General features: G+C 35.8%; 2 protein-coding genes and 1 long non-coding RNA gene across 6 annotated transcripts; 2 read left to right on the top strand and 1 right to left on the bottom strand.

Moving 5' to 3' along the window:
• Positions 1-21,800: 21,800 nt before the first annotated feature.
• LOC132296892 (uncharacterized) lies at positions 21,801-35,209 on the bottom strand. 4 transcript variants are annotated; one of them, XM_059794877.1, is made up of 10 exons: positions 34,621-35,207; positions 34,474-34,501; positions 25,414-27,069; positions 25,176-25,326; positions 24,936-25,083; positions 24,601-24,846; positions 24,026-24,233; positions 23,350-23,387; positions 23,086-23,241; positions 21,801-22,024 (listed from the first exon to the last, which is right to left on the bottom strand). In XM_059794877.1, exons 1-7 carry the CDS (start codon positions 34,879-34,881, stop codon positions 24,048-24,050), a joined length of 2,676 nt encoding a protein of 891 aa, XP_059650860.1. In that variant the 5' UTR covers positions 34,882-35,207; the 3' UTR covers positions 21,801-22,024; positions 23,086-23,241; positions 23,350-23,387; positions 24,026-24,047. The 4 variants fall into 4 exon arrangements, with proteins under 4 accessions (XP_059650860.1, XP_059650859.1, XP_059650861.1 ...); XM_059794876.1 differs by having other exon boundaries at positions 24,026-24,326; positions 34,621-35,205; XM_059794878.1 differs by having other exon boundaries at positions 24,026-24,326; positions 34,474-34,530; positions 34,621-34,746.
• A 265-nt stretch (positions 35,210-35,474) lies between these two features.
• LOC132296876 (uncharacterized) lies at positions 35,475-60,376 on the top strand. Its single transcript, XM_059794875.1, has 6 exons — positions 35,475-35,568; positions 35,670-35,760; positions 56,932-58,495; positions 58,810-59,112; positions 59,566-59,825; positions 59,922-60,376. Exons 1-6 carry the CDS (start codon positions 35,514-35,516, stop codon positions 60,133-60,135), a joined length of 2,487 nt encoding a protein of 828 aa, XP_059650858.1. The 5' UTR covers positions 35,475-35,513; the 3' UTR covers positions 60,136-60,376.
• A 6,189-nt stretch (positions 60,377-66,565) lies between these two features.
• On the top strand, positions 66,566-66,945 carry LOC132296658 (uncharacterized). Its single transcript, XR_009478587.1, has 2 exons — positions 66,566-66,631; positions 66,748-66,945. It is a non-coding gene; the product is annotated as an uncharacterized LOC132296658 (long non-coding RNA).
• Positions 66,946-72,089: the final 5,144 nt, after the last annotated feature.

Raw genomic sequence — 72,089 nt, 5'->3', positions numbered from 1 at the left:
CCATGATGAGGTTATGGACCTCTTAAGCTCCTTATTTGTTCGGGATGATTCCTCTGAGATTGTGATTTCGTGGGCGGGTACGTTTATGGGCAGGTGCATAGCACTGTCGTGCTATCGTACTAGTTAGTTACGAGTACAGTTCGAATGGAATCGGTGTAGGCTTTCATTTCGATAAGTGTAGTCCTTTGATCGATGATGATGATGGTGTGAGTTTGAGATTTTTAGAGGCGTAGGGTCTCTTAAGTTTAGTTTCAAGCGTCCTGTGTTGGGATAGTGATTGATTTAGTTGTTTGACGGTATGGTTATAGTTGTCATTTCTTTTGAGTTCTTCTTGCATGAAAATGCTTTTTGGTTCGAGACGATTGATTGATGTTTCATGTAACGAGAGCATTGCATTGTTAGTGTCACTTGTAATGTCGCCTTGAGGTTTAAAGATTGATTGTTTGGGTCCCACCATTGTGGTAAGGACTCATGGTTGTTTTGAAACACGTTGTTATTATCTTGGTTTTTGGAGTCGGATCATGGTTAAGACCGATCTTCCTTTTCACTTAGATACGCCAAGACACGAGGTCCTTAGGGTTCATTTGTTGTATCATTTTTTGCAGTTTCGTTTTGCCACCCTGTTAATAGTATTATTTGTGATAAAATGATGCATGAGTAGGTGGATGTGTGTCTACATTTATTTTCGTATCATACGGCATTCGCATTCCTTACTTATATGCTTAGAGATGCCATGTTGTTGTTGTACATTGGAGACGTGATTTTATGCCTACGGGAGACATGTTACATATATCATTGATTTTAATTATGTGAGTAGATTTATCTTTATAGCAATGAATTCCCTTGTCACAGGCATTGATTGCCATGTTTAGTGTTACCATTGTTTCATTTACGCATGACATATGATGTCTAGGTGGGACTTTATTTTGTTCATTTTGGGAGAGCATGAGCTAATGTCGTGTTCCTTTTGTTTGCATGTAATGTCTTTACGGGCTTTTACATTAGTTGCATTGTGGAATTCCTTGTGAAGGAGTTGTCACATTTTGTTTTATCATGGGCTGTCCACTTCCCTAAGGTAGGAAGAATGCTTCATTTTTTGTGTTTATCGTATTGACACTTGTGGGAGAATAAGGTTTCTCCTCTTTTCTTGGTTCATGTTAGGTGCTACATAAGGAGTGAGTCTCTTTTCTTCATTGCATTATACACGGTTGTGGGTTGGTTGATCTATGGGGATCACCATAGTTGTTTTGAGTCCTTGGTAAGGATTTGGTTAATTTTGGTCGACTTACTTCCACGAACGGAGTGAAGTCTTTGACCTTGGTGTCCTTCGTTTCAGAGATGGTTTCATTTCGTGTTTTCCGTTGGGGAGTTTAGGATTTGGTTGCCAGTGAGTTGTTGTGATCGGTGTGAATGGAGTTTTGTGAGATCATTTTATAAGGACTTGTGTCCACATCATTAAGGATTAGTTTGATCCGTTGAGTGAGCTTGATGTTTCTTTAAGGATGTCTTTTGGAGACTTGTTTCGAGTTGGAGTCTTGGGTGTGGTTGGTTCTTATGAGATGTTTCAAAGGATCGCTTTTGGATATGGTTTATTTATAGAGTTTTCTCGTTCTAGTTATGACTTGGTATGGTTTTGAGGAATCATGATTTCGGTAGTTGTTTATGGATTGATGATGAGGATTGATAGGGATATAAATATACTTGGAGGAATTTTGTTCCAATTTGGTGATGCTAAGTATGGTTTTAGGAGATTCGATTGTGATCGATGTCGGATAGAGGCATTGTATTGTAATCTTGTCGAGATATTTGTGATAAGGATTCTTATTAAGGTTTTTACGTGATATTTATGGTTGAGGTAATTGTCGAGATTGTGGAGTTGATGATAGAAATTGAGGTGTTCATTTTTTGGAGATGCTCACATGAGGATCATATTTGGAGTTCGACCTGAGGACAAGAACGATATGGATGTTTGAACTAAATTGACAGAAGGGATTGGCCTGATCAACCATTTATCTTAGTTCAATTCTGATGGGATGGATTATCGAGTCAAGGGTCTAATTATTTCAATTTGGCAATGATTATGGGAGTAGGAGTTTGGTCTCACTTGAATGGTTTCTTTTTGAGATAGTGGTATTTTCATAGATTAAAGTTTTTCATTGAAGATGTGGTGTTAACGAATAGTCTTGTGTAGACTAAAGGATTTGAGATTCTGATGGTTTTGTAGGAATTAATCCGATTAATTTTTGGACCGTGTTTTTTAAACTTGTAGTTGCGTATCTGTTTATACCTTTGGTTATTTAGGTGATCTTTGATCCTGTGGTATTTTGATTGTGATTGTTGGCAAGGTTTAGCCTTCCTTTGATATTATTAGAGCCAAAACGTTTGGGAGACAAATCGTGTTTGTTTTTTATGATTGGGTGATTGGTCATGTGATAATATGACTTGTTTTTCATGGGGTTGGATTGTGGCGTCTCAGGATTTGATGTGTTGGATGATGATATTAGACTTCTTGCATGGGTTGTGTGCACCTTCTGGGGTTGTGTTCGGTGTTTGAGATTTGATGCGTAGTGTGGCCAGGTGGCCATCATTCTTTCAAGGGTATGTCATGTCATGAACACGTGGGTGCAAGTGACATAAAGATGGGGCCACTCTTGGTAGAGGCTATTGTATGCGTTATGTCATGAGCACGCGGGTGCAAGTGGCATTAGTTTGTGCATTTTCTTTTAACTTTGGGGTCGCTAGTGTGGCGTGTTATATGGGATACTCAGAGATGTACTCCTTAGTTATCCTGGTTTGGCTTTCTGTTTTGTCGAGGCTGGATTTCGGAGACAAAATCCATTTAAGGTAGGAAGGTTGTGAAGACCATGTCTTCTTTTTTCCTTCTCCGATTTTTTGTCATTTTTTGATTTTATTTTATTTAATTATTTAATTATTTAATTGTTTGATTTATTCTTTTTTCGCGTTGCCTTAGGGTTTTATTATGCCCAAAGTAGGCTTCGGTGCTCGAAAATGATTTCCAGCACCACGTGCATTGCATTATTTTATCTTTTACAGTTCGCGTATGTCTTAATTTTATTGTAAAGCATGCTTGTTTATTTTCAATTTCCAGGGGTATGGATACATGGTTTCTTCGGAAACATTTCTGTTTTATGAGGTGCCTTTTGTGCAAATATTCCTAGGATATTTAGAGGAGGGACCTCCTTGCAATTTGTAGGAATTAATGACAAGTGTCACTTTTCCTTGGGGCTACTTGTTATCCTCTTGGTGGTGAGACTTGGAAGCTTGTTTAGGTGACAAGTGTTGGGTGTAAGTTCACCCACTTGTTAACCTTGGATTGGAACACTTGTTAGCTTGGGATGTTAACAAGTGTAGGCTTGTGAAGGTGCTTTGGATGGTGACAAGTGGAGGGTGGAGATTTTTCCACTTGTAAACTTTTGGTTGGTACACTTGTTAGCTTAGATTAGTGACAATTGTAGGCTTGAGATTAAGCCTTATGAGGAGCCCTAGGATTGTGACAAGTAGAGGATGGATGTGTGTGTGTGAGAAAAAGGTGGTGTTGGTGTATGTGTGTTTGACTATCAAGGCCATTTGGTTAGTGGGAAAAGATGTAATAATTGTCTTCCTCACTTAAACCACCATTGAAGGACTTTATAACCTCTTCCACCATTTTCGAATTTTGGCCCCCTTCCTTAAGGAATTTAACCTTCCACCTTGAAGATCATATTTTCCTCTCTTTCATATCTAGAACACCCTTTTATTCAGTTTTTCATTTGACCTTGTTTGTCTCAAATTTCAGAGGAACAAACCTCTGTTAAGGTAGTTTGAGAAAACCAGAAACACTCTTCTCTATTTCTGAAATTTGACCCCCTTCCTTTGGGATTTTGGTCTTCCATTTTGAAGACAAAAGTTTCTTCTCTTATTTATCTAGAACAAATTTTCACAGTTTTTCAAATTGATTTTGTTTGCCTTGGATTCTATAGATTCAATTCTCTAGTGAGGTAGGGGTTGTAGTATGTTTATCCTGTTAGTGTTTTGATTGTTTTTGAGGTTTTCTATATATTGTATACATGCTTGTTGAATTGTTGAATTGCATTTAGATGTGAATTATATATCCTTGACTTAGGGTTTAATGATTCAAAGCATGTGAAGCATATATATCATGTTGTAAGTAAATTGTTCATTTACTAGATTGCTAAATTTTAGAGATTTTCTTATTTGATAATGAATTCTTGTGGAATATTATTAATATTTACCTTGTGAGCTTATTACTATATTGTTATGGATTTTGTAATTGTGGTTTACTATGATGGTGAATTAATTTAGCATGATATGTGATATCATTGTTTTGTGTAGCAAATCGCACATTGAAGATTTAACATTTTGTATGCCATTGTTTTGTGTAACAAATCGCACATTGAAGATTTGACATTTTGTATGCCATTGTAAATATGAAACCCCAGGACATGGATTGTGTGGTTTCAACTCTACTTGTGCATGGAATGTGGTTTCATGCATTATTTATTTGAGTATTAGTTTTGTACTTATTGTTGAATTTGGAAAGACTTGGGGCATTATTCATTTGACGGCTAAAGTTTGGCTTTAGTGCGGAAGGTACGAGTTTTCCCTATAGAATGCACATTAGGTTGTTCCTTGTGAGCTAGTAATCCAAAATCACTAAACGTCTTGGTTAAATTCTGAGATTCCATGTCCAAGATATTCCACTACTTGATTTCGTATTTAATTCTAAGCTGTTAATCATTGATTACTTGTAGCTTGTGGTTTGGTGCTTGAGGTTTCATAATTGCTTAGTATACTTATGCATTATATATTTGTGCATTGTATATTTCATTTCATTATGGTTTAGTATACTTGTGCATCGTATACTTGTGTATTATATATTTCATTTCAATTGCATAGTGTAGCCTGAGATGATCCCTTTGCAACTTAGACGTTAGATGGAATGATCCCTTGTATTTGTATTTATTGAACTTGCAAGACATTTGAAACTTTAGGGTATACACATGCTCTTCATCCTACGAGTAATTCAAATTACTCACCCTAGTTGATTGGGTTATTGTGCAGGTAAAAGAAGTGCTTTTCATGGATGGTTAGCCATTTGGCTTGTTTTGGATGTTGTGTCATTGATACGCCCTTTTTGTTAACATGTAAAATGTTTAGCAGGTGTTTTGTAGTCTTTTGTAACTAAGGACTTATGGGATATGATTTTGTGTATTCATCTTGTAATGAGGCTTTGAGTCGTTGTATTTTCTTTCTACATGTAATTTTACACTTGCGTAAATGCCTACACAACTTTTATTTGTTGTTTTGGACCTTGTATGATGGTGTAGTGAGGCCAAGGAGGCCGTTTGCATTTTCTGGCGCAAAGCACAGGTTTTTCTTGCATTCTTGACCTGTTTTGGTCGACTGGTGACCTATTTCAGTCTACTAGTGACCTATTTCAGTCAACCGGTTCCCTTTTTTTAAATCATTTGAATAGTGTTTTTCACATTCCTATAGCCAACTTCATTTTGAGGTCACAACCGTTTGACCGGTTGCGAGCTTCGGATGACCGCAGTTCAGGGCTCCATTTCTATCAATCGATACAGTATTTCGAACGACCGAAATGCTGCTGTTTTGTAGACCGAGTTTGGTTTGTTGACCTTGCATGTTTTTTTTTTCCACTTGTATGCCTCTATGTCACATCATTGACCTTGTATGAACCATGTTATGGTGACCGTGATCTAGTTTGACCTATATCATGCTTTCTTGTGTGTCATTGGTGCCCGAAGGCATCATTTGACCTTTTTGTCTTTCGTTTCTACTTTTCAGATCTATTATCAGGTCATTTTCAGGGTTACTCACATGATGCAACGAGTTTCGAGAATCTCGGCCGTCACATTATGAAATATAGTAAGAAGTTGTATTAGAAAAAGAAATACATAACCAGAAGTTAAAACACGTTATAACTAACTTATATATATCCCATGTCAGATGGTATAAGGAAGGGGATATAGGATGAGGTATATAAAAGGAGATGTGAAAGGTAGTAGAATAAAAAATAATAAATAAAAAAATAAAAAAATTCCTGGCAAACAAACAACCCTCTACCTACGTCGGGATACATCATTAAGTATATATGACTGAATACAGTATGGAATACTTTCTAGTTTCTAGACCTACATCATTTCCAATATGGTTTTTCGAGAATTTTGCCATAACACGGGCGATCTCGTTGCCATGTCTATGAACATGGCTAATCTGAACTGAGGAAAAACTCTGAAGCCGATATTAGATATCAAAAATCACAGCTTGAATTTCCATAGGACACTAGCTCTCTTGAAGCATCGTTGAACACACAATCAGATAATTTGATTCAAACCAAATATCTATAAATCGGAATTTCAAAGCCCACTTTATCGCTTTCCCCACACAAATAGCCGATTGTGCTCGAAACTACCCCATCACCACCTCTTTGACAACATCCCCTTCTAAATTCTTGAATATCACACCCCCACCTCCTATTTGCAATCAAGCATCAAACTATGCATTTGTATTACATTTAGTCACTCCTTTCATGGGTGGCACCCATCTATCTCTAGACACACATTGGATTTGTGACTTCTTTTCAGTCTTATTTTCCATCTGCTGATAAAAAGGGGAAGTGGCCTTAATGAATTCCCAAAATTGTGACACCCCCATTCCCACAATAATCCTCACCTCCCACATGGGAAGAATTGAAGAGAGATGTGGGGAAGGGTTAGTTATAAAAGGAACAAATGAGAGAGCCCAAGGCAACTATAGGCCTATTTTGTTTAATAGGATCATCTTTCAAGTATTAAATTTTTTCATAGCACAACTCTATATAAGGACTAGGTTTAATTATTTATTTAATTGCTCCATTTGGTAGGAAAGAAGCCACGAAAGAAGTAACAAACTTTCTTCATTTGGTAGAAATGAAACAAGAAGAGAAGAGAAAAGAAGATGGATGAGTCATCCTTCCTCCTTCACAAATTTTCTTCCCTCAAATATGGATGGAAGACATGAAGGAAGAAAGACAATGTTGTAATAAATATTTTTTAATTAAAAAACTTTCCTTATAATTAGAACTTTTCCTTTTTCTCTTAACAAATAAAATAAGGTATTATCTCATTCTCTTCTGTTTCATCCAATCAAAAAAGAGGGGGGGGGGGGGGGGGGGGAGTACACTATCACTTCCCTAAGGATGTCTCATTCATCTTTTCTTCTCTTCCTTTCATTCAATTTTCTTATATCCTACCAAATAAAGCATAAAGGTGATTTTTTAGACCCATCTATACCGTAACTTCTGAAAAATACACAGCCCTTCTTGAAAGTCCACCTTTAACACTTTACCTATAATGGATGGTTATTCTTTAATCCTTAGTTGAACGTATGATATACTAGAAATTTCACGTAAAAGATAACGTATAGTGATTACATGCCTGGAGTTTGATAATTTAGATTGTGTGGTTATTAGGAAATGGTCAGGATTAATATCTGGAGTTATTCATGTTGGGCATGAGGATTCATCCAAGGACAATCTAGATGTTTTAATGATAACAAACCATTAATGGTGCTTAAAGACTAATGTTTACATTAAGTGTTATAGATGATTCACATTCAAAGAATGACCTCAATGAAACTACAAAGATCATTCCATGTATTCCATTATTCAAGATCACATCAAGGAAAGAAATGGATACAAAGAAAACATAAAGTTACAAGGAACCAAATGCAAAGTCCATCCAAAGATAACTTGGACTACAATAAGTAAGAAAGTAACTCAAAGGAAGAAAACAAGAATACCTCAAAACCTAAAGATCATGGACAAAGCATGAAGAAAGGGGTAGGTAGGATGATGAGTGTTTAGGATTCAATGTCAAAGTCTTTATGAATCTATCTGAAGCTCATCTCTATAGGACCATACATATCATATCATCATTTATATATTCCTATATCCATTAGCAATAGACTATACACTTCATTCATATATAATTACATGAAGTTATTGTTAATGAATGAGTTAGTTCAAGCTTGCTTAAGCTTTGAAAGAACTCATCGATTGTGCTAGATATGCTAAGACCATGCACATCAATCACATGATTCATATTGGTCAACGATTAAGGCATATGAAGACTTCATTACCATGAGTTGGTAACAGACATTAAGACCCCTGAATATGCATTATGAAAAACTATGTTTTTGGTTAAGTGTGAAAAATGAATTTTTGAAATAATAATTATTTCAAAATAATTTTTCCTGGTAATTACTCTTTACATTTCAAATAGCCTAACCTGATTTTATGAGATTTTTTCATCAATTCTACATTGGTATACATAAGGATTCATTTTTACCAAAACTGTCGGAAATCCAAATTTGTACTAAAACTGAATTTATACATTTTAATTTAGTTGGATTTCAATTTTCTTATATTTTTTATTGAATCCGAATTGAGGGTACTTCCTTATTTATATTATAAACTTAAAGTAAATGGACATATAAATACTGTAAAGATATTTACTTAAATGTTTTCAATGAAAATAAAATATATGCAGGTGTCCTATACTGCATGTCCTGTTCATAAGTTGTCATCTGTCAAAAATGTTAAACAAAGCCATTTTAAGTCACACATAGTGAGGGAGCCGCCTCTATACGAAACAGAGCCGACTCCTTTTTGTCCAATATTGAATTTTCACATACGAAGCTTGTTCCCAGGTAGGGAACCGCCTCCTACTTTCGAGAGCCAGCTCACAGAGGAATAGAGCCGCCTCCATGAAATGTAGAGTCGGCTCACAGAGCAAAAGGAGTCGCCTCCCTTTAAAGATAGAGCGTGCTCCTTCTAGCAAATTCAAATCCAACGGCACTTTTGTCTTGAGCTTTATGCTGTCCACCTCTAACAGTTATATTGAGCCCCAAAAACTCTATAAATAGAGTGGGGAATGTCCAAGCATGCAAGAGACATCACTTGAGAGACATTATAGTGCATTAGAGAGCTTTTGTTCTCACATCTTCTCTTCAACTCTCTCATATCATTTATACACTATTTTGAAAGATTCAACTAAGGATTAAAAAGGCTTTTGCTCTAATTCGAATCTTCATAGAGCTTTTGTTCCATCCTACACTTGAGAGATCTTATTGAGTTCATTAGAGCTTTTGTTCTTCACTTATATCATTTTTTCTCATTTATATCATTCATAGAGTTTGAGCTTCATTAATATTCATATACACTCTAGTTGAGAGCTAAAGTTTGTACATCAATCTTTAAGAGATATTTCTTGTACTTCATTATTCTTGTTACTATCAATTGTAAGGGGTTGGTTTGACCCACCGGGTTGGTGTGACCCAAAGGAAGATTAAGAGAAGGTTGTTCTCTTAGCAAGGTGAAGGAAGGAGTTGCTTCATATAAAGGTTTGATCTCCACCCGTAAAGAGAAGCCATAGTGGATTGGGGAGTCTTAAGAGGGGTCTTAAACTAAGGAGTAGGAGTTTCTGAACCTCGCAAAAATCACCGTGTTATAGTTTGCAATTTATCTTACCTTATCTTTCTTATAATTGTGCTATTTCATTGCTTATTTCACATCTTTATAATTGCTCAATTGTGTTAAATACTTTACTTGAAATTGTTTTTCTGTATTGTAAAAATTGTCCATTGTTTGCCATTGACTCTATTCAACCCCCCTCTAGAGTCAATTGTTGGGTAACAATTCAAATTGCTATTCAGAATAAATTGATGCCAGAAGTTCATACTATTACTAAATTATTCATGTGGAGCTCACAAGTTCACTGTTAGAAGTTCACTTGCAGATAGTTGTAACGTTTCAAATTTTCGTTGCATATTGTATTAATTCCAACACTCTGCTCCTCGAGTAAAATAGAGAGAAATTATGTGAAGACCTAATGGATATATAAGAGTAAAAGACCTTAAAACAACGGTAAAAGGTTTGTTCTTTAAATGTAGCCTCCAAATAAAAGTAACCATAAACAGGACGATTTATGGAACGGCCAACATGGGAGTCAAGTTCAGGAAAATAGGCCTGAAGCCACAGTAAGGTTGAACACTACATGTTTTAAGCTATCACCGTCATTGATGAAAGGAAGAACTTGTGATGTTTGATCTCAAAAAGAGGGAAGTAGTTGTTGATTATTATTCTCAGAAGACCTTTGCCAGAGGTCGTAGTTATATTAGATTTAATCACTATAAACTCTTGTACATTATTCAGTGGTGTAGTTATATTAGATTTAATCACTATAAATTCTTGTAATTGTTTAGTGGCGGAGTCAGGAATTTAAGTCAGTGGGGGCAAACCATTAACCATGTGATAAGAAAAATTGAACCAAAATGAAAAATTACAGAGGGTTTCTTTTTCTTTTTTTTTTTCTTCTTCTTGTTTTTTTTTTTTTTTTTTTTTTTTTTTTTTTTTTTGCCATTTTGATTCTTAAGAATTATGTGAGAACCATCAGAGGAGAAAAGATATGGACTTTTCTAAAGTTTGAAAATTTTGTTGGGCAAATAAGTTAGAAAATGAGGGGTAGTTTTGAATATTCAAATTTTTTTTGGTCTTTTGTTAATTTTTTAGGAGTTCAATCAGGGCACTCTTATAATTATCAAAATTCTTGTATAGAAAATACAAATAACAGAAAATTTAATAGCAAAGGTTGAATTTTTTCTGACTTTTGATTCTTGGACATGGGTCTTTACGGATCGATCCTTTGACTTTTGCAATTTTTTATCAAGGCCTTTTTTTTTTTTTTTTTTTTTCTTAATTGGTACTCACACACACATGCCTCTTCTAAGATTTGAACTCCTGATCTCTCTTTAGAAAATAAGAGGCTGATACCGATAGGCACCCGTTGATTTTTTCAAGGTCTTTAATGAGTGTTTTAAATTTTTAGTAAGGCTAATTTTAGAATTATCAAAAAATACAAATAAATGAAAATTTCAGTGGGAGCAACTGCTACACTTGTCCCAACGTGGCTTCACCACTGACTTCCTGTATAAGATTACTACTTATGGATAAACTAAATGTTTGAACATGGTTGTTACCTTTTTATTATGCAAGTTGTTTATAGAATAAAGAAACACTTGGACAGTTCTCTGTCTCCTTTTTATTCTAAAATGTGTTTTATTAGAAGTCCTCTTTATTAAGGTGTAGAAGAACCTAAAGGAATGTGTCAGGTCTATTTCCGGAAGCATGAGTCAATCATCCGTGTCTCAATGAAAATTGTTTACAAATCAATAACTACAATAGAAGATTCAAATTAATCATGGCTTCGAAGCAAAAATGCCACTAACATGAAGCATCTATAAATCCTTAGCACACATACGATATGAAGTCCTTCAAGTACATTACAAAAAGAGAAATATACCAACTCCAAGTCATAATTTCAATTCTTACACCGTCCAAAACACTATATGATACAATGGCCAAAACAAATAAGTAATAACAAACTACCTAGGCTCCATGCTCCCAAAATAATATAGCCTAAGCTCTTCGTCACTTAATTTTTTTTTTTTTTTTTTTTTTTAAGTACGTATATCGACCTCATAATACATGTATCATTCAAGTCAGGAGTGCAGTTCGAAAATGAGACCTCAAAGACTTACTTTCTAAATCTTGCCAATACCGCTATACCCCTGAAGGCCTCTCCTTCATTTGTTTGCTCTCCGCGTTCACAACCTGGAAATATTTTTAATAAAAAGAGTGAGTTACAAGAGCCAGTAAGATCTTCTTCACTTGCCTTTATTTCATTGAAATGGGGATGACGAATGTCCTCTTTGTTTGAAGTATTCACAATATACCCCTAACTCCTTATATTTCGATTTTCCTCCACCACTACTAACTTTATTTGCATTATTTATTTCATATCTTTATTGTTCCAATTAATCTCCCAAGTCCTTAAATCGTACACTTCCACCATTAAGATTGTAAAATAATAATAACAACTAAGCAAAAAAAATAAAGAAATATAGCGTGAAGCTAATAACTTTCTGCCTTATATTATTTTCTAATCTGTGTAAATTACAATACAAAAGAATTGAATAAATAGGGGAGGAAAAGTAAACCATTATGGAAATAAAATGAATAAGGAAAAGTTGAATATATACAACTATGAAATAAAAATAAAAAGGGAAAGTTGAATATATTTTGATCCTGAATATATTATGATCCATGAAATCTTAGCACTCCCCCTCAAGTTGGAGCATGAATATCATGAATGCCCAACTTGCCACATAGATGTCGGTATTGATCCTTCCTAAGAGCTTTAGTGAAAAAATCAGCTATTTGGTTAGCAAAACTAATATGAGAAGTTTGGATCAGTCTAGCTTGAATCTTTTCTCGAATAAGGTGGTAATCCAACTCGATATGCTTAGTACGCTCATGGAAAACTGGATTGGCGGCTATATGAAGAGCTGCTTTGTTATCACAATATAACCGCATAGGATGTTTGTGAAGAATGCCCAAATCTTTAAGAAGCCTTTGTAACCAAAATAATTCACATGTAACGGAAGCCATTGCTATATATTCTGCTTCAGCAGAGGATCTAGAAATTGTGGACTGTTTCTTGCTTTTCTATGAAATAGGACTATTACCAAGAAGAACACAATAACCAGTGACGGAACGACGAGTGGCTGCACAAGCACCCCAATCAGAATCACAGTAGGCTTCAAGTTGAAGGCATTGATCTGAAAGCAATATTATTCCCTTGCCAGGAGCAGATTTCACATAAGCCAAAACCCGATATGCGGCATCGAGATGGGGTTGGCGAGGACTGGACATAAATTGACTGAGAATTTGAACCGAGTAGACTATATCTGGCTTAGTGATGGTGAGATAGACAAGGTGACCTACTAGACGTCTATATTGGCTAGGATCCTTCAATAAATCACCATCATCAGGTGTAAGTTTTAGATTTTGTACCATAGGAAAATCAACAGGCTTTGTACCAAGGACACCAGCATCATGCAAGATTTCTAGAGCATACTTTCGTTGAGACAAAAAAATCCCTTTGGCTGAGCGAGCAACTTCAATGCCCAAAAAATATTTTAATAAGCCAAGATCCTTAATATAAAACCGACTATGTAGGAATTGTTTGAGAGATTTAATGGCTTGATCGTCAATGCCTGTGACTATTATGTCATCAACATATACTAGAACAACAGTAATTGAGGAACCTTTTGTTGATGTAAACAAAGAGTAATCACAGTGGGATTGTGTGAACCCAGCAAGGCGAAGAGCGGAAGAAAATTTTTCAAACCAATTTCAACTTGCTTGCTTGAGACCATACATGGATTTTTGAAGTCGACATACTAGATGCTCCCCCTTGCGATGGAAACCGGGAGGAGGATTCATGTATACTTCTTCATGGAGATCACCATGTAAAAAAGCATTGTTAACATCAAGCTGATGCAAAGGCCACTGCTTCATTGCTGTAACTGCTAGAACACACCGCACCGTAACTAATTTGCCAACAGGAGCAAATGTTTCGTGATAATCAAGGCCTTCAATCTGTGTATATCCTTTGGCAACGAGACGAGCCTTATAACGCTCAATTGAACCATCAGAACGATGCTTAATCTTGTATACCCACTTACAGTCAATAGGAATTTTACCATGAGGCAAATGAGTGAGTGTCCAAGTATTGTTCCGTTCAAAAGCATTAATTTCTGCAGCCATAGCCTGACGCCACTGTGGATGCTGAGAAGCCTGAGCATAGGTTGTGGGTTCAACCTCAGCAGAAATAGTAGCAGTGTAAGCAAAATGATTAGATGATAATGAATCATAAGAAATAAATTTTTGAAGGGGATATTGCAATTGTGCACAATCTGAACTAAGAGATGCAAAATGAAATGGTAATAAGTAAGGAGATGTAGTCAGAGAGCAATGATAGTCCTGGAGATAAGCCGGAGGACGGCGAGGACGAGAGGACTTATGAGTTGGTACTGGAGTAGAGACATGCGGTACTGGAGTAAATGTGTCAGAAGGAGGTGTTGGATTTTCAGGGTTGATGATTTGTGGAGGGTTGACACTTATGTCACGAGTAGGGAAAGGTAAAACAATAGGTGGTGGAGTATGAGCAGGAGTGGTACTCTAAAAAGGAAACACAGTCTCATGAAAGGTAACATCATGACTAATAAATATTTTATTAGTCTGTAGGTTATATTTTCGATATCTTCGTTGAGCAAAGGGATAACCAATGAATATGCCTTTAATAGCAAGAGGAGAAAATTTATTTTTATAAGGTGACATATTTTGAGCGTAGCATAAACAACCAAAAACCCACAAATGATCATAAGATGGTTGAGAGTTTAATAGTAACTCATGGGGAGATTTTCCTAACAACAAAGGGTAAGGCATGCGGTTAATAAGGTAAACAGCAGTAAGGACACATTTCCCCCAAAATTTGATAGGGAGGTGGGCTTGGAAGCGAAGGGCACGGGCAACCTCTAGAAGGTGTCTATGTTTTCGTTCAGCCAAACCATTTTGCTGAGGGGTCCCAACACAAGTGAGATGGTGAACAATCCCATGTTCATTAAAAAATGGATGCATGGAAAGAAATTCAAGACCATTATCACTTCTGATTTTCTTTATACGTCGGTGAAATTGAGTTTGAATCATGGTATGAAATTTTTTTAACAAAGATTGAGTCTCAGATTTATGTTTCATAAGAAAAAGCCACGTGCAATGAGAATAATCATCAACAATGGTTAAAAAATAATGAGCACCAGATAATGAAGGAGCGGAGAAATCACCCCAAATATCAATATGAATCAATTCAAATGGTTCACCACAACGATTATTTTTATTGGGAAAAGGTAAACGAGTGTGCTTAGAAATAAAACAAACATGACAATGTAAATTAGAACAATTAGAGATGCCACTAATATGCTTGGACAAGAAACTGAGACGAGAGGCAGAAGGATGCCCTAATCTCCAATGCCATAAATCAAATTGGTGCTGTTGGGAAGCAAGAATGATAGGAGATGAAGTGGGACGGTAATAGTAGAGACCATCATATTCTTTACCCAGTCCAATCGTCTGTTTCGTGGAAAGGTCCTAAAAAATGCAAAATTTGGGAAAAAAGGTGACAGAACAATTTAAGGATTTAGTAATTTTGCTGACAGACAAAAGGTTAAAGGTAAATTCTGGAACACAAAGAACACTTTTGAGATTGATATTTTTTGATAAACATGCATTCCCAGTATGTGAGATGTGTGAAAAATTGCCATTAGGAAGACGGACAGGTTTATTATTAAAGGCTAGCATCACTTGAGAAAGAAGATCAATGGAAGAAGAAATATGATTAGAAGCACCACTATCAATAATCCAAAGGAAAACATCTTGATTGAGAATGATGACATGTGTTACCTGTGAAGTTGACAGTGGGTTGAGTGTTTTTGAGAAGTGACAACAACTGCTGATATTGTTCTGATGTGAATTGAGGAATCTGAACCACTGGTGCTATAGTAACGTTAGTGCTTGTAGAGACGGCATTAGTTTGCTTTTGTGGATAACCATGTAGTTTGAAGCATTTGTCCTTTGTATGCCCAAGCTTTTGGCAATGATCACACTTGGGTCGAGCTTTCCCTTTGCCGTTAGGACGATCTTTATCTTGATTGAAATCACTCTTGGCAATGGCCAATGCAGCGGAGTCATGCTGAGAGGGTGCAATAACATGGAGCTCCCTCTGTTTCTCTTCTTGAAGAAGCAAAGAATAGGTCTTACTTAGAGTTAGTAAGGAATCCATTGCCAAAATCTGACTGCAGAGGGCAGCATAAGATTCGTTGAGGCCCATCAAGAATTGGTAAACATGCCCTTGTTGTTGATAGTCCATGATAGCCTTGGAGGAACCACAAGTACAATTTGGGATTGTATTATATGAATCCAGTTCATCCCAAAGAGCTTTGAGCTTGGTGAAGTAAGCTGTAACAGAACCTTGTCCTTGAAGGTGAGTACATGTAGAACGCTTGATTTGGAAAACTCTAGCGGGATTTCCTTGAGAAAATCGTCCATGAAAGTCATCCCAAACTTCTTTAGCGGTGTCAGTGTAGATCACACTGTTTGCAATATCAGGAGAAATTGAATTTAGTAACTAAGAAAGCACCATATCATTACATCTTACCCATTCAACAAAGTTTGGTTCTGATTCGGTAGGCTTGGTGACAGTGCCATGAACAAATCCTACCTTGTTCTTGGCCGACAAGGCTATCCTCATTGTGCGGCGCCAAGTTGAATAATTGTCGCTGGTGAGTTGTTCAGAAACTAGGATGACGCCAGGACTGTCGGACGGATGGAGTTAAAAAGGTGAACTGGGATTTGGTCCACTTGAACCAGAGGCGCCAGTCACAGTTGAAGATACGGTTGTCATTGTAGTGTGAGAAAAGAAGGTTCACAAAGATTATGCGAAACCAGAAACAACACACAATGAAAGAAAATCACAGATGCACTAGATCAATGCTCTGATACCATGTAAAATAATAATAACAACTAAGCAAAAAAATAAAGAAATATAGCGTGAAACTAATAACTTTCGGCCTTATATTATTTTCTGATCTGTGTAAATTACAATACAGAAGAATTGAATAAATAGGGGAGGAAGAGTAAACTATTATGGAAATAAAAATGAATAAGGAAAAGTTGAATATATACAACTATGAAATAAAAATAGAAAGGGAAAGTTGAATATATTTTGATCCTGAATATATTATGATTCACGAAATCTTAACAAAGATTCTTCATTATTTTCTTTTAAATTGCAAAGCTGCTTATAAATCTACATTTAAACCCAAGAACATAGCAAATTATACCAACCAAATCAACCTTCTAACTTTCATAATTCATTATGGCACTAATAAAATTCTTACTCAACTCAATTTTTTTTTCCTTTATTTATGAGAATCCCAAACAATATTTCACAGAATCTATGATTTCTAACTTTTATTCCCCAAGAAATCATTTCAATTTAACCGCCTAACATTTCTCAATTAATAGACTAACCACACTTTCACACATTACTTAGAAATCAACAACCTTATAAATCGCCATTTAACTAGTAAGATGTAGTTACTTCTCTTCATTCACTCGAATGAGTTCAAGTTTGTATACTTGAAATTCTAGAATCTGTCCTCAGAGACTCAGAGTTGACACCTTCCAAAGATCTCTCAAAATTTTCAATATTGATTTACTTTGCCTTGTGAAGATCTCTGAGTCACATTAATGCTAAATCTTCTGCCGAGGTATATATTACTCCCAATTACTTCACAAGGTTTAAATTGCCTTTCAATTCAAATAAGGGTAATACTAGTATTTTAAAAATATAAGAACATGGCCAACGCTGACCCTTGAAAATGAAGGTCTGTGTAACAAGGTTTCATTTTTAGAGGAAGTCAAAATAATTTTGAAATAGGAAAAACTTGTATAATTATGGCAAACCTCAAGCGGGTCAGTGTAAAGTTCATCGAACATCGTAAACGAAGTTTTTAATATAGCATCCTTTTACCCTGGTTAAATGTAAACCCCAACTATACATTCAGGTGTGTTCGGCTATATGGAATTGGAGTTTTGGAATTAGAATTTGTGAAATTTGAAAAAAATTTGACTCAATTTTCTTACTTATTTTTTTCAAATTTCACGAATTTCATTTCTAAAGTTCCAATTCCATGTAACCGAACACAGCTTAAGATAAGTCAAACCATCATTTAAGAATTGATAAGCCTACACTCCAAATTGATATTCATGTATGTTCTACCATACTTAATTCCACAAGTAGATTCCATTCCATAGTTCTAATTGTGCACTCAAATATTTAACAAAGCTGGTGATTAAGTTTATATTCAAACATTACTTCAGCTTCACAACTTATCTTGAACAAATCTTTACTAAACTATCAATTAACTTAAACTCGGCATTTACCACATTGTCCTCAAATCAAATAATCGTCTCTCTTTCCAAGGCCACAATCCAGCAGAAAAGTTCTAACATGCAATTTCTATTGCATTCCTAAATACATGTAGAATTCTTGCTACTTGAGGAAATCATACCTTTAAGCCTCAAATTGATAGAAGGAATGCGACTACAATTTGATAGACTGCACTATGATTCAACAAGCTAAGGATCTAGTAAAATATTGAAATGCCAATAAACCAGTTGGAGCCATGTGAAAGTTTTCTTTTTTTGTTTAAAAGGTGCTTTAGTCATGTGAAAGTTGTCTACAAAAATCACATGAATTATGAAAATTTTAATTTATTTATTATTACATAAAAGGTTGCTTATTAGGCTTAAACATTGCCAGCAATCTCCCCTTTTATTTTTGTTTTGAGTTAAAAGTTGAAAAAAAAAAAAAAAGAAACATAGAAAAAAATTGAATTCAGTTTGCTGATTTTGTTACTCACAAAAGAGTTTGTCAAGAACTAAAAAAAAGAAAATTGTTTTCGATATAAACGACAGTTTTTGGAATTCAGTTTATATTTTTTAAACTTAGTTTTTTGAAATATTTCTATTCCATAAATACCATGTCTACATTTTTATTTTATTTTTTCTTTCCTTTTTCTGTTTTAATTGTCTTGAGGCTAGTTTTTGATCAAATTCATTAACAATTTGTGAATGTATATATTACAAATTTACAATTATCAACCTCTAAAAAAATAATAATAATAACAGTTATCATATACAATTATTGAGATCAACTTTTATGCTTTTAAAAAAGATTTTGCAAACGTCCAGAGTACTGAACTCACCGCAAATTTTTAACCACCAATATATTTGGGGAATACTCTAAATTTCTATAGTTGTAGTAAATATGCTAGATATTGTTTTGAATTATTCTAGAACCGTTGGCTTCAAGACACTTGAGATTATTTCAGCAGTTGGTTGTAAGGCCTTCTCACTATAAATATAACAATAATTCAAGCTTTTCTCATTGACACACACTCCTTTGCACCCTTGAGTAATTGTCCACTATTATTGATAAGAAAAACTCACCCGTTACAAATTTTATTAAATCAAGTTATGATTCAACTTCGTACGAAGAACTTAAAGACACGCATGTTGGGTCATTTTTGCTTGTGTTTTTTCATATTAGAGGATATATAAAAGAAGTAATTTACACGATATAGAAAACTTCCTAAACTAAAGAATTCTAAAAAATAAATTACAATATATCAATCACTATGAATTATTGCTACTTAAAAAAATCATACACTAAAGCGTCAAATATAATTCACAATCAAATCTCCAATGCATCTAAACTCCCAAAGAATCTACAACCCCAAGCATGAGTGAATCACCAGTGTGTCAATGAAAACCGTTTACAAATCAATAACCACAATAGAAGATTTTAATTAATCATGGCTCCGAATCAAAAGTGCACTAAAGCATCAAGCATCTATAAGTCCTTCGCATACATACTACAAAGGAGTGTACAACACAAAAAGAGATATACAAGTCATAATTTCAATTCTTACATATTCCAAAACAATATATAATACAATGGCAGCCACAAATAAGTAAATAACAACTATCTAGGCTCATGCTCCCAAATAATATAGCCTAATGTAACAAGGACCATTTATCCCATATTGAAATGCAGTGGAAAGTGACCGGGTATAAATAGGTGGATATGCAACACTACCCCATAAATCAAGTTTTTGGATAAATGGGTAAACATCCACCCGTTACAGTTGGTATCAGAACCAGACCCAACCCTTAAGTGTCACCCCAAACGCCCGACCCGGAAGGCGTCTAGGTGAGCACCCCTGATAGGCAGGGTGGCCAGAGCCGCAATGGAGTTTGGGGGCAGAGAATGTAATAAGAGTCATTTGTCCTACATCAGAATTGGATGGAAAAGTGATTGGGTATAAATGTAATTTTTGGATAAATAAACAAGTGCTCACACGTGAAAATGTTTTTTATAAAAAAAAGGTGAGCTACAAGAGCCCTAGTAGGTTTCCATATATGTTGAAAAATCAATAACTTTCAAAAAGTTGGAAAATAGATTTATCTTTTCAACGGTGATGGAAAAGAACTTCCTTGCTATACAAGAAAAGGAACTCAACAACTGGGGTAAGATGGGCAGAATAATCATGACAAGGAAACAAATAGGGAGTCAATTAAAAATCCATTTCCATTTCACCAGTTATAACATAATTTTCACAGAGCCAAAATTGTCCATAATTTTCATCTTTTCATAAGCATCTAGATCCATGTATTTACCAACCAATGGTGGTGCTCCAAGAGGAATACACCGGCCAACCTGTCGCACCGGCATGGCCCTAACCCTCAATGAATCTATCGGTGGTCAAACCACTGGCCATGTGATTTCAGGTCATTTACCCAAACAAATGGGGTGGTTCTCCGAGAGAAACCCACCGGCCAACCTTTCGAACCGGCGTGGCTCCACCCCTCAATTTTTCAAACCATTAAAGATCTGCTCTCCAAATCCAATTCCAAAGTGTGGAAACAATATTTTTTCCAACCAGTTTTCTCCACAGCTCATGTTTGAAATTCACTAAAAATCAACATTTCATATAATTTTTAAATAGACTAAAATTAGGGAGAACATCAACATCTCTATTTTCATTTCTTAAAATTTCATCCTCCAAATCAAATCATAGATATGAAATGAAATTAATCAAAATTACTGCTTTCCAAACTCATAAAAATTTCTGGAAAAGCATGTCAACTTTAAGATTCACCAAAAATAGAATTTTAACTCAATCGACATGAAACCAGTACCATTTGAATGTTTAAATAATTTTTCAATTTACAATTACTTACATGAACCCTCTATTTTTATACTATCAATTTACTTTAATAATTTTTCTTTCCGATTAAATCACATTTGAAGAAAAAAAAAATAGAAAAAATTCTGCTCACAAAACAGATTTCACAGCAGGTCATCATCAACTTCAAAAATCCATAATAATTTCAAAACTCAACCAATTGAGCCAAATAAAAATCTGTAAACTCATTAACAACTGCACTCTCATATCCCAAAATTTAATTTAAAAATAACAATTCAAAATATAGAAATTTCAGCCCTAAAACCATACTGTTCAGTTCAACTTTTCCCAGCACAAGAATTCAACTCAAATTTAACAATTCTTTCAACTAATTTCATGCTTATCAAAATGAATCGACAACATAAATCCACATTTCACATAACAAGAAACATGTATTTCGAATTTTAATAAATAAATCAATAAGTTCAAAAGTTGAGAAGGTTTGGAAACCTACTTGTTGGGCTTTATTTTGAATTTCTCCAAGATTTCCATTTTATTTTCTTCATCTTTCTCTACCGTGGCCAGATCTAATCTTTCTTCTCCTTCTTCTTCTTCTTCTCTGCTCTAAACGTATGAAATGAAAACCCTTCTTCTCTCTGCTCTAAACGCATGAAATGAAAACCCAAAGCTGAAGTGTTATGGTGTGGAGTGGAGGGGTTATGGTCATAGAAAGCCACTATAAGAACTCTCTAATATCCCACAACCACCACAACTCACAAAAGATAAGTGCACAAAAGCTTTTATGTAATTATACAAATCACCCCTACTACCAATTAATCATACCAAGTCCTCAAGAAAAAAACGTCTTTCAAGATAAATAAATTTCTCTAAGACACCAACTAAATGCCAGGATTAAAAACCTAGGATATCACAAAAGGGGTCACCATTGCCTTCCAACAATTACCTGATTCTCAAAGACGGATCTATTGATTACATCATATTCAAGGATACTTTGGCTATCCACTCATTTGAGTCGAAAGACTCTGGCGCGTCTCTTTTACAAATTTAGAGTCAAACATATATATATATATATTAAAATATTAAAGATCAAGCAAAGCACACACACCCACAATAATATTATCTCTAACAGGCTCAAACACTCAACCTTTCCAAACCATCTGGACTAACGCCCATTGGTACCGATGAATATTGGACCACACTAAAATATCAGAATTGCTTTGATGCCAAATGAATTCCCAGTCCAGTTTTAAGCTTGATTCCAATAATTCTGCAGATAAAAATGAATCCAAAATAAAATATTTGGAAATCGCAGCAACCCATGAATGTTTGTATTAAGGTACTTAACAAGTCAGAAATATAATATTGACATTATCCACTATACAAATGGATTAACAAGAAAGATTCATAAGAATACAGAAGTTATGAACCTATTCACCGTAGATTTAAACAAAAACAAAACAAAACCAAAAACAAAAACAAAAAACAAAATCAAAGGCTATGAACCCCATAGAATCGCACAACGAGGCAAGCCTAACTTAAATGGTACGTGATAACTTCTTTATGGTCATAATTATTACTACTACATTATCCTCATTTTGATTTGAATTGTAATCCCTAATGAAAAATATAGCACCATAAATATGAGATCCAATCACAATAAATTCGATCGAGTGACGATCATGTAACACGCTCAAGTACGAAACATTGAGTTGTCATAAATGCACAAGTAAAGAGTACATGTGTTAAGTTATCGAGAAAGTAAACATTATTTCAACTAATCTTTTGCCTAAACCTGTGATTGTAACAGACGACCATTTTGTTAGGTAAAATCAATTATCATAAACGGTAAAATACCCCTTAGCGCTTGAAAACTAATCTCGACTTCACTCTTACAATATCAAAACTTGAATTTTACAGGCACATGGAGGAAACAAAATCAGCACTTGTGTTTCTAAATCCGGATGACATACAAATTTCAACAAGGAATCCATAGTTGCTGAAATAACTATTAGGGAAGTGAATCACCTAGACGATAACCTCCTTATCGTTATCATAATATGATTAACAACTTTATTCATAAAAAAAAGCCTACAACATAATTCAGATCTTCGCTTTCACAGCGCATGAGTTCTGTGCAGTGTCAAAAATCAAAATATACTAAATTGAATACTTCAATGTTCAAAATGCACTAGTAGACCTTTAGATGTTACGTGTACTGTCCATGTAATACAAATATTTGCGGACTGCAATGGGCGTCCTATGAGTACACTGTACACATAAAGGAAAGCCCTTCACATATATAATTATCTCATCAGAAAAGCAACTCACCTAATTATCATATTCTCTTTATTGGATCACAATAAAATGCATTTCTTTCCCATTCCATTTTCATCTACCGAACCGCGTCCCCTTGGTGCTCTTACAACAATTGCATGGTTGTGTCATGCCCCAATCTCTGCTCTTGCAGGTTTTATTTTGATCTACCTGAGAACCAGAAGACTTTGCACTTAGCAGCAACAATTCATTGGTATCTACAATTCCATTTTTCTAGGGACAAATTGCACTGAGGATTTCTGTTGAAACTATACTGACCTCTTCCGACATTTATGGGTTGGTAACAGATTCTCCTCCTGTTAAAGCAACAAAATTTGCTGATATCAACATATGAAAATTTCAAAACAGTGAAATAACGAAGTAACAAGTTCCCAACTAAAATGTCAGTATCATTTTTAAAGATGATGATCAATATCAGAATTATAAAAAAAGATTCAAGGTGGGTGAACTGCAATTCAAAGTTTGACAAAGAGTCGTCTTGAATATAAGAGTTAACATACAAGAGAGGAATTATGTACGTCATTTGTTTAGATGATTGATGGGATAGGTTGCATGATATTCTCTTTTAATTAAAAATATGATGCATCATAAGTAATGTAACAGAGTCCTTGAATATCTTTCACCAGATACATGTATACATATGTATTTATATATATAGGTGGTTAATTGTAAAGAAAATAAGTCAATATTATGTTAGACCTCGTGATCGGTCCACTGCATTTTCATCATCTTTTCTCTTCATTTTCATTTTCTCTATTTAAGTTTTACCATATTTTAATAATACATTGGTACAACCACTGCAACTGCTTGCTATATTTTGTCATTCCTTCAGTACTCCTGCTCCTTAAAAAATTTGTCAGCCATTGATGACAAAACTAACTGCACTAAAACAATTTAAGGTCCAATAAGCTTAATGAAAAAAAAGGTCACTTACCAGAAGGTCACACCTCAATGTCTTAGAGTCGTGCACTGATCCTATTCAAGCTTAATGTATCCGTGCTCCAAGCAGGAGCAGCATTTACTTCAGGTCCCACCCTTAGGGATGTCGCACTTGTACTAGTAACTTGAGAACAAAGGTAAGATAGTGACTGCAACCATGAAACAAGCGTCGGTTTTCGTGTAACATCATCAGATTCTGCAACCTGTGCATAGAACTCATTAAGAACCATGTTTTGGCCATCTTTCGGTAATTGTACAATCGTCTGTGCCAATAGCTTCATCAAACTTGGTAGGACCTGGAAAAAGAACTGCTCCTTAATATTTTCACTTCCAGAACTAGTATATCCTTTGTCTACAATTATCTCAAGACAATACTAGGCACATTGCTCGAGCATTGATGCATCTGCCTCCACTTGATTTCTAAAAAATTACATATAATTCTATGGAAATTATGATTGAACCAACTTTTTAAATATAAGGAGATGAGGTAAGGAGGCATGACTTTGACAAATTTATGGAGACCCAGAGAAATGAAACAAATAAAAATGCAAAAGACAAATCAGTACTTACCTGTATATCCACCAGGGAGAGAAGCCGTAAAAGCAAATCTAGAATTTTCTTACAAGGATCTAACTCTCCTTGCCAGTTCTTCCACAGATCAGCATCCTGAATCATGGCTTCACTGCAGAGATTATTAGCTTTTTCAACAAGACACTGGATACAGTAAAATATGGATGGACTTGCAGCAGGAAGATGACGAACCAAGGCAGCAACTCCAGAAGCCATTCCATCAAAAGGGGTGATCCCAGGATATCCCTACATTTACAACCAAGAATAAATTAGTACCTAATTTTCTATGATCAGACTCAAGTTTGACCAATATGGTCTTCAGTAGCTTTAGGCACCTCTAGTGATCTCTTCATGTAATAGAAAACAAGTTGCTCCTTTAGTACGACTCTCTCATCCTCGTCAGAATCATTCCCGGAAGATACAAAAGCAACAAACATCGAATGTGAAGCTCGAGCTACTTTTCCGTTCGGATGCCCCATATATCTAATTGGTTATGTAATAAGGAACCAATATTTATCATGACCTTTATGTTTATGTGAGCTTTCTAAGAAATGTAGTAGTTCAGTATAGGATACAAGAACATAGTTGGAGCTACCACCCTTCTAAATATAGGGGTAGGTAACCGTTCAATGCAAGTTGGAATAACCCGCAGATAAAACAAGATCCGAGCAATTTGCACCTCATCTTTTGACCATGTATATTCCGTTATCTGCAAGTTGGAAGAACCTACAAGACAAAATTTGAATATAACTCAAAAGCAATATATGCACAAGTATTTGGTCACAGAATGCATGACTCGGTGATCGTCCATACCTTGGGGATTTGTCAAGTCAACATAAGAAGGCATAGATTCTACGAACGAGATGCAAGCTGATTCATTCTCCTGGATACTTACGACAACTCCTCTAATTGTATCCATATATTCTGGCAAACGCACACGCCGGAAATACTCCATACAAGAAAATGAAACTAATATCTTTACCGAAATTTCCATCTGAGTTTGTTGGGTGAATTTTGAATCTAACCTGTGCTTTGAGACAGCCAGCGCAAAAACTACAACCATAAGGAAAGCAGATTCAGCAATTTTCTCTAGATCCCTGAGTAGCTCATCATGCCCGCCTTGAAGCATCAAACGTACCTGTCGATGCCCCAAATAGACATCTTGACAGTAGACCCATATAAGATTCTCCACCCTACTCTTGCTCTCTTCATCAGATGAAACATACTGATTGCAGAAAACACCAGTTATTATCCCTGCTTCCTTAAAAGTAATATGGTTCAAATGTGCTTTGACCTCATCAAGCCCCAGTTTAGCCAAATTGCCACGTGGGTATTCAAGAATCCTTGTATAAAAAGGTAGTAAGGGAAAGACTTCAGTCAACAACGCTGAAGCAAGGCATATAACCAGAGGAGCTTTGGGAGCAACAGGACCACTTCGAGCCAAAGCTAACGAAATACATTGTAGAAGAAGACTGTTTCCAGGATTATTACATGAATTAATAAAACCTCCTGTTTTAGAAATCAAGTCTCTGGATACAGTTTCAATCCGTTTCTCTGCAAAATTCCTTAATCGCCTCATTTCAATTGATACAGATTTCTTGGAAGACCTCAGTGCTCCAGCTGCAGCCATAACAATGGCAAATGGAGCATAGTATGGCTTTGAAGTCTCTAAAACCTCTCTTGTGAAAACATCAATTCTCTTGAAAGAATGTGAGTTGATGAAACTAGATACAACCCATTCAACCAAATGCAATATCATGAGCCCATGAGAAACAGTACCACAAGGCCCATCTTCCTTATCCCAAATTCCAAACAGAGAATCCAGAATTCTAATGAAATGAACACTTTCAGAAGAAGATAGAGCATACCCAATGCCTGCAAGAAAATTGACAATATGTGTTTCAGAATAGCCAATCGATTGGTAATTTTCCTCCAATAGCCTACAAAGCAACTCCAAGGAAACTGATTTGGATTTTTTGGACGCAGAAGGAACAAAAGAAAAAGCACCCAGAAGGAGAACTCCCTCGGAGAAGAAAGAATTCTTAGTAATATCTAACTGTCCAGAGAAAAGTTGAGAAAGGACCTCGACAGCAGAATCAATGACTACAGACGAGGGTCTTGAGGATTTCCTGACCCAGATATAAAGAAGCTTGAGAAAGAGAGGATATGATTCATGAGGAAGAGAAAGCTTTGGCGAGGATAGAATGGAAAGTATAAGCTTTGCCTGTGGATCTGAAACATAAAGGGACGTTTGAGAGTTAGAGAGCGTCTTTAGAGATTGGAGGTGATGCGGATTGAAATATTGATGTTGAAGGGAGTCCCTGAGATCAGCCCATGCTTGGATGATGGCTTGGGCAGATGAGGAAGAAGAATGTCTCGAGCTAATGTTGGTGCTACTGCCACTGTTGCTCCTTAGCCATTCTTCAAGGAAAAGGGTTTGAGCTTGTTTTGCCATCATCCAATTCCAAACTGCAAAAAGCCAGCAATAAACCTTGCTTCAAACAGGTAGTCTATACATGGAAAGATCAAAAAAGAAGAACAAAACCTTCCCATAATACACAATCAAGAATGAAAATTAATTGAAAGCAAGCTACAATAAAAATAACTTTAGTATTGTTGTCACATAATTGAATAATTAATGTCTGTCATTGTCGTTTTTTTATATAACTAGGAAATAAATATAGGAGAAGGTAGTATTAGCTAGGAAAGAAAAGAAAGGAATGGAGAGTGTAGTGACTCTCATTGTTTTTTTGGATAACGGAGGAGGAAAAAAGAGAGGCGATGATATTAGTAATCCTTCATCGTGTTCGGAATAGGTAGCTTGGATGAAAAAAACAAATCGATAGTTTTTTATCCTGTAAGTAGCAAGGACATAGTATAAATTCATTTGTTTAATAAAAAACAGAGGAAAACAGATAATCACTAGATCTCATATTCTTTCCTTTCAAATTCTTCCAGTTTAGAAAGAACAGCCAAAACACAATCCAAATATTGAGTTGTCCCTCCTAATTATCTCTTTTTCCTTCTCATTTTTAAACAAATACAAGATCAGATCTCCTTTCCAATTTTTTTCCTCCAACTCCCTCAACCCAATCGTAATGTTACAGCACAAATAAACAAGGAAGCATAAATATGGACACAAGACACGGGAACAACATATACGGATACATCGACATGATAAGGATACATCAATATGAGTTATCAAAAACAATAAGGATACATCGATATGACAAAACTCTTAAAAGCATATGCCCCTCCACTTCCTTTGATATTAGATTCAAAGAAGAGGAGCGCCAAAAGCTTTTTCTTTTTCTTTTCTTTTTTGTCTTGTTTTTTTTTAGCTCCAATATCAAATACCAATAATAATATATTATAATTAACATATATATGAACATTTATTTTGATTATTATATCAACAATTCCAAAATAGGATGATGAAATTACTAATTCTTCACAAATAAAGGAGCCAGATTTCATTTCATCATTCAAGCATTTTTTAACTTTAAAAAATTAAAAATTGGAAGTACACATCCAATCCAAAATACCATGTACGAAATTACTTTGAAATTGAAATTGGCACCAAAGATCATCTACCTATTTTTCAACTAAGAAATAACTTTAAAAAAATGAAAAGGTTGGGCTAGGGTGATGTTAAAGAGTACTTAAAAAAATGGGTTTGTGTTTGTTTTAAAAAAGTTTGGATGAGATTTTTTTTTTTTTTTTGATAAGTAATAATAAAATTAAAAAGGGCGTTCAATAGGGGAACACGTCCCGTGGACAAAGGAACCGGGGTTCAAGGCCCCAACGAATCCATAAAAGAAATTAAATCAACAGAAGAGGAACACGAACTTCTGTTCACATAACAAAAAAGAGTGCGAATGATAAAAAGTTTAAGTGTCGCTGTAGACAACTCCTTCCCTTCAAACATTCTACTATTTTGCTCCTTCCAGATACACCACCAAATAAAATGTGGTAAAGATCTCCAATAAGCACGAATGCTCCTACTCACACGACAACCTCTCCAAGTATGAATTAGCTCCCTAGTAGAACGTGGCATTACCCAACACATGCCAAATAGGCCAAGAATGAGATTCCAGCAATCGCGCGCTACAGAGCAATGCATTAGAAGATGATCGACTGACTCCCCATTCTGCTTACATAAACAACACCAATTAACAAGAAAATTTCCCCTTTTCCTCAGATTATCGATCGTCAGAATCTTTCCCCAAACAGCAATCCATAAAAAGAATGCCACCCTAGTGGGGACCATGGAGCACCAAATAGTCTTCCAAGGAAAATCATAGGATGCAAAATTGGACAGACAGAAAAACAAGGACCTAACTGTAAAACGCCCGTGAGAGGAGGGAATCCAATTCAAACTGTCAAAACCCCTGCCAATTCCTTCTTGCCGATACAATTGATCCAAGAAAATGCTCACCTCTTCCAACTCCCAATCCTGAAATGAACGCCAAAAATGAACATTCCACGTAATCCCACTATTATCAAGATGATAACAGTTAGCAACTATGGCATGTTTATCAACTGCAATACTATATAACCTGGGAAATGTACGACATAAAGGCTGGTTCCCACACCAAAGATCATCCCAAAAGCGGACGCAGTTACCATCCCAAACTCTGAATCTGATACGAGAGGAAAAGGCATCCCATCCTTGTCGAATGGATTTCCACGCTCCAACTCCTCCCGCAATAGAAACCGGACGTGTAGTCCAACCACCAACATCTTCCTCATACCTGCAAGACACTAATCTGCGCCAAGGACGATGTCTTTCCTTCCCGTATCTCCACAACCACTTACCCAAAAGAGCTTTATTAAAAGGGATCAATCGTCTTATACCAAGACCCCCCAACTTTATAGGCTTGCAAACTTATTCCCATCTAACAAGATGATACTTGAACTCATCTCCCCTACCTCCCCAAAGGAAATTCCTTTGAATTTGTTCGATTCTATCAGCAACGGAGCATGGAATTTGGAACAAAGAAAGAAAATAAGTGGGAAGGCTTGATAAAGTGCTCTCGATAAGAGTTACTTTACCCCCCTAAGATAAATATTGCTTCTTCCAACTAGCCAACCTCTTTGCATATCTATCAAGCACAGAATCCCAACTCCCCACTAACCTGGAAGAAACCCCTAGGGGCAATCCCAAATAAGGGATGGGAAAGGAGTTCACCCTGCACCCAAGAACTGCAGCTAAAGAAGAGATATCCTCAACATTCCCGACCGGGACAAGCACACTCTTGGCCACATTCACCTTTAACCCGGAAACTGCCTGAAAGCAAGCCAGAATGCATCTCAAGTATCTAAGTTGAGACACATCAGCATCACAGAAAACCAGAGTGTCATCTGCAAAAAGTAGATGTGAAATCTCCACCTGATTGTCAATATCTCTTCCCACCCGGAATCCTTTGATAAGACCAAGATTCTCTGCCCGTTGCATGAGTCTGCTTAAACCCTCCACAACAATTAGAAAAAGAAAAGATGACAATAATGGATCACCTTGTCTTAAACCTCGAGAACACCCGAAAAAGCCAGCTGGAGAACCATTCACAAGAATTGAGAAATTGACAGACGAAAGACAGGTCTCAATCCATGTCATCCATCTACTTCCAAACCCCATTCTTTTAAGCAAGTAGAGAAGAAAATTCCAATTGACATAATCATAAGCTTTCTCAATATCAAGTTTGCAAAGAACTCCAGGAACACCACTACGCAACCTTGAATCCACACATTCACCAGCAATAAGAACTGAATCAAGAATTTGCCGTCTTCCAACAAAGGCATTTTGGGAATCTGAAATAATCCCATCCGTAACTTCTCTCATTCTATAAGCCAGCACCTTAGCTTTGAGTTTGTAAATACAACCCAATAAGCTAATAGGACGAAAGTCCTTAATATCTGAAGCGTTTCCCTTCTTAGGGATAAGGGCAATAAATGACGCATTGAGCGATTTTTCAAAAGTTTGGATGAGATTTGAAAAATCAGAGAGAAGGGAATGAAAAATTGTGATATTGTGACCCAAATTTGGTGTCGGTCGCAATGCAACCCCGCTTATAACCCCACAACCCATCAAAAATTTTGACCCGTTTTTTGCTCATGGGTCGTGGACCCTAATTAGTCTCTTATAGCCCAATATATAAGGGCACTTAGGGTTTGGAGTGGTGTAAGAGAGAGACTCTAAAATTCTTACAGAAACAGAGTGAGGAGTTGAAAACTTGTAATCTCCAATTTTACATATATTGAAAACTTTCGCCGGATCCCAAGATCCCAACCATGGACGTATAAATCTTTAAATTCTTTGTGTGGCGTGTTACTTTTCTGTCGTGATTCTTTATTCAACTTGGGTTAGTTGTGTTTGTCATAACAAAAATAAAGGTGCAAGGGAAAGAAAAAGAACTTATAAAAATTGTCTCCTTAGAAGAGAGAGAATTCCCTTTTGGTTTGTTAAAAGGGAAGCCGTATATATATACATACATATATATATATATATATATAGAGAGAGAGAGAGAGAGAGAGCGTGTGTGTGTGTTATAGAGAGAGATAGAGATGCCAACTGCTGCTATAATGAGCCTGGCATCACCGACCACCAACACCACCACTCTCTTATCCTTCACTCGTTCCCCTTTCTCTCTCGTCCGACAAGACACACTCGTAAAGCCCATTTCTCTCTCCTAGTCTACTCACACCTAGCCAGTGTTATTAAAGGTTCAAGGCGCACGGTGAGGCACATGCCCGAGTAAAGTGAGGCGCACAATTGAAATTTTAAGCTACCATAAAAGCATTCATATCTAATAAGTCGTATCAATATTCTAAAAATAAATATCAAATATAAAAAAGTAAATCCATCAACCATATAAGCATTCAAGAACCATAAAACAAAGCACAAATTAGTTTTCTTGAAAGGCAAAACAGAATTTGTTTTTTTGAAAGGCAAAACAGAACACAAAAAGATATAAATCTATTAACCAACAAATAATAATAATAATAATAAATAAAATAAAATCAGCCAAAAAAAAAAGACGCTGAGACAAAAGAAGTAGTTGAAGAGAGAGAAGTAGTTGAAGAGAGAGAAGTAGATGAGAAGAGAGAGGAAGTGTTAATGAAGAAAAAGGAGAAAAAACTGAGCCCAAAAAAAAGAGGACAGGGAGAAGAGAACTAGACGAAGAGAGAGAAGTAAACAAATATGAGAAGAGAGGAGTAGAGGAGAAGAGAGATAAGAAGAAGAAAGAACTGACATAGCTTCATCGTTCGTCTTTGCAACTAGGGCTTCATCATTGGTCTTACAGTCTCACTCTTTCTATGTTCAGTTGACACTTTAACTCTTGGGCTTTCTTATTTGTTTATTCTTTTGAACCTTCTCTCATACGCTTAAACTTTCTTATTTGGTTACTAAGTTGCCAAAAGTACCCTTTTTGGCTTAAGAAATAGAATAATCATTTAATAAAAAAAAAGTGAGGCGTGCCCGACAAATAGGACAAGAACATCAGTGCGCCTAAGATGACAATGGGTGCTAGACCTACACCTCGAACCTAGGCGCGCCTTTAACAACATTGCACCAAACTCCACTAAGGGGCTACCAAACGCCTTCTCATACCAAATTCCATTCCTTAGCCGTCGATGACAGAGCATTTTTACAAGATGCCGAAGCGCCGGCAACTATCACGGGAAACTGATTTAAGTACTAAGGAGAAAGAAAGGGAAGGCGATGAACAACCCTAATCCTAGAAATTTGAAGGCTGAAAATAATATAAATACCTGGTCAATAGATGTTATGGTTATGCTTCTTCCTCCCCTTTTCTTTTTAACTTCTCTTTCCCTCCTCCTATTCTTCCTCCCTCTCTTTCCCGCTCTGGTCTGTTGTTGATGAGTTGATGCAAGCTTTAGAAAACGAGGGCTGATACGAAAAATGGGCTTTTCAGCCCTTTATCTATTTTACTTTAACCAAACATCTTTTAAAAATAACAAAGAGCCCCAACTTTTGAAACAATAATTAAAATCTGACCCATTGTATTGTCCTTACTGGATCTCACATTGTTCAACTACTGACTACTGTGTATGAGATGTTCTAAACCGTCAAAGAGAGAAAACTCGAGTTTCATACATCAATATGCTCTCTGGTGCCGGCAACTATTAACTGCTGCTATCGTCGATTTTCTACTGCCGGAACATAATGCACCTTGCCAACTATCTTCTCGTCACCAGCGACTTTGGTGTTCATGGAGTTCTCTTCTCGCATACAAAGCCTATCACAGCCCAAACACCGTATTCCAACCCCTGCATGAACCTTCACTAGAACCACAACACTCAGCTGATTTTTATAGAGGTAGAGAAGGGAGATCGAGAGGGAAGAAGAAGTAGTCCAGATGCTATCTGGTTGTCTCTGTTCAAGGAAAGCCCTAATTAGGCTTTTATAGTCCACTAATTCAAGGGTCCAGATTAGACCAACAAATATCCCATGGAGGCTTTCGATAAATTTAGGTACATGAAAATGCTGAGATATGATGAGTCATTAAAATAAAGCAAAATGAAATACCTATTTTCTTTTATAATTTTTTTTTTTTTTTTTTTTTTTTTTCCTGAATGGGGTGTTTTTTATGGAAGTGTTTCTTTTATAATTTTTTTTTTATAAGTAATTTTTTTCTTTTATAAATAAATATACATACATACATATATATATATATATATATATATATATATATATATATATTGTCAGTACTTATACCGAATACCACAAAAAGTTTTCAGAAAATGTTTACATAAAAAACATTTTACGTCGAAACAAACAGAGGGATATAGTTTTATCCTGTTTTACATGTTCTGGATTTGTTTAAAATGATATGCGTATTTTTAAAATTCAATGGATTCTGTACGACAATAATTTTGGAATTTTAATGATTTACTTGACTTGATATTTTATTGGATGGTCATAGGAAAATCTCAGCACTTTTTTTTCATTAAGTCAGAAAATCTTAAAACATTACCAAGCAAAAAAAATTAAGCTTCCCATAAACTGTAAAAATTGTTGAACATAAATTACTTCAACGTGTCAGCTAACAGACATATACATAAAGTTCTTTTCAATTTATTAGTTTAATTCACAACTACAATCAACACAAATAGCATTACAAAATTCCAAAAATAATTGGCTCTCTATTCATAACTTTTAGCATTAGCTGGTTGCATAACAATTACAAGGATTGCATTCTTTTCTTCCTAAAGGAATGTCAGAATCAGTAATTGAACATGTTCTTAGGCATTCATTAGTGAAGATATTTCGGAGAAAAATCATATAACAAAGAAAACTTAATTCAAAACTTGATATTAGATATAACAAGCTGAATGGTTAAAAATTTTCACAGAGAATTGGATGCGACATATAACATGACAAACGAATAACATAACAAAATGAATGAAGCCACATTTTTTTTGTCATTAATCCATGTAATACTTGATTTCAAAAAAACTAACTAAAGCATAATTTCATATACATATTACATAATTTGGTTGGGTCTGACAACAAGAATAATATTTCTTTTTGTATAAACACTAGCAGCCAAATCACCACAATATTCTCCATTCGACGACACCATCTTCACTAACATTAAACATATTATTGCTAGTGCAGGACCAAATATAACTAATTTGAATGTTAACTAAGCTAGTGCCTTTCATATCATCCTTGTCTATATATTATACATTAACGAATGACTAACAATGTCAGCAAACACCTCTACCTTCTAAAAAGACTCCAACCCATTTGAAATATATCATTGAAAATGACTCCACCCATTTGAAATGTATCATTGAAAATCATATAACACCGAAAATGAAAAGCATTTTAGAAAATGGTCTCACCTGTACGACCCGAAGTCCCCAAAAAATCCTGCGCAAAGCTCAAATTATTTTAAAAATCTACAAACACATAGAAAAGTGGATAAAGAATTGTTAGTGAGATGTTTTATCAAACATTTGGTAGGCAAGAAAAAAATGAGGTATACTCACAGGTTCAAATAGATATGAAATGGATAAGAAACTTAGCAGAAACTTCGGTGGTCTATAGTGATGAAGAAGTAACTGAAGAAAGTTGTGAGCGCAAACAAGTCCGGTCGTCAAAGTGATTGCAAGCGAAGATTGAGCGAGTCGGTTCGTCGTCGGTCTATCACATAGATTGAGATGGAGAGATGAGAAGTGTTGATTCGATCGGCGAATTGAGTAGAGAAAACGAGGGTTTGAGTTAAACACAAACTCTTCAAATCCTTTCATATATTATAGAATGAAAAATCAAATAAAGAACAAAGGCAAAAAAAACACTTTTCTTAACTGAATAACAAAAAATAAGAAGTGATATTTAACATTAAAAAATAGCTAGTTAATAAATAAAATAGCACTATCTATTGCGTGAAAAAATAAACTCATAAGCCTAATAAGACCAATATTTCAAACACTCCAAATTAAAATAGAAAATCATAAACTGAATTTTTTTCAAAATATTAAGTAACAACCCCCACATATATATATATATATACACACACACACACACACACACATATGTAAGAAAGTTGGCCTCTGACCACCATGAACATGACAAGGAGTCTCTAAACACCATGAACATGGCAATGAGATGATGATATATAATGTCAACACATAATATTTTCGTTAATTTTATTTAATTTAAATCGGGATATAATTATCTTTTTGCACACGGTGAAAATTGTAATATTCCAATACTCAAAGTAGGTCCATATAATTATTCGTATCTGGAGGGGAGGTAAGTGTAATTTTCCCAAAAAAGAAAAAACACATATATTTTAGTTTTAACTATTTTTTCCCCTTTAAAGTCTAAAACCTCCCTAAAACCCATTTTGGCTGTGTTTCGGGAAAAGGAGAGTGTTCAAATGGTCCTCTCTCGTCTCCTCCAAGCTAAATCGCCGTATCGTTACCTCGGAAAAGGTAAACCCAGTTCGGATAATGTGTTTCTTAACACTAATCTTGTTTTCTGGGACGTTATATTTCGTATATATTCGGTTTTAGTGGTTTTGAAATCATTTCAGGTCTTCCGAAATCTGCAAGATGGTGTTCTACTGCTTCTAATGGCGGGAATGAGAAGTCATCACAGTCCAAGACAGCGGGAGCTGCAAAGAAGTGAGTTCTTGTCAGAAATCCCATTTATTGTATGTGTTTTAATTTTTACGCATGAAGTTTAATTAACCAGAAAAAGGGTTTATTTGTGAAATTGCTGAAAAAAATTAATGGTGATTTGTACTGAACCCGCATTTCAAATAAAAATAGTGCCATTTTCTAAGTCCATGATTCTCTTTTTGTAGCATGTAAATGGGTGGTTATCAGTTTTTGTTAATTTGGGATTGAACTCTATGAGTGGGTGGTTATGTGTGGACACTGACATCCTAACCAAGAAATTATGGGTTAGTTGGTGGTTGATTCTGTGGTATTGAACCTGTTGGCATTTGGTGGGCTAACAGATGAAGAAATACCCATTAAATCAAAATTAGCTGAAACTAAACCCCTCCAACTATGGCAGTTGCAATGACAATATAAAAACAAATTTTCGTTTAAGTTTGAGTACGTTTATGTACTGAGTTTTACTTTGCATATAGGCCAACAGGATTAGTAACTTATATCTTCTGATTTGGGGGTAGGTATGCTCATACTTCAATTTTTTTTATCCCACTCGTGTTACTAGAAAGTAGAAACATGTACTGCTAGCAGTTCTCTGAGGACATAATTGCAATTGTATCGTGATATATATATTGATTAGTGATAAAGTTAACCTCACTTTTAGAATTTAAAATATACGCAACTTTTTTGGAGTATATAGTTACTTTCTTTTTCTTTATTTTATTATTTTATTATTATTATTATTATTATTATTTTTCTCTCTCTGGGCAAGATGGAAAAATTATAAATATGAACAATAAAAGTACATGCTATAAGAGAGGGTATACCATCACCAAATACAAAAAGAAGACCAAGGTCCATTACTAAACAGCGAGGACTTAAAAGGAAATGACATCAAGAAAAGCTCAATAAGTGCAAGTCTTTGATTTGCAGGCCAGAGATGTGAAGAACCTCCCAGCAGACTTGTTTTGCAACCTCATCTGCAGCTCTAGACTTCCCATCATGTAATCTAAGTACACGAATAGTTTAGAGATTGGAAAATAATTGAAAGGCACTTTGACTGTGAAATTACTACGAGGAAGTTCTTGAAAATTAATTACTACTTTTTCAAATAGGAATAGGAAGAAAAGAGTCGTCATCTAAGCATTCTTTAAAAAAAAAAAAAAAGGGGTTAGTATTCCTCATTCTATATGTGTGCACACGTCATATATATCTATGAATTTATTTATGTTTTAAAACCTTTGATTGACTTAGCTTACTTGCTGAGACTCAAACTTTTATAATAACAACTGCAACTTATGTACTATGACATTTGCCGGATGAACAAATATGTCACGACAAATGATATAGTGGACTTAACAGATTGAATATTACTGAAAAAGTGGATTGATTATTGTTCGAATTCATGAAAGAGAGAGAGAGAGAGAGAGAGAGAGAAATTCTGTATGTATCTTGTATATATCACTTCTAACCATTAAGCCTACATTGGCTTATATAAAGGAAAACAAATAACCTAATTATACAAGGTTACCTAATTACACAATGATCCTAACAACTATGGGTAATTACATAATGACCCAACATAAATATATATATACATAAGCATTCTAACACTTCCCCTCAAGCTGGAGAATATATATCAAATAATCCCAGCTTGGAACAGATAGTCCTTAACCGGTTATGACCCAATGCTTTGGTAAACATATCAGCTAGTTGATCTTTAGGCTTCACAAATGGAGTAGAAATGCTCCCACTTAATATTGTTTCCCGAATGAAGTGACAATCAACCTCAATATGTTTGGTCCTCTCATGAAACACAGGATTCGATGCAATGTGAACAGCTGCTTGATTATCACAGAACAATGGAGTAGGAGCTTCAATTGTTAAGCCAAGTACTTTTAGAAAATGTTGTATCCATGTCAACTCACTAGTGGTATGGGCCATTGCCCTGTACTCAGCTTCAGCACTAGATCAAGCTACCACCGTTTGCTTTTTACTTTTCCATGTAACAAGATTTTCTCCTATAAATGTGCAGTAGCCTATAGTAGATCTCCTATCTGAAGGAGAACCAACCTAGTCAGCATCTGTAAAACCTTCCACCCTGAGATGACCATTTGATTTATATAGTAACCCAAAACCTGGAACTTGCTTGAGATATCGGATAATCCGAAGAACAACAATCCAATGTGGCATTCTAGGAGCTCCCATGAACTGACTTACAACACTAACTGCATATGAAATATCAGATCGAGTGATAGTGAGATAAATTAATTTCCTAACAAGGCGACGAAATCTGCCCGGGTCATTAAATAGATCACCCTCACAGACACAAGTTTTGTATTTGAATCCATAGGAGCATCAAATGGACGACCACCTAACATACCCGTGTCTTCTAGCAAGTCCAACACATATTTGCGTTGAAATAAAATTATACCCTTTTTGGATCTAGCAACTTCAATACCCAAGAAGTACCTAAGTTTACCCAAGTCTTTAGTGTGGAATCGATTTTGCAGAAACAACTTCAACTTCGCAATGCCTTCAGAATCATCACCTGTGATCACAATATCATCTACATACACCACAAGAAAAATGAAGCCAGCTTTAGTGCACAGGTGAAATACCGAATGATAGGTCTGGCATCTGTTAAGGCCAAATTCTAATGCCGCCTCAGAGAATTTTCCAAACCAAGCCCGTGGGGATTGTTTCAATCCATACAGGGCCTTTTTAAGGCGACAAACAATGTGACGATACTTCCCCTGAGCAACAAACCCAGGTGGTTGCTCCGTATAAACTTCTTCAACCAAGTCACCATGTAAGAAGGCATTTTTGACATCCAATTGAAACAACGGCCAGTTACAATTGGCAGCAAAGGAAATAAGTACCCGAATAGAAGAAATCTTAGCAACAGAGGAAAAAGTCTCATCATAATCAACACCATAAGTTTGAGTGTACCCTTTTGCCACGAGACGAGCCTTCAACCACTCAATAGACCCATCATGAAGGTATTTAACTATATAGACCCACTTACAACCAACCGTTTTGGAGCCCGGAGGTAAGGGAACAAGATCCCATGTTCGATTACGGTGAAGGGCATCCATTTGATCTACCATGGCCTGTCGCCAACCCGAATCAGAGAGAGCATCTTGCAAAGTCTTGGGAACAACAGTAGCAGACACTCTGGATAAAAAAACAAGATAAAGAGGATGAAATATGACAGTAGGAGACAAAGTTAGAAATGGGATGTGCAGTAACACACGACCGAATACCTTTACGGAGAGCAATAGGCAAATCATCAGGTAAAGGCGTCGAATCCAAAGACTCTGAAGGAGATGGAGGGAGCGAAGTAGGCGGTCGAGGTCGTCGAGTATAGACTTGCAATGGGACAACAGAGCAAGGAGGTGCGGAAGCAGGAAACGGAGAGGGAACCATTGGCATAGGTGGCTCAAAAGTAATATCGAGAGGAGTAGTAGAATAAAAAAAATAAGGGTGAGACTCAGAAAATGTGACATTAGCACTAGTGAAATAGTGTTGAAAATGAGGACTGTAACAACGATAGCCCTTCTGAGTGCGAGAATACCCAAGAAAAACACACTTAATGGCACAAGGGTCGAGTTTATCAAGACCGGGTCCAAGGTTATGGACATAACACACACATCTAAAGACCCGCGGAGTAAGATTAAACAAAGCTGAGTCGGAAAATAGAACAGAATGAGGAGATTTACCGTTTAACACTGACGAGGGCATCCGATTAATAAGATGACATGCCGTAAGAACAGCATCACTCCAAAACTGTTTGGGAACATGCATATGAAATAAAAGGGCATGACAGACTTCTAAGAGATGATGATTTTTACGTTCAGCTACTCCGTTTTGTTGCAGAGTATAAGTACAAGATGATTGATGAATGATGCCTTTAGCATGAATATAAGTCTCAAAAGGATCCGAGAAATATTCTTTGGCATTGTCAGAACGTAACTTTTATGGAACACCCAAATTGAGTTTTTATTTCTTTGCGAAATATTTGGAAAATAGAGAACAACTCAGAACGATTTTTCATTAAAAACAACTAAGTCATCCTTGAATGATCATCCACAAAAGTCACAAAATAACGAAATCCATTAATAGAAATATGTTTTATTGGTCCCCATGCATCTGAATGAACTAACTGAAAAGGACTAGCAACACGATTATTATCTCTCGGTTTGAAAGATACACGACAATGCTTACTAAGCTGACATATTTCACAAGACATGGACTCAATACGACTAAGACCGAGGACTTGACGCTGCAAAACTGATAATGATGGGTGGCCGAGACGACGGTGCCACTGGAAAGAAGACAAAGATGATTGAAGAGCCATGGGAGATGGTGCAAGATTGAAGTAATACAAGCCACCTACTTCATGTCCTGTACCAATCCTCTTCTTCGTCTTGAGATCCTGAAAAAGACAACATATGGGATAAAATGTAATGGAACAGTTAAGAGATTTAGTAAGCTTACTAATGGACAACAAATTAAAAGGGAATTGAGGAACATATAACACAGAGGAGAGGGACATGTAAGAGGTAAGATGAATAGTTCCCAAACCCAAAACTTTAGTTGATGATCCATTAGCAAGAGTAACACTTTGAGAGGAAGGAATAGACTGAAAATTAGATAAGAGATGAGAACTACCAATCATGTGATCGGATACGCCAGAGTCAAGAATCCAGGGACTGACTAAAGGACAAAAGATATGCAGGGGCACTACCTGATTGGGCAAGGGACCCATGGAAGATGAGGTAGAAGGCCGTTGTTAAGACAGAAACTGAGCATACTCATCGCAGGGAATTGTGACCATAGCAGTCTCAACAGCCACATGTGGAGCAGAGGGTATGGCAGAGAAAGAAGAATCCCCATCATTAGAAGTCACGTGATGTGGATAAGGAAGAAGGTGGTGGTTTCCCATGAAGATCCCAACAGTAATTGACAGTGTGATTAGTAAGACCGCAGTGAGTGCAAAGTTTTGATTCTCTGCCTCTGCCATGACCACGACCACGACCACGAGTAAAATGACCACCGCCGCCATGAGAAGACTAAAAACCACCCTGGTTCACAACTAAGGCAGAATGGTCACTGCTAGGAGGAACAGTGACACCACTTGAAGCCACCCCGGAAACGCCACTAGATAAAGTAGCACGCTGGAGTCTGGATAACATATCAAGAAGAGAGGGAAGTGCAGGGCTACCCAAAATCTGTGCACGAATAGGTTCATACTCTTGTGACAATCCTGTGAGAACCCGAACAACATTAAAATCCTCACGTTGTTGTTGCATGCTTCTCACATCAGAGGTGATGGGTTGATACAAGTTCATTTCTTCACGAAGTCCCATTGCCCATGAGAGATATTCTTCTAAACTGTGAGTCCTTGGTTGGAGGTCAAAAAATTGTCTACACACCTCTTAAATTCTGGTTATATTACCAGTACCTGAATATAACTGTTGGAGTCAGGTCCATATCTCCTTGGCAGTGTCCAGATATAACAAGTTGGAGCTAATATGAGGTTCAATACAATTCAGCATTAAGGAGATGATCTGTGCATCCCTTTGTTCCCATGAACTGAAATCAGCATCACTGTCTTTGGGTTTATCCTTAACCAAATGAGTGCCAAAGCCTTTGGCTTTCAGGAAAATGGCTACTGACTTGGCCATAAAATTTAATTTTTGCCATTAAGCTTGACTGAAGTCATGGGAGGATTGAAGGAGGTAGAAGATAACAAAAAAAAAAAAAAAAAAAACGAACCTGGGGAAAATTACAGAATCGGTAGTCGGGCTGGATTAAAACCAGGTCTCTGCTATCCCGGTCTTAGTAAACCAGGGTTGGAATAGTATAACCGCATAGCCAAACACGGCTGTTCTTCTTCACCCACTGACAGACACCGGCAAGCACGCAGAGGCGACGGCAAAAATCAGCAACACCACACCGAATCAGAACCTCTGCAACTTCCAACCAAGAGAAAAGACGAATCGATGAAGCCTCACCTTTGCAAATAATGACGGTGGATGTCGGCAAGCTTGCTGACGACCGAAGCGGCAACAACACGAGCGGCCAACGGGGCTTCAGATCTGACAACGACGAAGGAGGCTTCAGATCTGACGACGACGACGACGAATGATACTCTCAACCTGCCAGCGAACAGAACTTCTGACGAAGACACCAACAACACACTCGCGATTCCGATCATGATTCCAATCTCATACAAGGACAACATAATTGTCGTTTCCCACACCCATGAATTCATATAGCTCTGATACCATGTTCGAATTCATGAGAGAGAGAGAGAGAGAGAGAGAGAGAGAAATTCTGTATGTATCTTGTATATATCACTTCTAACCCTTAAGCCTACATTGGCTTATATAAAGGAAAACAAATAACCTAATTATACAAGGTTACCTAATTACACAATGATCCTTACAACTATGGGTAATTACATAATGACCCAACATAAATATATATATACATAAACATTCTAACAATTATTAGGAATTGTAATTATTCCATTTTCCAATTTCTTGGGCTAGCAAAGGAAGGGACAAAGGGCTAGAGTAATTTTTATAAAGTAAAGATTTTCACCTTTGCCATATGTCTCAATAATATAAAAGCAAACTTATTTAGAGGATTGTAAAAGATGTTTCCTTTTTGATAATGAGCTTGGTGAAGAATGTTTCGTGGCCTTAGATATGTATACTCATGATTAGGTTTATGATTATTTGTTAGGACTACTATCCATTTCTTGTGTTCTCATTAATCAACAACAGAAGGGAAATCTTTCTAGCCACAAGAAAATCCTTAGATTGATATCTATAATGGTATGCAATGCCTTACTTGGATATTATAACAATAAACCATTTTTGTTTGGTGAGATCAGCGAACAATCTCCGTCGTTTGTATATACCTTTGGAACATATATTGTCATTCTCCACCTTGAATAAATTGTGTTTTATATAAATATAGTAACGCTTATTGTAACGACTCGAACCCGTAGGTCCGAACCGCTAACCGGGTCTTTACCCGAACTCTAGGTCAACTAAGGGCAATGATGTCATTTGCGTACCAAGACACCTTCAACTTGTAATCATACCTCATTACATGTGCCAAAGAACTAAAACGATGCAAGGTACAGCTCAAAAAAAATGGTGGAACAGGAACAATGGAGGCCTTGCACTCCGGTCGGCCGAAATGGACTAACCGGTCAACCGGTTGTGGCCCCCAAAACCTGGGAAGCTACTAGAAAGATCGGTCGGCCAAAATAGTCATTTCGGCCAGCCGAAATGGCTCTTCGAACTGGGATCCTGCTACTAGAATGCTATGAATGTGCAAATGAAGAAAGGTTTATGTAGAAACTTTGCAATCTGCTCTAAACCTGTTCTAAAACACTGCAATTGATAAAGCTACATACCATAGCTACATACATTCACAATTTAATACAATGCATCATCAATCTTCCCATTTAAGTAAGAAATAACAATATCATCTTACAATAAGCCCAATTTACATCAAAATAGTACCAAGAGTTCATAATTACATTACAAGGCCATGCTATACAAATTGAATACATTTTCAAAGTGATGTTTTACAAAAGAAAGGGCTCAATATACAAAAGATTACAAAACACTCTTCCAATCCCTTCATGCTTGTGGTGGATTGTTATCTGTCACCTCCTTTCCGTGACCTGAAAAATGTTAATATAAAGGGGTGAGCAAATTGCTCAGTAGGTGGTGCCTAAGACACACCTCTTGTGACCCCGTGAATCCAACCAATGAATAGGAAATAAGAAAACGGGATCATACCATACCGGGGAGAAAATAACCACATCACATCAATAATCCAAGTCATGAATGAACTATGCCGTGTAATGGGATGCAATGTTATGCAATGTCGCTTCCCATTTCCAAAACCTTTTCTGTCATCATTTCCAAACCGTTAATGGAACCCGTCCCATGGCAACTTCATGGCGGCACGAGAGAAGGATTGGCTAACTGTCCCTGACCCATGGCAACTCCATGGCGTCATTTGGGCCCAGGTAACTCAACTACGCTAGGGAAGTCTCCCCAGTTCCCTCTAGGTCACACTAACGCCACGGACCCTAGCCAACTCCTACACGACCGGGTTTTCACAAATCTCTTTCAAAACCTTTTTCCCCAAAAAAAAACCATTTTCTTTCCTTTTCAAATTACATTTCCCATTTTCTTGCCCAATGTCATGCATGAATGATTCATCATGTCCAATGCTATGGAATCTGTAGAAATGAAGATTTGTATATATTGAATATAGAGATACAGAGAGAAGGAAAGACAGCGAGAGAGAGAGAGACTAAATTGCTTAGCCCATTTTCTCATATATTCCTTTAACCCTAAAACATAAAGGGAGTTATATACAATACAATAAAGGCCTAATTACATAATGGCCACAAACCCTATATCTAATTACAATAAGACCCCAGCATAAATACATATATACATATAAGTGTTTCAATACTCCCCCTCAAGCTGGAGAATATATATCATATAATCCCAGCTTGGAACAAATTATTTTTAACCGATTATGACCTAGAGCCTTAGTAAGCATATCAGCTAATTGATCTTCAGACTTCACGAATGGAGTAGAAATGTTTCCACTCAATATTTTCTCTCGAGTGAAGTGATAATCAACTTCAATGTGCTTGGTTCTTTCATGAAAAACCGGATTGGATGCGATGTGAATAGCTGCTTGGTTATCACAGAACAGTAGAATAGGAGTCTTAACTATTAACCCAAGTTCTTCAAGAAAATGTTGTATCCACGTTAACTCACTAGAGGTATGGGCCATCACCCTGTACTCTGCTTCAGCGCTAGACCGTGCTACAACTGTTTGCTTCTTACTTTTCCATATAACAAGGTTTCCACCAACAAGTGTACAATAGCCTGTAGTAGATTTCCTATCTGAGGGAGAACCAGCCCAGTCAGCATCTGTGAAACCTGTCACATTAAGATTACCATTAGATTTATATAGTAATCCAAAACCTGGAGCTTGTTTGAGATATCGAATAATTCGAAGAACAGCATTCCAATGTGGTACTCTCGGAACACTCATGAACTGACTTACAACACTAATTGCATATGAAATTTCAAGTCGGGTGATAGTGAGATAAATTAGTTTCCCAACTAGGCGTCGATATCTGCCATGATCGTCAAATAAATCACCCTCATCAGGTAATAATTTTATATTTGGGTCCATAGGAGCATCAGCAGGGCGAGTACCTAACATACTTGTTTCTTTTAACAAGTCCAATACATATTTTCTTTGAGATAGACTTATACCTTCCTTGGATCTAGCAACCTCAATACCTAAGAAATATTTGAGTTTGCCTAGATCCTTTGTGTGAAACCGATTCTGTAAGAACAATTTTAACTTTGCAATGCTGTCAGAATTATCACCTGTTATAACAATATCATCTACATATACCACAAGAAATATAAAGCCAGTCTTAGTATGTTGGTAAAATACCGAATGATCCGTCTCGCATCTGTTAAGGCCAAAGGAAAGTACCGCCTCGGAGAATTTTCCAAACCAAGCCTTTGGAGATTGTTTCAATCCATACAGGGCCTTTTTAAGCCCGACATACAGCATAACGAGACTCCCCCTGAGCAACAAATCCAGGTGGTTGCTCCATGTAAACCTCTTCATGTAAGTCACCATGTAAGAAAGCATTTTTCACATCTAATTGAAACAATGGCCAATTGCGATTGGCGGCAATAGAGATAAGGATTCAGATAGAAGCAATCTTCGCAACAGGAGAAAAAGTCTCATCATAATCAATACCATAGGTTTGTGTGTATCCCTTTGCAACAAGGCGAGCCTTCAATCGCTCAACAGATCCATCATGGAGATATTTGACAGTGTAGACCCACTTACAACCAACCGTTTTGGAACCGGGGGGTAAGGAAACAAGATCCCATGTCCCATTATGATGAAGAGCATCCATTTCATCTATCATGGCGTTGCGCCAAGCTGTATCAGATAGAGCATCCTGCACAGTTTTGGGAACAGCAGTAACAGATAACGTGGATAAAAAACAAGAAAATGAAGGCGATACCTTTTTATAGGAAACAAAGTTAGATATGGGGTGTGCAGTGACACATGAGCGAACACCCTTACGTAATGCAATAGGAAGATCATCAGTAGCAGGAGGAGCCTCAATGGAAGTTGACAATTGGGGGGGGGGGGGGGGGGGGGGGTGCTACTCGTGATCGACAGCTATACACTTGAAGTGGCAGTGGCACATGAGGTGGGGGATCGACAGCTATACACTTGAAGTGGCAGTGGCACATGAGGTGATTGTGGTGGGTCACAGGGTAATGAATGTGACACAACAGGCAACGGAAGCAGTAGCTCGGTTTCTAAAGACGAACTATGTGAAGAAAAATAAGGATTATCCTCAAAAAAGGTAATGTCCATGCACACAAAAGCCTTACGAGTGCTAGGATCCCAACATTTATAACCTTTTTGAGTCCGAAAGTATCCAATAAAAACACACTTGATGGCACAAGGAGACAATTTATCAGCGCCAGGGCGTAATATGTGAGCAAAGCACACACACCCAAAAACACGAGGCGGCAATGCAAATAATGGTCGAGTAGGAAAAACAAAGGAATAAGGACATTTCCAATTAAGAACGGAAGATGGCATACGATTAATTAAATAACAAGCAGTTAAAACAGCATCGCCCCAAAATGCTTTTGGTAGATGCATATGTATCATCAATGTATGAGCTATTTCAATTAAATGCCTATTTTTCCGTTCAGCTACGCCATTTTGTTGAGGAGTATAAGAACAAGAAGTTTGGTGCAAAATACCACGAGAGTCGCAAAAACTAGAAATAGCACCTTTAACATACTCCATAGCATTATCAGATTGTAAAGTACGTATAACACACCCAAATTGGACCTCAATTTCTTTTAAAAATATTTGAAATATGGAAAACAGTTCAGAACGGTCTTTTATTAATAACAACCAAGTCATCCTTGAATAATCATCAACAAAGGTAACAAAATAAGAAAAACCTGAGTGACTAGTGTGACGAGCGGGACCCCAAATGTCCGTATGTACTAATTCAAATAAAGAAGACCGACGATTAACAATACAAGGAGGGAAAGGCACTCTATGTGCTTACCCAACTGACAAGATTCACAATTTAAAATAGACACCGACTCAAGGAAAGGCAAAGCAGACTTCAAATACCACAACGATGGATGACCTAACCGATAATGCCACTGGTACACAGACATCTGGGAATGTAAAGCAACAGTGGAAGGTTTGCAATCCAAATAGTATAGGCCATTTCTGTTAGTGCCCCCACCAATCATTTGTTTTGTGTTGAGGTCCTGAAAGACACAAGACGGATAAAATGTGACAAAACAGTTCAAAGCTTGAGTCAATTTACTTACAGATAATAAATTAAAGGGAATATTTGGAACTAATGGCACAGAGGATAAAGAAATGGATGGGGTTAATTTAATTGTTCCCTGGCCAATAATAGAACATGTTCTACCATCAGCCAGAGTAACAAAAGATGAGGAACTAGACTTCTGAAAATTAGAAAATAGAGAGGCATCACCTGTGAGATGGGTAGAAGCCCCAGAGTCAATAACCCAAGGGGATGCTGAAGTCTGTAAATCGGACAAGCATGCAATATTACCTGATTGCGCAAAATTAACTACATCAGTAGAGTTGGGATGTGTCCGATTGACTAATGCACTGAACTCAGCTCGTGATAGTGATAGTGTCACAGTGTCACTAGTAGATGCAGGTGATGGTAATCCAGAAGTCTGACCAAGAGAGGGATGAGACCCTACAAGGTCAGAGGAAGACACTGCTTAATTTGCCCATGCTGGTTTCCCATGAAGAGTCCAACAGTTCTCAACAGAATGGTTAGTACCCTTACAGTGGCTGCACATACGAGTGTCACTACGTCCACGACCACGGCGATTGCGACTTCTATCACGACCACTACCGCCACGAGAACTACCTGAATTTCCACCATACCCTCTGTTGCCACTAGGACTATCACCTGAATTTCCACCATACCCTCTGTTGCCACTAGGACTATCACGACATCTAGAGGACTGTGGAAAAATAGAAGGAATCATCATAGCTGAATTTTCTTTCACTCCAGTGGGCGTCACATGTGATTGTTCTGAAACCCTAAGTAAACGGGAATAAATATTACCCAAAGATGGGAGTCCTCCATCACCCGCAAGAATCTGGTCCCGAATATTATGAAGGTTCGGGTGCAAACCAGCAAGAAAAATAGAAACAGAAAATTCCTCACGTTGTCGCTTGAGAACATCAGGATCAGTAGTCAAGGGGTGGTACAGATTTAACTCATCTAACAGGCTTTTGAAATTACTGTAATACTCACCAAGGCCTTGACCAGAGAAGTCAGATTGATGAGAATGAAATATCTTTTCATATAATGAATATATGCGAGAAACATTTGTGTCCATAGAGTAAGTTTCTTTAACTGCATCCCAGATTGCCTTGGCAGTGTTGACAAACATAAAAGTGGATGCAATTAAAGGTTCCATACTGTTCCACAACCAGGACATAACCATATAGTTATCAATTTCCCACTCCTCATATGTTGTTGATGTTTTCGATGGAGGATCAGTTGTAATAAGCTTCAGCTTTCGTCGGGCACCTCAAGAAATCTTTACTGCTTGAGCCCATAGTAAGTAATTGGAATTACTTAATTTCATAGATGTAATTTGCAACCCAACAGGATCAACATATGTTGCAGAAGATTTAACTCCAGTAGACCCAGAAGCAACATTTAAATCATCCGGCATGGAGATATGAATATGGAGAAAAAAAAAAAAAACTTATCTCCGCCAAGTTAAGATGCCAAATTTGTAGCGAGGAACCAAAGAAGTTGTTGCACCTGAGAAGGCCAAACCAGAGTTGAACCGGGAACAAAAGAAGACTCAGAGCAGAACAGACTCGGTAAGTAAATCGGACCGGATCTTGAATCGGGTTATACGGGTCGGATCTTGAGTCTGTCAAACGGACCGGATCTTGGATCGGGTCTAACGGGGCGGACCTTGAACCGGGTCTAACGGACCGGACCTTAAACCGGGTTGGAACAAATCCGGAAGAAATAACTCACAAAGGTACAAGAAATTGTATATTAGAAACCCCTACCTCAAAAGATGAGAAAACCCCCAAAAGTTGCCCAAACTTTCGAAATCCCTAGGTTGGCCAAACAAGGATTTGCTCTTATCAAAGCGTAGATCTCAACGAGTTCTCTGATCTGCCTCAAATGTTACCAACAAATTCTAAAAAATGAGAGAGTAATCAAGGTTTGAAATTTGTGAAAAAAGAAAAAGAAAAAGATAAGGGAAAGAGAGAGAGCCGGGAGATAGAGAGAGAATGTGAGGCCTTGAAATGGGCCTCTTGGCCAATAAAAAGAATTAAAAGTGGTGGTGGGTCCCACCACTAAAAAAAATATCCCACCTTTTCTTATTTATAATAAATATATATATATATACACACACACATACAACTCAAATTTCAACCACACAAAATACATCAAATAAAAAATGAATGAGATGCAATGGATCCAAAATAAAATCCCCGTACACAACAATTTCGGTAGCGGGTCCCACCCGGAACCTATCGGCCCGAAAAACGAAAAATGCTGAAATGCCAATCGATACATTTCCAAGAGTCCTGAACTCAAGGAAATGTCCCACCCAACTCTCAGACACACACGGCACACCCCACGGTGTTCGACACGCAAAGCGAGAAAAGAAGAAAATACCCTCGAAAAATTAGAAAATTCCAAAAAAATGGAAAATGGGTAAAAACGGAAACATTACACTTATATTGTAAGAGGATGCAATTATAGCGATTAGTGCATATGCATTCATGGTAGGATTAGATGAATGCATTAGATTTTTTTGGAAAATATCGGTTCTTTTTTTTTGATAAGTACAGATAGAATAGAAAAGAAAAAGCGTTCAAAAGGAGAATGCGTCCCATATACAAAAACGAAACAAGAACCTATGGACCCAATGAGTCCAAGAAATCAATGAAATCATCAGAAGAAGAACAGTATCTCCCCTTCACCTAGCTAACAATAGAGCGAATAATATGAAGTTTCAAAGTCGCCGTGGACGACTCCTTTCCTTCAAAAAACCTGTTATTCCTCTCTCTCCAAATGCACCACCAAACGCAATGTGGAAATGTCCTCCAATAGTTACGAGTATGACCCCCCGCATAGCATCCCCTCCACGCATTAATCATGCCCCTTGAAGACCGAGGCATTACCCAATAAATACCGAATAAACCGAAGATAAGGTTCCAGCAATCATACACCACAGGGCAGTGCAGGAGGAGATGCCCCTTGAAGGCTTACTGAAAATGAAAACTAGTTGAAGAGGGTGTAAATGGTTGTGTAAAGAAGATAGCATACAATTAAGAGGGTAGATAGCAATTATGGATATACAAGGTTAACAATTTTTTAATCCAAGAACACCCAGTCCCCTCTTGAAACGAATTGATCAACCAAACTCTCCACTCGAGTCTCTAGGCACAAAATCAGCTCGTCAATAGATCCGCTCCTCATGTGATCCTCTTTTCCAACTAGTGATTTGATCTCCAATAACGATTCGTCCAATCCTTTGCAGTGAAGGTATTATGGTTGACCAATCTTCAACTATTCAATGAAGCTCTTTTCTTTAGAACTCAATAACATAATAATATAGGGTATTCTATGAAGAACCTCAGTTGTGATTGAAAAATAAAGCTCTCAAACACTCTCCGAATTGTATAATTGTGTCTGTTATGTTATGCTTGTGTTTAGAGAACCTTAGAGCAACTTTTTTTATTGTGTTGGAGTGATTAAAAATTGATTAGGAATTTTTTGCAGTGAACCCATTTATTCTTCTCGACCTACCTCTGTTAACACGACGTGACATGAATTCATAGTTGTTAAAGGCACGCCTAGGCTTCAAAAAAACCCCAGGCTCGTCATGGCTCAGCTAAAGCGCCTCAGTCTACTACAGGCCAGACCCCTTCAGTCAAGCTCACATAAAGCCCTCAGGTTCACGCATTTTAGTAGGCTTCAGGCTCAAAAAAGGCGTGCCTTGTATTTTTTAATCATTTATTCATTTTCTATTCTTTTTTACTTAATGACTACTAAATTAAAAGGTTATGTATCATATATCGTATTGTTTAACCATATGAAATATTTGACAAAATTCATAAATTTATGATTCACTACTTACATTAAGTGCAATTACTGCTTGATTATGAATATATATAATAATATATGTTTAAATATGCATTATTATATACATGCGCCTTACTTCAATTAGGCTCGCGCCTTATACTGCGCCTTGCTCTTAGGCTCCAAAAGGCCTTTGGCACCTTAGTGCGCCTTGAGCCTTTAACAACTATGGATATGATCATATTACATATGGTACACTTGGTCCTGAATCAAACACTTGATCCACTACAGGTGATGATGGAAGAGGAGAAGAAAAAACTCAAATTTGATTGTAAAGAAGGGTTTCATGCTTGTGAGATAGATGAAAACCCCTTTCTTCACCACATAACATCCAATTTAAATTCTAATTAGATACATCCTTAAAGAATAATAACATCATACATAGTGCTCTTATATAACATTAATGTACCCTTTCCCAACAGTAGAACACATTAAGATAAGTTATCATATTATAAGATTTGAAATTTAGAGAGGTTCAATACTTAGACATACATCTGCATTGATACATATATATGAGTCCATCTGACATACAAATATTGTTTTGCAAAATTGTGTAGGTTTTCTTGGATGCAAAATGCACAGATCCCAGCCAGTTATTCTTAAAATGGTCTGTACATCTGTATATTGCATGATTGCCTTTAATAATGACTTCTTGAAGCCCCATCACTATCATTGTTTCAAAGGAGCTCATGTCACTGAACTCTCCCTACTTTAGTGGTTCTTGTTCTTAATTTTCTTGATGTTGTAGTATCTTATTCTTGAATGCATGTAAGTAGTTCACTCTAAACACTATTAAAGAGATAGGCATTAGATAGGAATGAAAGCAAAGTTGCTGAGAGAGAAAGAAAATGGTTAAGTGTAAATGAACGAAAATATGGCAAAGATTGTGGGGAAATCCCTTGCAGCACGTGGAAGGCTGACTAGCTTATACTTTTCAGTAAGTTGACTAGTTCTTATATGAGTAAACAGATGAACTAGACAGCCAAAACCTAACTCATATATATATAAACATATTTCAAATTTTAAATCTCAAAACCCAGCTTACACCTGCAAATCCTGTCCAAAGAGAGGTAGTCTTCATTGTATAAAGGGTCATCCTCCAGTGTGGTCTCATTAATTGAGGGTGCTGGGAGGGGCAGATTAGATACAGACCTAATTTTTGCCATTTTTTTGCACTAAGTGACTGCTCTCAAGATTCGAACCTGTATTCTTATACTTGACAGCCTGAACAGTTTACTACTGCACTAAGCAATAAAAGTGGTATATCACTATATCTCCCCCCCCAACACCAAATACCACTGCATTAAGTAATGACCCCTAAAGTGGTTTTTTTTTTTTTTTTTTTTTTCGGTCCCAATCATTTGGGAAGTGTTGATACACATGTTTACAGTGTCGGAAAATTTTGTAATAAACAGTCTGTAATTTGAACAAAATGAGTGGCCAACTTGAGTCCAGATTGAATCTAAATTTTGGTGAATTTACATAGAAGCTACTTGACCAAGTAAATATTGGAAGCTGGAGATGAAAGTGCGTCAATAAAATCTATTTTGAAGTTCATCAAGTTTTGAATCACACTTCAATTGAGGTAGTTAAGACCTTAGCTGGCTTAGGTTTTAGGTGGTTAAATTATTAGTTGTATTTGGACCTAGCTGTTTTGTACTTCAAAATATAAATAGGAAGTGTTTAGACTTGTTAGGAATGAAAAATGTATGAAAGATTTGACTTAAAAGGAAGAAGTTGGAGATTCAGTATTGTACAAGAGCAAAATCCAGTGGTATGTATAGCTTATATGCACATATACATGTTTTTGTATATATGTATATGTATTTATGTGTTTATACATGTATCTATGTTGGTATTACTATGGATTATATATATTTATATGTAAAAAATGTGTGCAAATATTTCAGTTAGAAAGAAGTTGGAGATTCAATATCGTACAAGAGCAAAGAATCAACTGGTACATATAACATGTGTATATATATGTGTGTGTGTTTGTAACTATGTTTATCTATGTAATATGCGTATATATGTGTATATGCATTTATATGTGTATGATTTTACATGTATATCTGTGTATTTGAGTTTTTTGTATGTTTATGTGTATATATTTATGTGTGTATTCATGTGTATATATGTGTCTGTGTGTGTGTGTATGTATCTGTATGTATATATGTTTGTATATGTATTGGCATGTGTGTCTTTATGGTGTGTGTATGTATGTGTATATAATATTTTATATGTGCTTTCTGTATATTTTTGTGAATATATGTATGTGTATATACCTATGTATGTCGGTATGTCTGTATGTATAGACTTGTACCTTCTGCGGTCTAAAAGGTCATAAAAAATACATCTGTACTTTGAGAATTAGAGATTTATGGAAGGCACATGAGCTGCATGTGTTTCATTAACTAATGTAGGACCAGTAAGCTCTAATACCAAACTGATGCCCGGAACAGAAGGAAAGCAGAGGATGATAAGATATAAGAAGAGGTGAGACCAGAAAAAGGGAGTGAGGAGACAGACAAAGGGGATGAGAAAATAGACAAAATTGATAGACTAGGCAGATGGTGTGGTTAAGACTTGAGAAAAGTAAGAACTAGAAAAAGGAGAAGAAGAACAGAGAGAAATCTGAACAATACAATAATCAATATTCCAAAGACTAAAGGTTTGGAAGTCGATGGAGGAAATAGATTGAAACTTGTCTTTCGTCTGTCAAGTTCTCTATTCTTGTGAACGGATCTCCTGCTAGTTTTTTTTGGGTGCACTTGGGGTTTAAGAAAGTAGATCCTCTATCGTCTTTCCTTTTTCTAATTGTTATGGAGGGCTTAAGCAGACTTATGCAAAGGGCAGAGGATCTTGGTCTTATTAAGGGCTTTAGCGTGGGAAGAGATGTAGTCTATCAGGTAGAGATTTCTCATTTACTTTTTGCGGACAACACCCTAGTCTTCTGTGATGTTGATGTGTCGCAACTTAGATATTTGAGGTGCATCCTGCCATGTTTCCAGGCGGTTTCTGGGTTGAAGGTTAACGTGGCTAAGAGCGTGCTTGTCCCGGTAGGGGATGTTCAGGATATTTCCTCTTTAGCTGCAGTCCTCGGGTGTAGGGTTAGTTCTTTGCCCATACTTTATTTGTGTTTGCCCCTAGGGGTTTCTTCCAGGAGAGTAGGGAGTTGGGACCCTGTGATTGATAGGTATGTGAAGTGATTGGCAAGATGGAAGAAGCAATACTTGTCTAAGGGGGGTAAAGTTACTCTTATTAATAACACTTTATCAAGCCTTCCCACATATTTTTTATCCATGTTCCAAATTCCATGCTCCGTTGCTGATAGGATTGAAAAAATTCAAAGAGATTTCCTAGAGATTTCCTTTCGGGCCAAAGGGGCGAAGAGTTTAAGTATCACCTTGTCAGATGGGAGCAAGTTTGCAAGCCCATGAAGTTGGGTGGTCTTGGTATTAGAAGATTGATTCCTTTTAATCAAGCTCTTTTCGGTAAATCGTTGTGGAGATATGGGAGAGAAAGACATCGCCCTTGGCGAAGGTTAGTTTCATGTCAGTTTGGAGAAGAGAGTGGTGGTTGGTCAACCGGTCCGGTTCCTCTTGCGGGAGGAGTTGGGGTATGGAAATCCATCTGGAAGGGATGGGATGTCTTCTCTTCTCACATCAGATTTAAAGTTCATGATGGTAGATGCGTTCGTTTTTGGGAGGATCTTTGGTGTGGTGACCAGCCTTTATCTCGTACATTTCCCAGATTATACAGTATTGCAGTTGATAGACGCGCATACATAGCTGACTGTTATCGGCTTGATAGTAATGGGATTGCGTGGGATATGCGCTTTAGGCATTCCTTTCAGGATTGGGAGTTGGACGAGGTGTGTGTTCTTCTGGATTTGTTGTATCGGCAAGAGGCAATTGGCAAAGGTAGTGACGATCTAATATGGATACCCTCTTCCCATAGTCGTTTCGAAGTGCGATCTTTGTTCTTATGTCTATCTAATTTTGTTAGCCTTGACTTCCCGTGGAAGACCATTTGAAGTTCTATGACTCCAACTAGGGTGGCATTCTTTGTCTGGACTACTGTATGGGGTAAGATTCTGACGATTGATAATTTGAGGAAGCGGGGTAACTGTTTTGTTAATTGGTGTTGCCTATGCAAGCAAGATGGTGAGTCAGTTGATCATATCCTTATGCATTGTCCCGTGGCGTACGATTGTTGGAATCTTATTCTTGGATGGTTTGGCATGTGTTGGGTAATGCCACATTCTTCTAAGGATTTGATTCAAGCTTGGAGAGGATGTTGTGTGAGTAGTGGTGATTATTGGAGAATTGTCCCACACTGCATTTGGTGGTGCATCTGGAAGGAGAGGAATAGCAGAATGTTCGAAGGAAATGAGACATCTTCGGCGACGCTAAAACTTTATATTATTCGTTCTCTTTTTAGTTACTTGAAGAGGAGTTCTTGCTCCTCTTCCGATGATTTAATTATTTTTTTGGATTCTTTGGGGCCTTAGTCCTCGGTTCCACTTTTGTATAAGGGACGCGTTCCTCTTTTGAACGTCTTTTTAATTTATTCTTACTTATCACAAAAAAAAAAAAAAAAAAATGACTAAGGAGTTATGTTACATACAACGCAAATATAAACAACCCTAAAATAATAAAATACTAAAATATCCCTAAAAGGGAATTATAGCAAAAATAATAAATAAAAATTAACCCTAATTATATCAAATCCCTAATATCATCTATCTTTGCACCTTCACCAAAACTAGAGGCGAAATGCGTGCAGTTCATGTGTGCCTGCCGTATCTTGGTTTCCATCAATCAGAACTCATATGATTAGCCCCATCCAACTCCACCTAAAAAAATCCCAAACCAAGCTACAAACCCACTGTCATGAAACTCAGAGCCACCCTAATTCAGTGGCCATTTGCTTGTTCTATTACGAGTGTGAGGCCAACCTTGTTAATATGATCCACCACCATAGATAAAATGGAAGCTGAATTTTGTTGTTGCATCCCATTAGAAAGACTCATGCTTTTTCAATAAACTAGCAAGGTGCATATGTGCTTGAATATACGAAAAATTGTTAGTCTTAATTCCTCATTAGTGTCTTCTTAACCATATATGAAGTAGAAGCCTCATTGATGAATAGTTTGGGATTTGTGCATTAATGAGAAGTAAATCCTCTGAATAATGGTAAGCCAAACTAATATATGGCAGATATGTCATATTTAAATGGGAGATTCTTGTAGTCATTTTTAATGTCTGACCACAACCCATATTTGAAAAAATTTCCATTTTGTGTTTGCATCTGTGTCGGAACATGAGATGTGCATTGAACTAGAGAGTTGCAAAAAATCAGAATTCAGCTTCATTTGGATAATATTTTTCCATTTGGCAACTAAAGTTCACAAGATTTACTGTCAATTCAAAATTCTGGTGCATCAAAACACACTTGAAATCTGCGTTTGTTTTTTACTGGCAAGTAAGGTAGGCTTGAGGTTCAAATCTACTTGAATCTCACCAGTAATGACAGTGAAGGATCCTGGCATCCTGAATTTTGCCCTCAGAATAAATTAATTTCTGTATGACTGATGAAATTATTGGATTAACTTAGCAATCTTTCACTTTCATGGTCATCCAATTTTGGGTAGGTTACCCCATCTGCAAGCTTTCAAAAGGGATATTATAAATTACTTCTCTTTAAGAGGATGCAGCTGGTACTGTTAAGTGTGTTTGTGTGTGGTTCATATTTATTTAAGGGATTTCTCATTTCTACAACAATTGATTTAGTCATATCTGAAACTAGTTGGCTTACAATTACATGCATTCTGAAGCCTGCTCTATTGTAATTATCAAATTCTATAGGTACAAGGAAATGGATCCAAGGGTCTTTCCTAAAGCAACACAGGTCCAGAACAAAGCGGGTGGATCATGGTATATTCTGAGTGACATTGTTACACGCCTGAAGGAGAAGATACTGGAATATTCTCCACTCCAGAATCACACTAGTGACACATCATGTCCGGATAAATCTGAAATTAACGAGCCCGAAAATTCCGTGATAAACTCTCATTGCAATAAGAACATTTCAACGAGTGCTACATCTGAGGATGCAATCAATGCAAAAGCTTCTGAGGCTACTAGGAGGCACAGTACTCTAGATAACAGTGAACACTGTAAGCCTAAAAACATAGTCCAATCATCAAAAGCTGCAACATCCTGTATAGAAGGGGAATGTATTTCTGTGGACTTGATCAGTACAACAGCTTCTGATGTTATTAAGATGCAAAATTCTCCATGTGCTACTGAGGTTACTGAAGCTGCATGTATAGTCCAATTGTCAGAAACTGTTGCAGATTCTCACAGTATCGTTGAGGAAATTTTAACAAGTGCAGAATCATCTAACATCTCTCAGGAAAACCATTCTGAGGATATAGTTAGATCAGATGAGGTTTCTGATAGTTCAAAGCAGGTTGAGCCAATGGAAGCACACTCGGGTGCACTTGCGAGTTTTGGAAAGGATAGAAATTCTCAGTCTGATCAGTTGTCTTGCTTAGATCTTCATCCACTGAATGAAAGTACCTGGAAACCACAAAATATTGATGCAAATGAATCATTTTCATCCGGATCTGGAAAGCATCAAGCTGAAAATAAAATGACAATTTCCAGCCTAACATCAAATATAGGCTCTGAAATGAGTGAAACACAAGCATCGTTCAGTGGTGCACAAAAGGTTAGGCGGATGGTGGATATTTTTGCGAGGACAACAAAAGATCATGCAACAAGGGAAATGACCAACAAAAAGAGTAAAATTTTGACATCCAATGGAAATGCAGGGCACTCAAATGATATGACAGGGGAGGATGAGGTAAAAAGTCCTGATATTATGGGATTAATTAACTGCATTAAAAAGATGCCTAAAGTAGATTCGTCTATTAGACCCCAGGATAATGTTATCTCCAGTAATAATGATATTGTCAGCAATAGAAGCCTGATAAAAGGGATCCAATCGCAGGGTAAGTTGCAAAAAATTGATAATAAGGGAAAACGGGCTTTATTTGATGGCCATGCTTTCGGCAAGAAGAGTGAGGAAGGGCCAGATGTAGAGGTCGACTTCAAGATATTACATTCGGGTTCCAAGAGTGAGGATGTGGAAGAAAGTGATGCAGATGTTGCATCCTTTGATTGCAAATTTAAATCAACCCCACAAGTTCCACTTCCAGCGAGCAAGGAAGACATGAATCAGACATGGGATACTTTATACGCAGAAGAAAGATCTAATGAAAACAAAGTATTGGTCAATTTCTTGCACAGAACTGCCAAAAAGAATGATATAGTAGCTGCTTTCAAGAATTGTGGGGAAATTATGGGCATTGAATTTTCTTATGTTAGAGGGAGCTTATTTAAAATGGCTTATATTACTTTCAAGGTCGGTGCTCATTGGCAATGCATTATGTTTCATTGTTTTGCAATCCCTTTAATTATTGTTTTCCTAGCCGCCCACTTTGAATTCATGGTGCTACAAAAATAGTTTAGGAGTGGGATGATTGTCATTCCACCAGAGAAAAACAGAAGAATATTGAAGAATAGAACTGCTGTTGCGCCTATTGCATTGTTAGTGGGATGACAACCATGTCTATACCATGATGTCAAATGCTTATTAATAGAATGAGCCATAGAATCTTGAACTGGGAAGCATGCATAATTTGCATAAACTAATGATTGCTATTGGTCTTACTGCAGACAAGGAAAGGGCTGCAGAAAGCTATTGAAAAAACTGATCTGATGGTAAAAAATTCACTTGTTACAGTAGAAGCAATTTCTTCCTTGGCTGAAATGCCTAGTAGAATCTCCATCCCCAACTTAATCAATGATCCTGATGTTCCTGCTGCATTAGTGAAGAATCCTACCCGAACAGTGATGATCAAACACTTGACCCATGACATAAGCTCACATCAAATTGAAGAAGCTCTAGCCTTCTGTGAGAGCAAAATAACTGGCTTTTTCTTGGGTTCCTCGAGTTCTGTTGCCTGTGTAGAATTTGAGGCAAGTACCTATGCACCTTGTCTTTTTTTTTCTTTTTTTTTCATTGGCAAGAAACTCACGCACCCATTCTGTCCTTATGGGGACTCGAACCCTCACTAGTCCCTTTGGGAGGTTGAGGAGATACCACTAGGTCATTTTGTGCCTTTGCACCTTGTCTTTAGTAGTCATGAAATGGAGCACCTGTGGGATTCTGTGATGAGGTATCTTTGGTAGTAATTTTTCTTTGAGAGGATCATGTAATGTATTATGTTGAAGTTGCAAAGCAAGAATTACACGTTCAAATCCTCCTTTACTTCCTAAACGATACTTTGAGATCTATGCTATTAATTTTTTCTAGTGGCCATCAGCATCATACATGCTTGTATTTTCTGTCAAACAGACCTTTAAAAGTGCGGATTTGAACATATCTAATGGTCATTTCAGTTACTCACACTTTGGGGTGTGACTTGACAGACAGAAGATGCTAAAGAAAGAGCGCTTGCAAAACATTCCATAGTTTTATTAGGAAAGCAGCTATTCATCTTCAGAATAGATGCACCAATAACAACAGTTGTAAGGATTTCCAATTTGAACTTGCCAGAAGCATCAAAGAAAGTCAACTCCATATGCAAGGCTTATGGGCAGGTCAAATGTGTAGTCCACAGATCTGCAGACACCATTGATGTGCATTTCAGGCTTGCTGAATGGCCAAACATGGTTAAGATTCTTAACAGGTAAACATATTTAAGCCTATTTTTCATTTTCTTTCAAAAAGAATATCCATTTCCATTGTCCTAAATTTCTGATTACATTTATTTTTACTTCCACAGACTAAATGGGAGTCGAATAGATGGTCAGCAGTTGTTAGCTCGGCCTGCAACTGTGGTTCCTCCCGAAATCCTGTGCATGTTATGGAATCAGCCGGGTGCAAGAAGGCATGTGAAAGCCATGGTGAATAGTTTAGTTGAAAAACTTGGGGAAAATGCCGTGCATAAAGCTGGTTTAACTGATCTTGCAGCCAGATTCTATGGAGATGAATTATGATTCAGTTTATTACTTGCATTTCTCTTATCTGAAAAAAAAAGAGAGGTCAGTTTAACATGACGTTCGGAAAGTGTAGCTTCTTCATTGATTGGAATTTGCATATTTTCTTGTCAGATGGAAACTTGTATGTCAGGTCAGTGCTAACCCTATTAAGTTGTACAAGAATTTTGGGAAGTGTACTCTTCACAACTTCAATATAATTCTGATTTCCATATGGCATTGGAAATTTTACTTTTCTTGAGTGCTGTGTATATGATGTAGTTTTAATGTTGACAGCAACTCAGGCATATCATCCTAAACCTGTCTCAATGTTGCACCAACACATATTTAGGACTAGTATAGCTGAATTTTTTTTTTTTTTTTTAAATTTTTGTCTGGAAACATAGTTTGATCTTAAAAATGCTTTGGACAAAGTTGTTTTTCTTTTATATTTTTTAATTTAAAAATGCTTTGCTCTACACACTCTCAAGGTAAAGAAGATTCTCACAACCTGAGAAGAAAGTTGATATCTAATATCATGAAAGGTTACAGAGAGTAATCTCTTCATTAGAGTCATTTCAGAATGTCTTCTTACCGTCTTTTGTTTTTCTTTATAGGATTGTTTTTGTACCTTTTTTTTTTTTCTTTTCCTAATTGTTTTCTTAATATGAAGATTTTAAAGCTAAACTTTGGTTTTAGAGATTGATGACTTTGTAACTAGAAAGTCTAAGAAGAGTAGGAGTTCAGCCACATTAATTAAATTTACATTCTTACTTTCTTCAATTGTAGAGATTTTAGATTGAATATACTAACGGATAAGGACCTAAATTTATTATTTTATTTTGTTGGGGTTACAATTTTGCCAAGAATCTTTTCGCCAAGTGAAACTATTGTTGAATGTGTCACTTGACATTGTAGTTTGGGAATATTAATAGCATTTGTCCCTTTTGATTGATCTCGTAATTTTTGTGGTATTTTCTCACTTTCTAAATAAAAATTTGAATATTAAAGGATAAGGACCTAATTTATTATTTTATTTTTTTGGGGTTACAAATTGTTCTTTTTGGATTACAGTTTTGCTCAAGAATCTTTTTGCCAAGTGAAACTATTGTTGACCGTGTCACTTGACATTGTAGTTTGGAAATACTAATTGCAATTGTTCTCTCTTGATTGATCTCGTAATTTTAGTGGTATTTTCTCACATTCTAATTAAAAAGTTGATAGTTCAAATTTCTGTAAGAATGAGTGGGTGTGTGATTATGTGTTTTTTTATGCCAATAACCAAAAAAAAAAAATTGCATAGGTGTGACAGTAAAGTTGGTAATAACGGAAATGATTTCAATATTTTGAACATGTGCTGCTAAATTGTAACGACTTAAGAAAGGTTTTCATCCATATTATTTCTATAATTCATCAAATGATGAAGGGCGGGAGAAATATCTGCCCTCTCTAATTAGACAATCTTTGTTTTCTCGAAACAAGGTTTTAAATATATATATATATATATATATATTTAAATAACTTTAAACTAATTTTTTAATATAAGTATCAACCTGCTTTGATATCAAGTAGAAGTCGCACAATACGAAAGAGGGGTAAATAGGTATAGGTATTTTTCACTTGTTTCCTTGATTTCAATTTATAAATTATGAATTCAATTATTAATTGAATCTAAGAAAATTAGAGGGATGCTACATAAGGGTGGCAAATTACTACATCACTCGCCAACACGATTTGAACACAACATGAGATAAGCAGGTTTAGGTTGACTTTAAATGGATTTAATTCATAAACGGGTTGACACGATTAATCCGTTTACTTAACCGTGCTGCGTTAAGATTGAGAGGTTCAACCCGTTTATACCTGTTTAACTCACCATATCATAATCGTGAATATGACCTATGTATTATGTTACATATTTAAACCCAATTACTATAAATAGTTAAGTTATTTTAACATTAACCTTAACTACGCCTTATGATTGTTCTTCTTATTCTGAATATTTGGGTTAATTGTGAAAAAAAAATTTTAGTATTTATTATTTGATTGAATATTAAATTTCTTATTTTAATAAACAAATCATTAAACGGGTTAATAAACAGGCTGAGTAAGTGTTTAGAATTCCTAACACGATTTAAATTGGGTCGGGTTTAGGTTTACCTATTTAGTAGAATATCCTTACATCGACAAGACACTATTACGACCTACGAACACGAATTGTCACCCCTAATGTTACATGGTCTTGAAATTTAGTTTTGTTTCTTTTAGGCCCTGTTTGGCAAGTGTTTTGTTTTGTTTTTGGCCTGATACAATAGCCCATTTGAAACCCAAAACATGTTTGGTTGGGCTTGTTGCATTTTGAACAGTTGCAAAACAGAATCAATTTTTGGCTCAAAAGATGAAACACCATTTTGGTGTTTTTTGTTGCTTCCGGTTGTATTTACACTGTAGCGGAAGAAGCAAATCCTCATTTAACTGTGGCGGAGGAAGCAAATCGAAGGAAGTATAAAAAGAAAACTTGAAACAATTCTAGGGTTTGGTTTGCTGCGTTTTTGGTCTGGCGTCCTTGGCGATTCTTGGCGACATCAAAGGACTGCTATTTTCGGCCGAGATCTGCTTTCCTTTGCTGCTATTTTCGACGATCTCAACATGTTTGAACTTTTTTTGTTTGAATATTTCAGTTTTTGAATTGTTGGGTTGAAACTTCATTCATCTCTTGTTCAAATCCACTCCCCTGGCATTGATTAGGGAAAACGTCAAAAGAAGCTTTTAGAGACTGGAATATAGCATCTAAAGTTTTTTTCAGAAATTTTTGTATGTTGTGTAATCCATGATTCTATATTTTCTGTCGATTCTTGATTGTGTTTGTAATTTATCGAAATTTGTCATAACATAAAATTCGAGCCACAATTACAAAATGACATGAGATGTTTGATTTACCAAAAATAATAATAATAATAACAATAATAATAATAAGTGATTGGATCTTCAATCTGATTTATACACTGTCACTGAACCAAAAGTTCCCTTCACAGAAATCACTTTATGCTTTAAATTTCTGAGTTCAATTTGCAAGTCAATGTTATCGTGCTTTGTATAATTTAGGAACTTGAACAAAAAAGTAGGATCATTTAGTAAGGATGTTGAAAGCTTGTGTAAAGAAGGGTTTGGGAGAGCAGAATATAGGGTGTAAGATTTGTATATGGAAAGGGTTGGATTTGGCTTAGTTATAAGTTATCACTTTTATAAAGTGGTTGGTTGCAAGAACTGCACAGAGTTAGTTGCTTACAGTTGATTTGTGCTTGGTAGAGTAGGGTTTTAGAGCAAAACAAGGGCGCCGCCTATCAAGAAGAAGAAGAATGGAATCCCACCTATAAATTCTTAGGAATCACCTCCTAAGCAAGGGTGGACAACTGAAGTTTAACTTGCAGGATTTGAAATCTAACCAGTAGTATGAAAATAAAATTATGAAAATTTTTATATAAATTTTAATTATTTTTATATTTGAAAAGTAAGTCATAGTATGCCCTTTAATATAAAACAAGATATAAAAGATTTTTTATATAGATTACTGACTATATTTAGGTAAGATTGTAAGATTAAAAGTATTTCACAATCCTTGAGCATATAATGGAAAAATGAGCCCATGCTCCTAAGTCCTAAGGTAAGATTGTATCACAAATCAGAGAATTATGAATTCTTATAAATTAATTCCCTAGAAAAGTAATAATACATAGGTATCTATAGGTTCTGTTGATTTTTCTTATGTTTACGAGGATCAATAGTTGTAAACTTTAACTATCATGAATATTCTAAACATTTTAAGGATTATAAATCAGACCAAAATAATATATATTGATGTAAAACTAACCTGAAATAAGACAGATATAAATCATTCATTGAATAATGGAACAACTTATAGGACTTTGAGTTATTGAAGTAATAGTATAAGTTATTGAATAATAGCATGAGTTATTGAAGTAATATATATTATTTTTGTTGTTATTAATAATAGTGTTGTTATTAATCTGTTAGATGGATATCAATGTTGAGAATGTGGAACAATGTGGTGAATATCTGACAATTGAAGAAGAATGGGTGGCTGAAGTTACGAAAGATGGAAAAGTGTTATGGAATGACTCATTTACTGAAAAATTCTGTAATATTATGGAGGAACAAGTTAGGGCTGGCAATCGTACTGACACAATATTTAATCCAAAAGGTTGGACTACTATGGTAAAAGAAATGAAGGTTCAAACAGGGATAAAATTTGACAAAACCCAACTTCGGAATAAGTTTAACCAATTGAGGACAATTTATATCGAGTTTAAGAAATTGTTATCGGAGACTGGCGTGGGATATAACCATGAGACGGGCATGGTTATAGTTGAGGAAGAGAGATGGGGCAGGTTGAGCAAGGTTAGTAATTTAATTATTAATCCTAAATAAATAATAAAATATCGTATATTATTTGTTATGAGGTTAATATTGTAACAAAATTTTGTAGGTTATTAAGGGTACAAATAAGTTTCGTAGACATGGATATAAGCATTTTGACAAGATATCGACTATATTTGGGGACATATATACAACAGGAATGCATGCCCACCCCTCCACTACAGTACCCCCCACAATCATTTTGCCCACTCCCAATGATGACGATGATGAGGAAGAGGGTTGTCATGTCAGTCCTCCACCTTTACGTAAAAGTAAGAAAGCCAAAAGAGATAATTTATCTCCCAGTATGGCTGCACTCTTGTCAGGCATGGATGAGAATTCTGCAAGGAGAACTGAGAGAATGGAAGCTGCAATAGAGAAAGCAATTAAAGCATCTTCTACTTCTACTCGTGTATCTTCATGTGAGAAAGGAGATGATGAAGTTCTCTCTCCCTCTAAAAAGGATAAAGATGATGAAATGTTTGAAGCCTGCATGCTCCTTTTACAAAAAATACCTGGAATTGAGATGGTCCAATTTGCTAAGGTATCGAAGTTGTTACATGATTCTGAGAAGTGGCAAAAAAATTTTCTCAATTCTCCTGAGGAGATAAGAATTGGTTGGGCACTAAATGTTTAAGTCTTTCTTTATGGATGATTGTGTTTTGTTGTTTGTTTAACTTATTACTATCTCACATTTGGATGACTGTAATAACTAAATACTTCTATTTCTTGGATGACTGTACTGCTATTATTTAAATGTTTTTCTTATTAAGTTAAATGTTTTGCTTATTAACTTAAATATTTTATTTATTACTTAAATGTTAAGCTTATTAACTCAAATGCTTTGTTTATTATTTAAATATTTTGTTTATTATTTAATTATTTTGCTTATTAACTTAAATGCTTTGCTTCTATTAAATCTTTAAATAGGGCAATGGATATGTGGAACCATATAAGAAGAATAATTCAATTTTATGACGATGAGGAGGACAATGAGAGTGTCTTAATATTTGCTACTCTTTTAGAAGAGCAGAACTTCTATCAAAAGAGGCGTTGTAGGGATTCCATTTTACAAGGAAAAACGTATGTTATGGAGATTTTAAACGGCCATAGAGAAAGATGTTATGAAAATTTTAGAATGTACCCTGAAGTTTTTAGAATATTGTGTAATACCCTGAAAGGTATAGGGCTGAAAGATTCTAAATTTTTAACTGTTTATGAACAAGTGGCAATCTTTTTGCTCACTTTATCTCATAATCAAAGGAATCGTGTTGTAGCTGAGAGATTTCAACACTCCACTGAAACCATTTCCAAACACTTCCATGCTGTGTTACATGTAGTATGTCAGTTGGGCCCATATCATTGCCCCTCCTAATTTTTCTGTGATTCCGAATAAGATTAGAGAGTCTTCTAGGTTTTTCCCTTACTTCAAGAATTGCGTGGGAGCTATAGATGGAACCCACATTCCTGCAACTCTGCCAGCAAGTACACAACTTCCATTTCGTGGTAGAAATGGTTATACCACACAAAATGTAATGGCTGTATGTGACTTTGACATGAGGTTCACATATGTGCTAGCTGGGTGGGAAGGCTCCGCTAATGATTCGAGAATCCTAAAGGAGTGTATTGAGAATGAGGCAATGAACTTTCCAGCTCCACCAGCAGGTAATATTATCTTACAAATTCACTTAATATATGGTTAGTTTATCTTACTGTATATATCTTTATGTATTTTAAACATGGCAGTTAAGTATTATTTGGTGGACTCAGGATATGCCAACAAGCCTGGTTATTTGTTGAAGATGAGATTCGCTATTTTGAGGGCAATGCCTCCTTATAAGTTTTCAACACAAGTATTGATTGTAATGGCTTGTTGCACATTACACAATTTCATCAGAAATCAGCATCAGCCTGATGATTTATTTGATAGTAACGATCCTCCTCAAAGTGATGGTGAAGATGATGAGATTGTTGAGCATGTGCCTTTGGCTCAGCTTCGAGAAATGGATCAGTTGCGTAATACTATTGCTGATTGAATTTGGAATTCTCTTTAGCACTTTTGATCCTTCTGAAAGTGATGGTATATTTTTTCTTTTATATGCCATATATTTGTTGCTATTGTAAGCTTGTAATATATATATGTAATATAAATCATTTTTGCAGATATATAATTCAACTTAAATGCTATTATTGCAGATATGAAGTGTGTTGATGCTCTCTTAAAGGCCACATGTGTTGTTATGAAGATGATGTGTCGTTGCCATTGTCATCCACTTTATGAACTTCTTATCAATTTTTACTGACAACTATGTATTGTTAATGCTTTGTTCCAAACATTTTATGTACAACTTAAACTTGTTTAATTTGTTGGTTGAATATTTAAAGACTTGTAAATGGTATACACTCTATTTCAATTATGCTTTCAGTTGGGTTTGTGTTTATTTTAATGTTGTGTTGGACTATACAGGTAACAGGATAATAAAATTGAAGCAGGTTATTGCAAAGAACTTGTAAATAGGTTATTGCTAATTTTTTTTTACAAATGTTGACTCTCATGTAGTATAGTAAAATGTGACTAGAAATGTTTTTATTTTTAATGTTGTGTTGGACTATACATGTATAATGATAATAAAATTGAGGTGAGTTATTGCAAACAACTTGTAAATAGGTTATTGAAAAAATTTATATATATATATATGTTTGTGGGTTCAAATTTCTCCATATCTATTAAAAATATGATAACTATTTATAAATATACATAAAATTTATAAAAACAAATAAAAAACAAGGATAACCAAACATGTTTTTTTATTTCTGTTTTTTTTTTTTTTACAACAGTTGGACTGACCAAACATGTTTTGTTTTCAAAAATTTTGAAACGCATGACTTTCCAAACATGTTTTGTATATTTTTGCTTTCGACATTTTCACAGCAAAACATCGTTCCCAAACGAGCTTCCGAATTTTTTCCAAAACACTCCTACAACAAAAACACTGTTTCCATTTTAGCTAAAAACAAAACGCCAAAAGCAAAGCACATGCCAAACGGGCCCTTAGACATGATTTTTAAATAATTTTGTATAAATCTACGATTTGTGAATTTTAAGAATTCTATTATTTTCATGATAACTTGAAAAATTTCCTCTTCATTTTCTTTAGGAGAATTGAACCTAAAATTTTAGAATTTGACCAATTTATGTGGAAGCGAGGATTTAAAATTCACTAATTTAAGGAAACTTGAAAATTTGCTTTTCATGAACTTTAAAGTGACCTACACCTAAAATGTTTTGTTTCAGGATTTATTTTTCGAAATAATTATCTTATGATGTTTTGAATTTTAAAAGTACTTTCATGGATTTAAGTTTGATATGCCTAAACCATCCAAGGCTATTAGTGGTAGTTTCTTTCTTTTTAAATTGAGTGTCTTACTCGAAAGTTAAAAAAAAAGTTTGATAAACCTTTTTTTTTTGTTAGAAACTTAGGAAATGATTTTTAGTGATTTTTGAGAAAATCTAAAATTGTGATTACATTTGGATAGCATAACAACTGAAAGTTAACACTTTTGAAAAAAAATTAGGGAGTGCATTTTATGCCTTTTGAACAGTTTTGAAAAAAAAAGAAAAAAAAAAGTGTGGTTTTTTTAATCACATTTTGGCCTTTTCGAAGATGTTGGATCTCGGATAATGATCTTCTCTAGTCAAATCTCTCTCCCAAACTCCACAGTCTTCAATCTTGCGGTTTAAATTCATCCATGTCATATTCTTAATCAACTTTACCACTTACAAATTCAGTTGTAACACAAAATTCATCATAGAATTTAATAAGATGATAACTTGGCTGAATCTGAAACTACTGAAAACTACGAAGTTCAGGAGAGAGAATTGGCTAGAGGGGATTTCTCTCATGATAGTATGCCTAAAGGAACATTTTTAAAAAAATAAAATAAAAATCTGCGCATTATATTGAAATAAGTATCCATAAACTTGTGACAATTTACAAATAAAATCATGATGATGTCATTTCTTATATTTCTCCGAATCACCCTCATTATTTAATAATTCGCGTGGTTAGGTCAAAAAATGAGTAGTCTTATCATCGGTAAGGGCAATCTTAAGGTTCCTCAACCAATCAATGTAATTAGGTCTAGACAACTTTTTGTCATTAAAAGAATCTTTGAAAGTGAATTAAAATTCATCATTTTATCTCAATAACTATAAATATTTATGTTTAAGCCATGGGATAGATATCCCTTAGTATTGACCAAGTCTTGTATAACACAAAACACAGATTTAGAATAATTATGTTCAACATCTTAAAATGATGGACAATGCTTGGGGTGTTCTTCTTGGAGGATAAAGTTAGTAATGTTGGGTGATGTGGCCCAATAAAAGAGTGATATATGTCCCAAATTTAAAATATTATTAAAAAGGAAATAAAAATTGAATCGGTTGGATCTTATCTAAACAAATATGAAAAATTATGTCTCCCAGGTTTTGGAGAAAAACTTAATTACAGTGGTTGTATTATTGACGTGATATAACCAACTAATTAAATATTAACCCGTAGTGATATGACCCACTAAAATAAATTACTTTTACTCATGTAACATGATACAATTGGTTAATGACACAGATAACGAAATATTAAAGGTGTAGTGTGGTTTTGCAGTTAACAAAGAAAGGCCAAAAAAAAAAAAAAAAAAAAAAAAACCTCTAAATAAGTAAACATCATAATAAAATGGAAGATAAATTGGTACATTAGAAATTTTACATTTTTTTTTCATGGCCCAAAGAGCCTTTGATCAAGAATTTCAACCAACAAAAAACTTAAAAATCAATATTTCAATTTTTTTTTTTTTTTCACATTCTTGCATTTTCCTAGCAGCCTCAAAAGACATAAAGAAAGACGAACAAGAAAAATCAAGATAGAGATAAATAAAATAAAACAAAACAAAATATCTTCTCGCCACCAATGTAGTAGCCCTAGTGCTTATCGGACTCACTATCAGATGCATCATCTCTAACTTGACGATTCAGATCAAAGAGTATGCGAATGCAAATTGTACAACCTCTAATGCTATGTTTGGTTGGAGGGATGGATTAAGGAGGGATGAATGAGACTTTTCGTGTTTGGTTGGAGGGAAGGGAAGAGAGGGAAGAAGCAAGGAGGGATGCTTCATTCGCTTCATCCCTCCTTTTTTCATATTTTTCTATCCGCCCAATTTTGGGGGAAAGGGAGGAGAGAGAAAATGAATAACTACCAACAATATACAATTTTCAATTTTAACCTTTTCAAAAAAATTCAAATGGATATCTACTTTTTATTATTTTATACAGTGAAGATATATTGGTAAAAAAATATAAAAAAAATCTCTTTCCTTTCCTTCTATCACCCCATTCATCCTTTCTACTGTTCATTTCATTCAATCAAATAAAAAATAGAGGAGACACCTTCCATTCCTTAAGGATTCATCATTCATCCATCCCTCTATCTCTTCCATTCATTTTTTCATCCCTCTAACCAAACGAAACATAAAGGCCCTCCGGTACGAAGATGAAGAGGCCATGGGTTTCCTGCATCGGAGTCTGGTTTATTCATTTTTAGGGCACCTGATATCTCTCTCTCTTTACAAAATTATGGGCTCCACTTAATTAAAGTCTTGCCAGTAAAATACATTTGCAATACAGATATGCAAGTTGGTATACAACTTGTAATTGTAATGATGGCACCCAAATACTTAATTACGATATATGTGTGTGTATGTGATTGGTGCGTGAGTATCATTTGTATATTGTAACAAAGTGAATACAACAGTTCTCTCTCATCAATTATTCTCTCTCAATTCTTTCTTCCTTACATTTATAACATAAATATTATATATATATATATATATATATATATATATATATATATATAGATAAACTAGTAAAATTACACGTGCACGTGAGTAACAATCAATGTTAATATAATTCAATTAAAATTAAAATAAAATAATAGTAATATCATATAATATGATAATCAAGAATTTCAATCAAAGAAAAGTCGTAAGAATTAATATTTCATATTCTTACATTTTTTTAGCAGCCTAACAAAGACATAAAGAAAGATGAACAAGAAAAAATCAAGACACAGAAAAACAAAACAAATCAAAATATATTCTCGCAACCAATGTAGTACTCTTAGTGCTTATTGAATTCACTATTAGATGCATCATTTCTAACTATTCAAATCATTGAGCATGCAAATGCAAACGTTATAGTTCTCTTGTCTGAAGATGAAGAGGTCATAGGTTTCTGGACCGGAGTCTGTTTCATTCATTTTTAGGACATATGATCTCTATCTTTCTCACTATATATATATATATTAGTAAAAATGCCCATGCGTTGCACGTGAGTAACAATCAATGTTAATATAATTCAATTGAAATTTTAAAAATATAATTGGAATAAAAATAATAATAATACAATATAAAATGATAATCAAGAATTTCAACCAACAAAAATCTTAAGAACCAATATTTCAAATTATTTAATATTTTTGTATGTTCTTACCATTCTAACAGATACATTGAGAAAGACAAACAATAAAAAATCAGGTTACCAAAAAATAATAAAAAAATAATATATCTTCTCGCCACCGGTGTAGTAATCGTAGTGCTCATCGGACTCACTATCAGTTGCATTATCCCTATCTAAGGATTCAGATCAGAGAGCTTGTGAATCCGAAAGGTAAAACTTCGTCCTTCTATAGGAAGATGAAGAGGCCATGGGTTCTTGGATCGAAGTCTGTTTGATTAAGGCACCTGATCTCTACCTCTCTCTCTATATATATATATACTAGTAAAAATACATGTGTTTCGCATGTGAGTAACAATCATTGTTAATATAATTCAATTAAAATTTTAAAAAATAAATTTAAAATAAAAATAATAGTTACACCATATAAAATGGTAATCAATAATTTCGACCAACAGAAAATCTTAGGAATCAATATTTCAATTTCTTTAATATTCTTGCATTTTTCTAGCAGCCTAACAGAGATATGAAAAAAGAAGACAAAATAAAATAAAATAAAGATAGAGAAAAATAAAACAAAACAAAATATCATCTCGCCATCAGTATAGTAGTGCTTATTGGGCTTACTATCAAATGCATCACCTCTAGCATAACTATTCAGATTAGAGAGCATGTAAATGTGACCTATACAATTTCTAGAGGTCCTCCTGTAGGATGATGAAAAGGCCATGGGCATCCTGGATCGGAATCTCTTTGATTCATTTTTAGGGCACCTGATCTCTCTCTCTCTACACACACACTAATACAGTGCACGTGCGATGCATGCGAGTAGCAATCAAAGTTAATATAAGGCAAAGTTGCAAAAAATAAATAAATAAATAAATAAATAAATAAAATTCCCTAAACTATCAGAACTAGGTTTTTTTATTCCGTTGACTACAAAAGTAAACAAGTCAGTACACAAAATGTCCAATTTGTGCAAATTAATCCCTAGTAGTAACTTTCGGCAACTTTCCTAAAAATC

This window comes from Cornus florida, unplaced genomic scaffold (assembly GCF_030987335.1).
Source record: "Cornus florida cultivar Cherokee Brave unplaced genomic scaffold, ASM3098733v1 CherokeeBrave_3.0.0_Hap2_Chr01, whole genome shotgun sequence".
In the NCBI taxonomy this organism is placed as follows: Eukaryota; Viridiplantae; Streptophyta; class Magnoliopsida; order Cornales; family Cornaceae; genus Cornus; species Cornus florida.
The sequence above is the reverse complement of the archived record's forward strand: the minus strand, read 5'-3'. Positions and strand labels throughout refer to the sequence as shown.

Coding starts and splice junctions, on each gene's coding strand:
- LOC132296892 (XM_059794876.1), bottom strand. CDS start 34,881: ATGAAAGGATTTGAAGAGTTTGTGTTTAACTCAAACCCTCGTTTTCTC. Junction 24,847..24,935: donor ACATGAAGAGATCACTAGAG/GTGCCTAAAGCT, acceptor TTGTAAATGTAG/GGATATCCTGGGATCACCCC. Junction 24,327..24,600: donor TCTCCCTGGTGGATATACAG/GTAAGTACTGAT, acceptor TTCTTTTTCCAG/GTCCTACCAAGTTTGATGAA.
- LOC132296876 (XM_059794875.1), top strand. CDS start 35,514: ATGGTCCTCTCTCGTCTCCTCCAAGCTAAATCGCCGTATCGTTACCTC. Junction 35,569..35,669: donor GTATCGTTACCTCGGAAAAG/GTAAACCCAGTT, acceptor AAATCATTTCAG/GTCTTCCGAAATCTGCAAGA. Junction 59,826..59,921: donor ATGGTTAAGATTCTTAACAG/GTAAACATATTT, acceptor TTACTTCCACAG/ACTAAATGGGAGTCGAATAG.